This window comes from Dreissena polymorpha, chromosome 5, assembly GCF_020536995.1.
Source record: "Dreissena polymorpha isolate Duluth1 chromosome 5, UMN_Dpol_1.0, whole genome shotgun sequence".
In the NCBI taxonomy this organism is placed as follows: Eukaryota; Metazoa; Mollusca; class Bivalvia; order Myida; family Dreissenidae; genus Dreissena; species Dreissena polymorpha.
In genome coordinates this window covers 813,775-885,863 of record NC_068359.1, presented here as the reverse complement: position 1 = coordinate 885,863, position 72,089 = coordinate 813,775, and the positions used below count along the sequence as shown (strand labels likewise).

Sequence of the window (72,089 nt, the reverse complement as noted above, 5' to 3'; positions counted from 1 at the left end):
TAACTGGTACTTCAAATTTTTATGATGAAGAAAAAGTACCAATGATTGCATTTCTCTCAGCAGCGGGGAGGCTTGGTCTTGGTGACCCCGTTGTAGTTGTTGCTCCCTTCATGGAGCAAGTCACAAGCTGGTGGGGAGTGAATAGTCGGCACATGGCCTGTGCGATGGCCTTCACCTCCCTGGTTTCATGCTGGATTTCAGCTTTAATGATACTCTGGAACCAAAAAAAAGAAAAGGATTTTTTACAAAATACTTACAATTGGTGATTTTCCAAAGCTTGTAATTTACTTTCATCATATTTCAAACTCTATAAATATTTGTCACATTGGTCAGAATTGTGACGCTTTTAAAATGCAATAACCTGTATAGTTTTACCTCTCAACAAATCCAGCTTTCTTGTTCAAGGACAGGGCGAGGTTTGCCCACTCCAGTTCCCCTCAAGTTGGCAAGCTCGTGCAGGGTAAAAGCCTGATGTAAAAGTCCATACATCAGGTAGTATGATAACCACTTTTGCTTTTAGGGCAAGAGTTTAACCTTCAATATTAAAATATGAGGGAAAGAAATCTGTTCAGTAATAACCAGAAATATCTATAAATAACAATAAAGATGACAATAATCATAAAACACAACCACAACAATTCACTGTACACAACATTTACACTTTGTCATGTGTATGTTTATCTATATTTGCTTCCAATTGTGTTGTTTTTCCTTTAAATTGCAATACATTAATTTATCAATTTACATTTCCCAGTGACAATACATAAAAATAATAATGATCATAATTAATTCAATACACTAAATTAAAAAAAGGATGAAGAAATGACAATACAAACCTGTTAAAACTGTTCTTCAGTATTCCAGTTGAACCTCTTTTCCAACAAACTTATTGTTGATTTCCAAATTGTAGTAAAAAAACACATTGTTTTCATCACACAAAACTTCATGCTGACAGTATTTCAATTCATTTTACAGAACAATTATAAGTCTCAATGTTAATTTAATTTAGCTCAATATTCAATTGCTGAAACCAGCTTGTTTTTCAGAAGTTGTTGTTTTCAAATAATTTCCTGTGCAAACATTTGAACCAATCAAAAGTCTTATACCTCATTCCAGCCTTATGTCTGGGCAACCCCTATCAGTAGCCTTATCTGCCCCTAGATAATCAGTACCCTGTTTAACTCTGAATGCCTGACAGATTGTTATCTGTTTATTGTTAGTGGTGTGAAAAGGGGTGTTTTTAAGTATTGTCTTGTTATTTAATTGACTGTTTATGTAACACAGGTCATGTTTGGCATCTTATCATTTTATTGCAAATTAAGAAAATGGATATGATGGTATCATATGAAACTGAATGTGAATGGCAACAGTTGAAAATATTGCTCTTAAACATATTTGTATTTGACAGAACATTTACACTTATTTCAATTTATTGGAAAGTGTTATTTATTGACTTAATTCATAATTGTTATTTCACCAGATTTTTTTAATATTGATTAGAATAGACAGACAGATACAAAATAGATAGATTTTTATTTTAATGATTTCTCACATCATAGTGATATATTGCGTATTACATGTTTTGAATAAACTTTAAAAAAAACACTTATGTGGGTTGTTTAATTTTATGAGCAGACAAATTTCAATAATAAGACCATTAATATAGTGTGAAGATAAGAAAGAATTCAGTACAAGCCTGCTATTAAAGACATTGCTGTCCATAACTTCAGTTATTTCCTATAGTGTTCTGATTAAGTCAAATGATTAAAAATACACAGAATATTAGAGTTATACTTATTTTTAAGAAGATGCACTTGTACAGAAAGCGTATTTTTTGACAAATAAGAAGATACACTTAAATGCACTTCTTGCATAAAAAGATACGCTTTGTCTACAAAAGATACACTTGTTTTGAAAAAGATACACTTCTTAGATTAAAAAGTACAGAAAAATACGCTTGAAGAAAATGAAGATACAGAAAAAATGCACTTTAGTGCACTTACTAATGAAAAAGGTGCAGAATCAATACACTTTTAGTAAAAAGCGCAGAAAAAATACACGTTTTTAAGCGTATTTTGGTAAAAAGCGTATTTTATTTTGGGAAGGGACATACTGAGTGACCTACTGCTATATGACACTCTACCTGGGGCATCACAACTGGTTGAGTGAATACTAATCAATAAATAAATACCTTCATAATGATATTAATCTATACACTTTTTTTGTTTTATAATGAACTCCCATGCCCATTTAGCTCATCGATTAAAAGTATTTGTTTTTTTGAACACTCACCTGATGGTTGTGCATTCCTGATAATGTGAATACCAAGTTTCTTACCGACCTTTTGAAAATGTGCATTTTTTTGGGTAAATTTATTTGAATTAACAGTTTCTTCATAATTGAAAAGTGCAGAACTAAAGGGTCATCCTCCTCCTCTCATAACTTTTAATATGGATACCAAATTTCATAATCATACTATATGTACTTGTGAAGTTCTGACTTTTTTTAAGAACAGAGAGTCAGATGAATGTGGGACTAGAAGATATGTAGACAAATCTGCATACCCGATTTCATGATAATATCTTTTGTGGTTTTAACGAAGAAAGTATCATGTTTTGCGTTATTTTTTAGTAACAATGACCCCTGTTGAAAACCGAAAGGTTTTTCCTAAAGTCCATATGTCCCTTCATTATACAATTTTTTGTCCAAGAATACTTCAGTACTTTTATTTTAAAAATTCAAAATTGCATAATTAATTGCAACAAGAGATGTGTTTGTCAGAAACACAATGACCCCTATTGCGCTGCTTAGAAATAAAATTTCAACATATCATTTGGCAGGTTTAGAAATTATCTCACTTTTAAAGCTTATTACTTCCCTTGGATTGTATTTTTTTACTTTTGACCTTGAATGATGACCTTGGCCTTTCACTACTCAAAATGTGCAGCTTGATGAGATGCACATGCATGCCAAATATCAAGTTGCTATCTTCAATATTGCAAAAGTTATGGCCAATGTTAAAGTTTTCGGACAGACACACAGACATTCACTATGTAAAATTGCAGATGAATATTTAAGACACCATCTGGACCTGGTCAGATGCACCATTGCACATATACTTGACTATTGTGAATGCTTTATCAAGCTTTTTCCAAGCAGGCTCAAAACAACTAGATAAATTGGACAACCATAAATAATGCTGCTAAAGTTATTTAGCTTTGCACTCCATGTAACAACCATCTATCCCTGACTTAATTTTCGGTAATTTAAGAAAATAAGGAAAACTGACCAAGGGAGTCTTACTCCGTAAAAAATACAATAACTGTCTTTATCCTAATAAACGCTCCTGCCCTTATAAATGCGCCCCTATTGTATAATAAATTGAAAGAGTGATCAAAATACATTTAATAGCGCCCCCATTTCTCGGCTGCTAAAGGGTAAAGTAATTGCATTTTATTGACAGAAAATTCTTTTTAGTTATCAACAAGGTAATTGGCAAGAACCTTATAGAAATAAAACTTTAATAATTATCATAATAACATATATATTTGGAACATACCATCTTTATCCTTATAAACGCTCCCACCCTTATAAACGCGCCCTTATCGTATAATAAATTGAAAGAGTGATCAAAATAATAGCGCCCCCATTTCTCGGCTGCTAAAGGGTAAAGTAATTGCATTTTATTGACAGAAAATTCTTTTTTTTATTAACAAGGTAATTGGCAAGAACCTTATAGAAATAAAACTTTAATAACAATAATAATAACATATATATTTGGAACATATTGATGTTAGGATTAAACTCCAACATGCAGGCGATTTTATTATTATATGGAAGTTTTCATTTTCAAATGTCAAATTCATGTTACGAATTTTTTTGACACATTATGCTTAAAATACGGATCTACCCAGGTTGTTCAATATGCGGTATGCTGGGCCGAAGCACAGGGCTTACATTTTACACATACCGGTACATTGCTAGGTCACTTCACTTTATGTGATTGCAAGACCCAATTCAACCAGAAAATATTTTGGTCTGGTTAATAAGGTAACTACCGTAACCATAAACCTTCACTAATTAACACTGTTGCTATCTTGGCCGTGCGTACTGTTACAGTTCTCACTACGATCATATCGACAACGGCCCTTTCATCTCGCATGGTAATAGGGTGAAGTATTCTGGTAAAACTAATTGTGATATGTTTACGATTACTCAATGAAATTGGAACATTTCGCAAATACTGGTAAACACATTTAAGGTGTTGGCTCATAATATACATAAAGGGGGATGAAATAAATGCGCCCCCTTTGTGATTTGCATCGAGCCCGGGCGCGTTTATTAGGATCAAGACGGTAGTTACAATTCTTGGGCACTGCACTTAAGCTTATAAGAGAAATTTATTCTGATTTTAATGTGTTTTTTCTTGCATAGTATTACATTCCCATGCATATTGCACCAATGTATAAAGTTTGGCTAGTTTATCTGTCCATTTGGCCATTCTGCTCCATATTTTCAAACGCGGATGATTTCGGTACGAAGAAGGCCATTTGGAGCCTCTAAAACTAAAATGCACCTTTAAAATTTAAAGCTGGTGATTTCTATACCGGCGACAAAATAGAAAAAAAAACACCAAATAAACATTCCTGTGGGGCTTATCTGTGGTGAGGAAAGAATGACTTTGTTAGATATTTTCACACTAAGCAATTTTGATTATGCTTTTTTTGTGTATTTTTTTTAAATCACAACAAAAATGTCAATTTCATTGCGAAAAAAATCCGATATCATCCAAGACAATGAATTAATTAGTCAAAATGTGAGATCAAAGTCACTTCAAAGTGTAAAAATAAATCAGCTTCCAAAAACTAGTTGTTTCACACCAATAAAAGTGTGAAATCTTGAAAGCTCCTTGTCGCTCGGAGCCCATTTATTTACCAGCTGCCCATGATATATTCTAGCATATAATGTCATGGGTGCCTTTTAACTTCAGCAGATGGTCAATATGAACTACCAGCTCTCATTTAGAGGTTCAAGAGAATACAAAATTTCATATTTTGGGCACAAAATAAATACTTTTGACTATTTTTATGGTGGCAATCTGGTAAAAATGGGCGTTCATAACCGAGCGAAAGAAAAAAATGCTCATTTTGAGAGTTTAGACTCGAAGCAAAGGTTAAAATGAACAAGATACATATATGTAGGCAAGCATTATACGCTTAGAAATGAGGTTCCATGTAGTAACAGGGGCAGAAAGGCAGTTCAGATCAATGCAGGTTGCCTGAAAGGCGTTTCTAGTAAGTCTTCTGGGGACACAGCTTCCCGCAGAATGCTCAACACAACAAATATCATTGATCCATGTCACCTTTGGATGCAAAGACAAGCAAATAAGGTCAATATTTACCTTAAATCACTGAATAAGAGAATCATGTACCAAATAAAAAACAAAACTGGTTGCTAAAAGTGCCAAATTTTGGCAAAAAGATCCCTCTAAGGTAAATGATGAAGCGGACACTTGCTACAAAAATCCTATGTTTAAGTCGCACGCGACATCCTTTCAAGCCGGAACCATGACTGTAAGCATATTGTGGAGAAAACTACCAAACACAAACTAATTGTAGGGTAACAAGTAGCAAATAAACTCAGCTGTACTGCATACTTGATCAGGAACAAAGATAAACCTGTTAAGTGCCAACTTCCGCTGCCAACAAAGCATGAGCTTTACGTGTCAGGACGCGGAACTATCGATACAAACTGCACGGGGAATTGCACGACGGCAAGGGTTTGAGTGACCACAAACCTGATTATGACAGTATTTCACACCTTAAGCATCATAAATATGCTTATTATCTTGTGTACATGATAATAATTTAGTATTATTACCTGTTTTGCAATCAACAACCCTTATCCAGTGGCCCTCGGCTTAGTCGCAGACATTCCTGTACCTGAAAAAGTTAAATAACCAATAAAAATAGATATAAAATAATTAAAAAAAACATGCATTTATGTATTTTAAGTGTATTTCTATGAATAATATGAAGTGATAAAGCTTGTTATGTTCATGATTGTACTAAATATGAAGGCTGGCTCAGTTAAGCGTCTGCTGCACTGTCCAAACTGTAAAAATGTCCGCCATTCCATGTCGGTGAAATGGGGCTCTGTTTGAATGTTCATGCTTTACGCACAAGCTTTTGTTGCGTTACTGGATCACGGAGTCCCTGGCGTTGAATTCTGACTTCATGTAGCACATTAACGCTACACGGTCATCCAATATGCGTTTGAATTTAAGTCGGAAAGCAAGTTAGCCCTTTTCCAGCTATATAAGGGTGGGGGTCAACTTGAAAAACAACTATTCCAGGTGAAATAATCTGAATTTATTTATTTAATGCACTTATATTCTTCTCTTTTGCTAAGAAATGACCAAACACCAGCTTTCCCAGTCATATTTTGCACTGGCAGACAATATTTAATTTTAACCTGAAGTTAGTATAAGAGAAATTTATTCTGATTTTAATGTGTTTTTTCTTGCATATTATAACATGCCCATGCATATTGCACCAATGTATAAAGTTTGGCTAGTTTATCTGTCCATTTGGCCATTCTGCTCCATATTTTCAAACGCGGGTGATTTCGGTACGAAGAAGGCCATTTGGAGCCTCTAAAACTAAAATGCACCTTTAAAATTTAAAGCTGGTGATTTCTATACCGGCGACAAAATACCAAAAAAAAACACCAAATAAACATTCCTGTGGGGCTTATGTGTGGTGAGGAAAGAATGACTTTGGTAGATATTTTTTTACTCTAAGCAATTTTGATAATGCTTTTTTTGTGTTTTTTTTAATCACAACAAAAATGTCAATTTCATTGCGAAAAAAATCCAATATCATCCAAGACAATGAATTAATTAGTCAAAATGTGAGATCAAAGTCACTTCAAAGTGTAAAAATAAATCAGCTTCCAAAAACTAGTTGTTTCACACCAATAAAAGTGTGAAATCTTGAAAGCTCCTTGTCGCTCGGAGCCCATTTATTTACCAGCTGCCCATGATATATTCTAGCATATAATGTCATGGGTGCCTTTTAACTTCAGCAGATGGTCAATATGAACTACCAGCTCTCATTTAGAGATTCAAGAGAATACAAAATTTCATATTTTGGGCACAAAATAAATACTTTTGACTATTTTTATGGTGGCAATCTGGTAAAAATGGGCGTTCATAACCGAGCGAAAGAAAAAAATGCTCATTTTGGGGGACTAGACTGGAAGCAAAGGTTAAAATGAACAAGATACATATATGTAGGCAAGCATTATACGCTTAGAAATGAGGTTCCATGTAGTAACAGGGGCAGAAAGGCAGTTCAGACCAATGCAGGCTGCCTGAAAGGCGTTTCTAGTAAGTCTTCTGGGGACACAGCTTCCCGCAGAATGCTCAACACAACAAATATCATTGATCCATGTCACCTTTGGATGCAAAGACAAGCAAAAAAGGTCAATATTTCCCTTAAATCACTGAATAAGAGAATCATGTACCAAATAAAAAACAAAACTAGTTGCTAAAAGTGCCAAATTTTGGCAAAAAGATCCCTCTAAGGTAAATGATGAAGCGGACACTTGCTACAAAAATCCTATGTTTAAGTCGCACGCGACATCCTTTCAAGCCGGAACCATGACTGTAAGCATATTGTGGAGAAAACTACCAAACACAAACTAATTGTAGGGTAACAAGTAGCAAATAAACTCAGCTGTACTGCATACATGATCAGGAACAAAGATAAACCTGTTAAGTGCCAACTTCCGCTGCCAACAAAGCATGAGCTTTACGTGTCAGGACGCGGAACTATCAATACAAACTGCACGGGGAATTGCACGACGGCAAGGGTTTGAGTGACCACAAACCTGATTATGACAGTATTTCACACCTTAAGCATCATAAATATGCTTATTGTCTTGTGTACATGATAATAATTTAGTATTATTACCTGTTTTGCAATCAACAACCCTTATTCAGTGGCCCTCGGCTTAGTCGCAGACATTCCTGTACCTGAAAAAGTCAAAATAACCAATAAAAATAAATATAAAATAATTAAAAAAAACATGCATTTATGTATTTTAAGTGTAGTTCTATGAATAATATGAAGTGATAAAGCTTGTTATGTTCATGATTGTACTAAATATGAAGGCTGGCTCAGTTAAGCGTCTGCTGCACTGTCCAAACTGTAAAAATGTCCGCCATTCCATGTCGGTGAAATGGGGCTCTATTTGAATGTTCATGCTTTACGCACAAGCTATTGTTGCGTTACTGGATCACGGAGTCCCTGGCGTTGAATTCTGACTTCATGTAGCACATTAACGCTACACGGTCATCCAATATGCGTTTGAATTTAAGTCGGAAAGCAAGTTAGCCCTTGTCCAGCTATATAAGGGTGGGGTCAACTTGAAAAACAACTATTCCAGGTGAAATAATCTGAATTTATTTATTTAATGCACTTATATTCTTCTCTTTTGCTAAGAAATGACCAAACACCAGCTTTCCCAGTCATATTTTGCACTGGCAGACAATATTTAATTTTAACCTGAAGTTAGTTTAGGTCACAATATACCAAAAGATTTCCTTATCAAATTAAATATAAAACCAACAACTTCAACGAAAAATAAAGTCAAACTTTTGCACGTAGACACCCTCATAACCATACCTTTTCTTAAAGAGCATTCCGAGTCGAATTGATTGAAACAATAAAAAAGATAGGTCATGCAGTATGTAAGAAAGAACTCGACGTAAATCAACGGTCACTGTTTTAAGGCCATCTTTTTACCGGCTTAACTCCAGTTGATGATGGTTTCCCGCCATCTGTCAAAGTCTCATGTAGTCTCCAGCCTAAAAGCAAAACACTGAATTTGTAGTATACAACAATGTTTTCTCTACCACATGCACACAGAAATATCTAAAAAATAAAGTCATGGCAAGTGCCCATAGAGAGAATTGTGTCTTCAAATAAATGACGTTCCATTTTTTAGAGGGTATAGCCCCATTGAGCACCACAAGTATTTAGTATACTGTATCCATAACACAAATTAATAAATTTATGTATATAGATGTGAATTTGTATGTAAAAGGGGTTGACAGCTATGAGAAATGCTTTTTATAAGGCAAATACAGTTTTTAATTTCAAACAAATTTTGAGATTCTTGTAAAGACAGTGTTGCAATACTGTTGCAATTATTGTACCAAGCAAATGAAATTGCTGAGGTTGCAATATATAAGGTAAAAGTTGTGTATATTGCAGGCATCTTTGCATACTGCGGCACATGGTAAAGGTTAAAGCAGATTTAAATGTGTGTAACGTAAATAATGCAATAAGCTGATTTGATACCTGTAATATAAAAAGAACGTTATCATAATGCCACATTGTGAGTAACTAAGAAGAGCACAGAAAGTAACTTACTACTTCTGTCCATGTCTAAGACTTCCTTCCAGTGGAACTTCTATGAAACCCTGAAATAAATAAACAATATAATTACCATAATTGCAACTAATTATTGGTTGTTATAAAACACTGTCTATATCATGTTAAGTTATATTTTTTATGACAAAAACAAGAAGTCAGCAACATGTAAAGCTCCCGTTTCCAAGAAATCAATTCGCAATTATTTTAAAATGAGTGACCTTGACCTTTGAGAACACAGGCATAAGATGAAATGAACTTTAAATTTAACCTGAGCATTGGACACGTGTCTTGCATGAAGCATGTTAATTTCCAATGAATTACTTAAGTACAGTCATTACAAACTGTATTATTACAAAATAAAAAAAAGTATGCCTTATTCATCAAAACTTTGAGCTAATTAGGGCACATGTTTGTTCACTTGCAATGTGTCACCGTCTTCAAATGGTTAAGATTTAAATTGTGGTTATTCATTTTATAATTGCATGATGATATTGAAATTATATATTGAAATGTGTTTAAGTCATAACCCTGGGGCCAAAACTGGCCACATCCCTGAGGGATCACACTTTAGTGATAGATCAAAGAAGCGCAAAAGCTTTCTTCTTCCCCCCAAAAAATGCATATTAAAATGCGGTTTGCTGTTGTCTGGACATATGTGGGTCATTTTTGGGACATCTTAGGTACTTTTGTTTGTGAGTCATCAGGTGAACTTGTTTATTAGATAGCTAATTGGACATCACATGTTATGTTGGTTGGAATGTCAAATTTACTATTGCGTAGAATGTCAGATGTAATTCTAAATGTACGTCTTCTGTGTCTGATGTCAAATATTCTTGTATTTGGGATTTTCTTCTACATGGCATATTAGATATACTTCTCTGTAAGATATTTGAAGTATTTCTGTGTGAGATATTAGCGCTAGTTCAGATATTCTGTGTGGAATTAAGAATGCTTATTGTGGGATGTCAAATGTAATTCTGTGTTTAAGATTAGATGTACATCTTTGTGGGATATTGATAATGTTTATTTTCATGTAGAAGGTAAAATGAAATAATGTCAGAGTGGTAAGATGTACTTGTGGGAGTAAAAAGTCAAATGTACCTCTGTGATGCATGTTATATGTACTTATTATGTGGGATGTTAAATTAACTAATGGGATTGTCAAATGTACCTTTGGGAGGGATGTCAAATGTACTTCAGAATGGGATTGAAAATGTACCTCTTAATTTCTGATGTAAAATGAATGGGGTGTCAAATGTGTTTCTGCTTGTGATATCAAATGTACATCTGCATAAGATAATGTATAATATACCTCTTAATGTGGGATGTCAAATGCATTTCCATATGGATGTCACATGTGTTTCTGGGTGAGATGTGAAAATGAACTTCAATGTGGGAATGGAAAATAAATTTTCTGTGTGAGCTGTCAAATATCCTTTAGCGTGGGGGCTTCAAAGGACTTATTTATCTTCAAATGTAAATAAAAAGCAGGATTAAAATACATTACAAAATTGGACACATTAATTATGTTGAACATGCTCTTGATGCATATATTTGTAGCCCAAATCTAGCCCTACATATCTATGCATTCCATTACTCATGCCAAATAACGCACTTAAAAGCTCTAAATCGATGCATTTTATGGATTTTGAAAGTGGGACATCGAAGGACATTCATAATATTTAACAATAAACATGCCTGTAGAGCTCAAATATAACATAGAAACAAAGAAATGAACTGACAGCTGATTTTTGTGATATGAATTTTCTGCAGGCCAAACACATATATTCCATATATTTTGAAGAACTCTTTTAAAGCAGAGCATAATAATTAACATTAATTCATAAAAAAGGCATAATTTCATTGTGCAAAAACAAAGAGTTTAAATTATTTAATTATTTATCTAAAACTTGACTATGTATTTCAAGTGGATAGTAATTTCTGACTTTACGACTTGTTTTGTTATATATATAAATATGGTTGTTTTGAAGTATTCACTTGAAAATGTTCGTTTGTATGAAAAAGTTTTTCTGTCCCAACACACTGTGTGTTTTTTCACTTGTTTTGTTTTCATGGTAGTATTTCATGGTAATACCCTAAAAGCTAACAAATATTCTCCTTACGATGACCTTTTAAACGCAAGATAACAAAATATAAACCAATTGAACTGTTCGTAACAGATGCGTCTGGGTACATAATATAAAACACAAAGTTTGCTTTGAGGGATTTTTCTTTAAATATTATAAATACAAAATATACCCGTAATTATATATTGTGTGAATGCATTACAACAGGAAGGAAGCTTCACACTGCAGGCGGTAGATCATACTATTGTAACTGGTGAAATTTAAGAAAGAAAAATCATATAAAACGGAGCAGAATCCAGTAGATTGTTCGACTTTTCAGTCTGAATTTGTGAAAGGTAAGTGTCTTTATCTTTTAAATCTGACTTTGTTACGTGCAAGATCCTCTACAGTTAGTGATTTACCCTTGTTAAAAAAATCTTATCCTCATTCATTAAGGAATAAACAAGTAAGTGAAAAGGTTTCCATTAAATGACTATTTCGGCAAAATAAAAGGTTTTGTCAGCAGTTTTGAAACAAAGTAGAAATGATTGGTCTCCACCTTTCTTGAGCCCTGAAAGTTTTGTAAAATTGCAAACGCCATAAGCATGAAAATTTAGACATAAGAAATAAAATGTGATTTACTTCACAGTTGGTATAACACACAATCAGTGATTTTGATATAATGTCCTCCTATTTATCTACATAAAAATTAAGTTTCTTTCAAGCCTTTATATTTGATAACAAAGTGCTGAAATACTTCTTATATTTAAATCAGATCATCTAATCACAGTTGACCGTAAAGCGTTCAGACCGAAAATTGATAAACTGTACTTTTCATAAGTATTATATAAATTTTAGTGATGGTATTCCACTATGGAGTGTACAAAATGTGGTGAACCTGTTGAGGAGGCTGTCAACTTTTGCGGAAAGTGTGGTGCACCTGTCATCCAGGAAAGTAAGTGTAAGAATAAAAGAAAATGTGGCATGACTTGTGAACCAGTTAAAACTCCGATCTTGTCCAACCTTAATAAATCAAAGCATGCAAATATTATGTTGACTTTATGGAAAACTATTTAATTATAATAAAATTAATTTAATTGTGTTTATGTTCAATAGTGCTGAGCTTGATTGAAAATACAAATGTATACTTCAATATTATAATCTTGGTTGGAACTTAGTCTGCTATATATAATTACCAAATTTATTATTTTTACCTTACTGTATCTTTTAGGGACAAATTGTGTTAATACATGCAAATGTTTTATTAGTTATAAAGTCAAATAAAGCCAAATGATTAAATATTGATTAATCCCATAGACATTTCATAAGGAAATGTCATTTTGAATAAATACTGAATGCACAAAAGGCATTTTATTGAAGGACTTCAGACAAATACTTTTTTTCTCTGGGGAGCTAAAAACACTGGACTTAACCATTAGTAAGGTCAAGAGGACAAATGCTCACTCACAAAATGTCATCTGTATATACAGTCAAAACTGAGAACAGCGGTCAGTCAAGGGAAATGGCCAAAGTGACCATTGTCAACAAGTGACTGCTATTCTCGGATCGCCACTTTTTACATGGTTGTTCAGTTGGAAGTTTTGCTAGGTCGTTACCCCACCCAGTCATTTGCACACAGTGTAAAGCAACGGCTCATTGCCAATAACTAAGCATAATAACATAAATAGTTTCTATTAAATTATACAGAATAATGTCTTATAAATTGAGTTTATATTAGAACTATTTTAAAACTAAATCTATTACTTTATCGACCTTGTCAAATAATGTTATTTGGGTGTTATTTGGGTGTACAAGTATAAACATGACTGATATTAATATTCTAATCTTAGAAATTAAAAAGTATATTTTTGTATGCAAGAGAAATGGTCTATTAACTTCAATAACGGGGCTAAATAACTATTGTTGCGTAGCATGGGAAATTCAATCAAAAACAAAAAATCAAGAAAAGGAAATACTAAACTGGTTAATTGTAAAACTTTTAATAGATCAATAAAATCATCTTATTGTTGTTTGCTTAAAATATTTAATACTATGATGGTCGTTTGATTAATGTTTATAATTGTCTGGAGTCCAAACGTTTGATTAAAGTCTATAATTGACTGAAGTCCAAACATATTTCTTTCTTTTTTGTTTTTGTATCATAACATGACATTTGCGTATGTATCTGTGTGTGTGTGAACTGTATGTTTGTATCTATATAATGTAATGCATAGATTTTATTTACCTCTATTATAGCAACCAAGTTGAATTGTTAAAAAGAACTCTATTTTAAAGAACTGTATTCATATAGTAACAAATTAATATGTTATCTAACAATACAATTCGTAATGTATGGAGGTGAATAAAAGCTATAAAAAAATACTTTATCAACCATAGAATTGTTGTTTACTTATTCATCTCATTCATTCAGTAAATCCGACAGTTCGTATTACATTCATTGGGATGTATTTTTAAATAAAGATCTTCACGTGTCATTGACATCACGTCCGAACAATTATAAAAGCAGATTCACTGTCATAAAACTAACATACAGTGTAACTGTATCGTTGTAATTCAACGAAAATGACGCCAAAATCTTGGTAAAAAATATTTAGGTTCTTATAAAAGTTGCAATTCAATGTATATTTTTCCTGAATAGACGATCACCAAACCTTTTATCTCCTTCTTATAACAGCACTTGCAAGCTTAGTATTGTTTTTTAACACCTTAATCGGTGATAAAGATAATATATTGAATTAGTCACACGCTCATGTTATGTCGTTATGAATGCTGCAGCCGATAATTGCTACTAATACACAATCTTATTGGTAAGTGCACCTGTTTCGTTTGTGTTTTTAATTTTCGCAACTCAAAACGATTGACGCTTTATGGACAATTGACCATGTTATTCTCTAGCGTAATATAGTCATTTTCGACTACAATCTTATTGGTAAGTGCACCTGTTTCGTTTGTGTTTTTAATTTTCGCAACTCAAAACGATTGACGCTTTATGGACAATTGACCATGTTATTCTCTAGCGTAGTATAGTCATTTTCGTCTGGGGGGGAGGGGAGGGGAATGGGTCCAAAAGGTGGCTTTTAAACACGAAACGCTTGCCGGGTTTTAGAAAAAGTTCAAATGAGTTATAAATCATCATAATAAATCAAGTTTTAATTACCCACATTAATACGTGAACATCCTTCATCATGTACATGTGCTGGAATTTACCAAAAGCTACGCCATCATTGTTTGTTCAAGAACGCAATGTACAACGCTATCATCAGCAAAGTCTGCAAATTTCCCAATAATTATGCAACCCTTAAATGAAATCCTGAATGGAATCAATTTGTAAGTAAATATTTTATTATTTCTGTACAATTTAAAAAAAAAAATTGATTGCACTTTATCAGATTTCTCCTTTGTACCAATTGATGTTGTTCAAAACAATCTAGACCGTTTATGTAAAGAAACATATTGGATACACAAATTAAAAACTATGATTCCTAACGGTCTAAATAATAAACTGCTGTATGACATATAGAACATAAACATAATTTACATATACATTTGATGTTTGTCTATTACTATGTTTTTTTTATAAATTATATTATTACTAATAGACTGTTGTATCAGCAATGATCCATCTCTGTATTATGTATTATGTAATATTATGTACTATATATTTTTCCGCCAAACGACGTTACGTTATTGTATGACGTTGACGTCACTTCCTTTGTATTTGTTTATATTAATGTACTACTGATGAAGGCTACGGCCGAAACATGTTTAGTACCAGAAACATTTAAATAAACAGTGACGTGTTTGTACGATTTATTTAATTTTATTATTTGTACAATTTTATAAAATTGATAGTATTCAAAGGACTAAAAATTATTATGAAAGCAATAAAAAAAGAACAATTTTAATTTAACAGGTGCTCGAAATGCGTTACCCATTTACGCCTATGAACTTTAAATCTTCCATATTTTACGCACAAATACGGTCATATTTTAGAGAACAAAATTGTATGTATTGTTTAATGCAGTTGTAGTGAAGAATTCGTGCACATCATAATATGTGTTTTTTCGTTATTTTCAATGGATACGAAATGGGTAGGAAACCTCGGTTTTGTTCCGAACTGGTTCGTACCAAAAGTTCAAAAATCGCAAAATCATCAGTTTTTAAAACGATTTCAAGTCATGAATGCCCAAATAAAATAGTCAAGTTTATGGGGGTTATTATCGGATTAACGGCTCCTTTATTACATTGAACTATCAATTATGATATCCTGGGATAAACTGTCACGAAGATCAATAATTATAACGATCTATCTATCTATATATCTATCTATATCTATCTATCTATCTATCTATCTATCTATCTATCTATCTATCTATCTATCTATCTATCTATCTATCTATCTATCTATCTATCTATCTATCTATCTATCTATCTATCTATCTATCTATCTATCTATCTATCAATCTATCAATACTGCCGGAACCCCCTTGCAGGTACTATTGGCAGGTGCGAATGTCAGTGCCAGAATAAACGGTTTAAAAGCATTGAAAGGGAGACGTCAAAGCATGAAAGTGAGGTGAAGATAAAAGTTTGATAGTGTTAAACAAGAAGAAACATATTTATAGGTTAAAAGTGGTTAAAAACACTGTTTTGTGCATTCAGGGACGACTGGGGAGTAGAGTGAGGCTAAGGCAACGCTTGAACCCCTCTAGGTCTGCCTGCTGTACAACCGAGGCCGGTAGGCTGTTCCAAAGAACTATGGTGTAAGGAAAGAAGGAATATTTAAAGTAGTTGGCTGATGTATGGACTTGTCTAAATGAGAGTGGTTGCATATGACGAGTCATCCTCATAGGCCTCTCAAGATATGATGGCGGCGAATTGGCTACCAAGCCATACACAATTTTGTAAAAAAGGTTCAGTCTGGAGAGGTCACGTCGGTCCTTCAAAGTCTGCCAGCAAAGTTCAGTCTGCATACCGGTAACACTGCTGTAGAATGAGAAGTCGTTTTTCACCCAGCGGACTGCTCTACGTTGTACTTTTTCTATTTTGTCACTATTTTGTTTGGTATGTGGACTCCAGACAGAGGACGCATATTCTACCTGGGGTCTAACTAAGGTCTTATAGGCTACTTCTCTGATGTTTTCATTTTTAGTCTGTATATTCCTGCGGACGAAACCAAGAGATTTATTAGCATTCGTTGTAATGTTGGTAATATGTTTGTTCCAAGAAATATCATCTGAAATGAAAACACCTAAATATTTAGCACTGTCTACGACTTCAAGGATTTGTCCATGTAGCCTGTAATTGAAGATGAATTTATGTTTTTTCTTAGAAATAACAAGGACTACACATTTACTAGGGTTAAACTCCATGTCCCACAGGTTTTCCCAATGTACTTATTTGTCTAAATCATTTTAAAGAGAGGCACAGTCTTGCAAGTTGTTAATAGCCAACTATACAGCAGTGTCATCTGCTAACAAACGAACTTGAGAAGAGATAGAGTTAGGAAGGTCATTTATGTATAAAAGAAAAGAGTAAGGGACCAAGTACTGAGCCTTGTGGCACGCCCGATGTTACAGGGACTTCTGATAAGCATTCTCCTGCCAGAACAACTGTTTGCGATCTGCCTATGAGAAAAGACTTAATCCAGGAAATTGTAGATTTGTTCACTCCATGTTTCTGTGATTTAAAAAGTAATTTAAGGTGGCTGACTTTGTCGAAAGCTTTGCTGAAGTCTAGAAGTATAGGATCAGTTTGATGACCATTTGCGAGGTTGCGAGCCAGTTCATCGATAAGTTGAATAAGTTGGGTTTCGCAGGATCGACGTTCCCTGAAACCATGTTGAAGATCATACAAAATGTTATGTTTATTAAAATGTGCTGTGAGGTTGGAAGCTACAATATGCTCTAAAACTTTGCAAAGAATACATGTTAGTAATATTGGTCTATAGTTGGCTGGATCTTCTTTATTTCTTTTTTTGAACAGAGGTACAACATTTGCAGAGGTCCAAATCTTTGGTAAGTTGCCTGTGTCAAGAGATTTCTGAAAAAGAAGAGATAGTAAAGGTGCAATTTGCTGACGAAGATTTTGAAGGACAATTGGCCTGATTTTGTCTGGACCTGTAGCTCAGTGGGGTTTCAGATTGGAAAGGAGCTTCAAAACACCGTTGACCGAGATAGTGATTTCTGGCATGATTGGGTATTTGCGACTTGAAGAAGAATGAACATTAGAGTTCTCCAGGGCTGAAAAGCAAGATTGAGATAGAGTTAGAGGGGACATGGGGCTAAAAACTGACTAAATTGCTGGTTCAGGATATTGGCTTTGTCTGTGTTTGAAGATTTTGCTGTAACTGAAATTTTATCATATAATGTTGAAATACCGCATGCATCTTGTTTGGCGCTCTTGATAAGACTGAAAAGTTTTTTGGAGTTAAATTTTGAGCTGGATTCATCTGGTTCTCCAGTTTGGTCTCTTATACCTAAAATATATTCAACGTAATTATTATATGATAATTTGATGGTCTTCTTGATCTGGTGTTTAAGATTTAAAAATGTTGATTTAATTTTGCTGTTTCTCATTTTCTTTATTTTATTGTGGAGTTTGTCCCTCTTCCTTATTAGGCGTTTGATGGGCTGTGTTATCCACGGAAGGAAGACTTTTGGATATATTCTTTTTGTGGGGACGTAATCTGAAATTCCTGTAGTAATAGCATTACAAAATTTCTCCCAGATGACTTCCACTGGAGCTGTTGAGTAATTTGACAAAATATCATTAGACATATTTTCCATGTACTCGTTGAATCCATCCCAGTATGCTTTCTTATATAAATGTACTGTTCTAGGTTTTTGACACATTTGTTTTGGTTTGACACTGGCTGTGAAGGAAACAATTTGATGGTCTGAGATACCTGGAAGACAAGAAATTATTAATTAGTGTGTGATTTGTAGTGAGAAAAAGATCAAGAATGTTGTCGCCTCTTGTAATATCAGTAACCATATGAGTTCGACCAAAATCTGAAAGTAAATCAATGAAATCATCATAAAGGTTAACAAAATTACAGTTGGGTTTAATAGATGGAACATGATCTGTACTCCATGATAATTAGGGACGCTATTTCTTTAATCAATACCATACATAAACACATGTTAACTTGTTTCAACAGGCATTTGTGAGCATTTATGTATAACAGTTCCATTATTATAATGTTCTGGGCACGATATATTTAGTTAAAATACCAACTATTTCGGAAATCAGGTTACAATATACCAAAAGATTTCCTACACAAATTCAATGTAAAAGCAATAACTTCAACAAAAAATAAAGTAAAACTTTTGCGCATATAGACCCCCATAACCATACCTTTTCTTAAAGAGCATTCCAAGCCGCAATGATTTAGAAAATAAAAAAGGGGGGTCATGCGTTTTGCAAGAAAGAACTCGATGCGAATCAGCGGTCACTGTTTTACAGCAATCAATTTACCAGGTTCGTACCTGTGGATGAGGGTTTCCCGCCATCTGTCAAAGTCTCATGTAGTCTATAACCTTCAAGCAAATGAGTGAATTTCTGTTAAACATCAATGTTTTCCCTACCACACTACCACATGCACAAAGAAACATTCTAAAATAAAAATCATGGCAAGTGCCCACACAGAAAATTGTGTCTTCTTATAAATGATGTTCAGATTTTTAAAGAGTATAGCATTGCACTCCCAAAAGATTTAGTATATTGTAGGTATCTCCCTCGATGTACTATATTTCGGATATGTTAAAATTCGGACATATAAAGATAGTGATATTTATGTGTTGATTTGTTGTATATAGTTTGTTAGAATATGTTTTGTGTTATTTCAGACAACAAGAATGGATGATGGCTATTATCCTGGGCCTTTCTGTCAAAAAATAGATGTGAAAAATATTCATTTAATTAAACCTGGATATCGACCATCACAGCTAACAGAAAACTTTTTTACAATAGGTGTTGTTTTAGAATTTGTAAAATTTTATTATAAACAGAAGTCGATGTATATCATGTCTAAATGACCAAATGTCACTGTTTAACAATTTGAATTGAGATGCTTTATTTTCTGACGTTGGATTTATTTTTCCTTTCAGATGATGTATATTTGTGTGATTCAAGGTTGTAATAAATAATTCTGAAACATTTATGCAGCATACTGTAACATCATTGTTAACGTTATTATATAATGTTGGTTATCTGGTTTATCAAGTCGAAAAAATCTTATTTATATAAAAATAACGCTCATTAAAACTTATGAAGGTACTTATTGTTATTTATTATTAACATACTTCTCAAAGTAATAAAATTATAGTTAATGCCATTATTCATTAATGTCGGAAGGTTCCTTAAATGATTTTCCTTATTAATAAAGTTGGACTTACCTGCGTTTTTCACACCGCGATAAAGTGGTGACAATTGTTTTTGGGCCAGTTCCACGCACAAAGTCCGCAAAACGCACAGGTGCTATGACCAAAATGCTCAGCAAAAAAATCACCAAAAAGTTTATTATGGACAAGTGAAAAAATTGCATACCTTTTGAACCAGTAAGATATTTTTTAAATTCAAACTAATGTAAAAACTGCAAATCAAGACCTACAGTCTGATTATGATCATTTTGCACATCAACATGTTTGAAAACAATCAGTGTTGTTGCTTATTAAAAAGAACTTCATACCATAACATTTTTAAAATGAGTGCATATTTGGTCGCCCATCTTCTTTTTTCTTTTTTTTCCGTCCTCCTACCCGACATTTTTAGAAAAAAAAACGAAAATAATTTTATTAAAAAATTCTGGCCAAAGAATAAAAGACTTGGTTGTAAAAGCCTTGTATCTATTTTAAACCTTTCTAATGACAGATAGCAACTATACACTTAAACTATAATATTATCTAAATACATAGTATCTCATAACCCAGCATGTGGTAGACTTTACAAACAACTTTCAAGTGCATTGGGTGTATGCTTAAACTGGTGGGGTTGGTTTAATATTTGCTGAGATGTAAATAAAAAAGCATAGCTGAAATGATCAAAGGTTGATTAAAAACCTAGTAGGAAGGAATAACTGGCTAGGCTAACAATAACTTCAGGCATCAAATGAGATCAATTCATAACATATGTCATACAAAAAAGTGTATGTCCTTTTCAAATGGGATTAGATGTTCTTACCTGGGTTACCTTCTTTTGTTAACATCACATGGCCCTGTTTCAACTTTGTTCACAATATCATTAGATCATATCTCCTGACCAAGTTTCATAAAGACTAACTAGAGTGTACACAAAGCTTCACTATAGCCATTTAATTAAACCAGTCCCACCCACTGGTAGCCATGTTTTTAAATGAAAACAAACTTGTTTGAACTCGGAATAGAAATATTTAGAACAAATTTCTGACCATTCCAATGTGAACAAGATTTTACTATAGCCGTATAAGGAAAACTGCCCCCCCCCCTCCCCCACCTGCCAGCTATAATTTTTCACTTACAAGAACATTTGTGGACTCAGCTGAGATAATGAAGACTGGACAATGTGACTTCTTGAGTATAAAAGGGTTTGATTATAGACATAACATATTACGACAATAGATGTGTTTGTCGGAAACACAATGCCCCCTACTGCGCCGCTTAGATTTTTTTTACCTTTGACCTTGAAGGTTGACCTTGACCTTTCACCACTCAAAATGTGCAACTCCACGAGATATACATGCATGCCAAATATGAAGTTGCTGTGTTCAATATTTAAAAAGTTATGATAAAACTTTAACGAGGGTTAAAGTTTTAGGAAAGAAAAATACAATACTTGACCTCTGACCTTGAAGGATTACCATGACCATGACTTTTCACCACTCAAAATGAGCAGCTCCATGAGATACACATCCATGGTAAATATCAAGTTGCTATGTTCAATATTGCAAAAATTATAAAACTTTAACCGAGGTTAAAGTTTTGGGACAGAATGACAGACAGACAGCCAGAACAAAAACAATATACCCCTGATCTATCGATTCGGGGGCATAAAAATTGCACCGCCCTTCTGCAGGTAATGTTTTTTTAACGAATCTTAACCATTTTCTACCTCAGCCATGGTGCCATTAGAACACATTTACTGAACATGTTTAATGAAGATTGGACCAAAAATGTGACCTCTGGAGATTAGAACAAGGTTTTGCTATAGGACAACTGCCTGGCCTCTGCCTTTTCAACGAACCCGAACTATTTTGTGAAAGTTTTGCTAATGTGAGCTCAAAAGATACACAGAGTTGATCATGGTTTGTGTGAGAAATAGAAGAGGAGCTCTCAATAAATGCCAGCTCCCCTGGGTCTTCACAAGAGTCTCCAAAAATCTCAGGCCAATGCATGTCTTTAAAAAGCTCAATCAATTTGTCATCAGACAAATTATTTCTGAAGGACTTGTTTTAACGTTTTCCTATATCATAGTTCACATTCTTATCAACTGGTGGATAGTTCTTGAAACATTCAATCAGGATCAGAACAAGTGCTGTCTCCATCGGAAGACATATGCCCCCGAAAAACGCTTTTTCAAACTTAAACGCAGATTTCGAAACCTAAACACGGACCCTGAGTCAATGTGGCTGATTATGTAACTTGACAAAGAGCTTATTGCCTAACACATGTTCATGAAGTTTGATGACGATCAGATGACAATTATTTGAGTAATAACGCGGAAACGCAATTTTGTATGATTCAAGGGCCGTAACTCAGAAGTTCCTGGGTAAATTTGGCTGATTATCAAACTTAACCTAGATTTTATTGCCTTACACATTTTAATGAAGTTTAATGACGATTTGATGACAATTGCTTGAGTTATTGAGCGGAAACAAGAAAAACCTAATTTTTTCGATGATTCAAGGGTTGTAACTCGGGAGTGTCTTGGTCAATTTGGCTGATTATCGAACTTGATCTAGATCTTATAATCTTACACATTTCATGAAGTGTGGCGAAGATTTTATGACATTTGCTCGATTATTGAGCTCAAACGAGAAAAAACGCAATTTTTCGATGATTCAAGGGTCGTAACTCAGAAGTGTCTGGGTGAATTAAGCTGATTATCAAAATTGACCTAAATGTTATTGCCTTCACATTTTATGAAGTATTGAGAAGATACAATGACAATTGCTGGAGTTATTGAGCGGAAAGGAGGCCAAAAAACTATTAACGATGATTCAAGGGCCGTTACTCAGGAGTGTCTAGGTCAATTTGGCTGTTTATCGATCTTGACCTAGATGTTATTGCCTTACACATTTTCATGAAGTGTGGCTAAGATCCCTTTACATTTGCTCGAGTTATTGAGCGGAAAGGAGAAAAAAACCAATTTTACGATGATTCAAGGGCCGCAACTCAGAAGTGTCTGGGTCAATTTGGCTGTTTATCAAACTTGACCTGGATGTTATTACCTTTCACATTTCATAAAGTATTGTTAAGATACAATGACATTTGCTCGAGTTATAGAGCGGAAACGATAAAAAAACAATTTTACGATGATTTAAGGGCCGTAACTCAGGAGTGTCTAAGTCAATCTGGCCGATTATCGAACTTGACCTAGATGTTATTGCCTTACACATTTTCATGAAGTGTGGCGAAGATCCTTTGACATTTGCTCGAGTTATTTAGCGGAAACAAGAGAGAGAAAAAATTACGATGATTCAAGGGCCGTAACTCAGGAGTGTCTGGGTCAATTTGTTATTGCCTTGCACATTTTCGAGAAGTGTGGCAAATATCCTATGACATTTGCCTGAGTTATTGAGCGGAAACAAGATACAACCCAATTTTACGATGATTTAAGGGCTGTAACTCAGGAGTGTTTTGGTCAATTTGGCCAATCATCAAACTTGACCCAGATGTTATTGCCTTACACATTTTCATTAAGTTTGGTGAAGATATGATGACAAATGCTCGAGTAATTGAGCGTGAACGAGAGAAAAAAATTACGACAATTCAAGGGCCGTAACTCAAGTTTCTGGGTCAATTTGGCCGATTACCGAACTTGACCTGGATGTTATTGCCTTACACATTTTGCTTGACTTATTGAGCGGAAACTGATCCAGATGGAAAGACGGACGGACTAACTAACTAACTAACGGACGGTGGCTCAGAACCTATGCAAAAAAGTACCACACCTTGATTAATATGTTTGCAAAATGTCATCACTATTGCAGTGACACTTTCTGATTTATTTGCACCCCTAAAATCCTACAGACAAAAGGACAGGTGTACAGAAGAAAAAAATATGGACATAACAGAGGGACTGATGGACACAGGGAAAATCTGTATGACCTTCTCTAAAAGTCGAGAAATAAAAATCTTTCACATCAATGGTCATTAGAAAATGAAAGAATTACCTTTTGTCTTAAAGAATTTATCAATAGATTTTTTTAATATACATGATGCTCATATAATCTAATCGATTAATATTGTTTATGAACATGCAAACTCGGGAAATGAAAATGACACAAAGGTATCCTCAGGTGGGCAACAACTTGTTTATTGAAGTTGAGACTGAATTTTGTAATGTTTTGCATTTTCATTTTTTTCAGACCAGCCGATACCAGATGTGCTGTCAAAAGAAATGAAATGCAAACATGGTAATGAAAAATATATGTATGATATGTATGATTTTCCCTAAAAATCATACACTATGCCATGCAGAAAAATGCTATTCAGTTTTAAGTAAGATTTCATAGTTCTAAACGCTACTCAGTTTTAAATTGGCAATCAAAAGCCCATAATTTCCACACTGCATGCTGATAACATGATGTACATGTCAGAATATTTGTCAAACTTTTCAAACGAAAAAAACGATTTGCATAAATTTCAAGAGAACTTTAAATCTAAACGGCAATCTACATTTATGCTTATGTCCCATTGACATCAAACTTTGGATATGTGTTTTGAATTCTACCAGCATACATACATTGGTATATGTATGACAATATCTGAAGTTTATTACAAGGAACTGTAGTATATTTTATGGGAATACCATATCATGGATGTTTACAAAAATATTAACAATGGAAACACCAGGAAACCAGGTTTTCAACTTTTGCTTATTTATCTCATATAAATAATTGTGCCAATCGCAAGCTGAGTTTGCCTGTCTGCCTGTCAGCTACCTACAAACAGCTTACTGTTGGCCAAATACCTGCATCAACAGCTCTGAAGTTTTTGTTTATTTTAGTATACATGACTGTGTCCTTTATAAAACTGGCCCAAATGCTATCTCAAGGTAGGTCTGTCTGTAAGATACCCATACGAATTTCAGCACAATATCTCCATCCAGACTCTTGAATGGAAATTGTTTCTCTTGAGACAATGTTAAATTTAACATACATATAGCTATTGTTAATCAAGTGTGCCTGTCTTTATTTCATTTCACACTTAAAATTTATAGGAATTGTATTATGTATGGTAATATGTTATTGTAGAAATCTCTAAAAGGTGTGATGTCAAACAGTGCAGGCCTTTTCCTAGAGTATCTAAAGGTTGCTTAAAAAACCCATTCCCAAACTTAATTTGTACAAAAAATCCTATTTGAACAAAATATATCCCAATTTCCAAATGTTTTCTATATTTTTTTTAGAAAGCAGTGTCTACTGATTTATATATTTCAATTTTAGTTTAATTGCATCTAACATAACTATACCTTATATAATTTATTTCTCCTAATTTAAAGAGTTCTTCAAATTACAGTCCAACCCCTCTTAAGCAGCCAGTCACGGGAAACGGCCAAATTGGCTGCTTAAGCAGGGTGGCCTCTTAAGAGGGTGTGTCATAGGGTGTCTGGAGTTGATGAGTGCATGGCCAACTGTTCAATTTTTGTATAAACAAAATGGTAAATATGTGTACATATACTAAACAATGTATAGACTTAAATTAAGTTTATTTCTTCCTTTCTAAAATCAGCTATAAAATAAAATTTTCATTCCAAAAAATAATATTCATCTTTCTAATTATCATCAATATCATCATCATCATCATCATCAGAATCAAGTCAATGAACAAGGGACAAAATTGTCACAAATTCAGGTTTTCATCGTGAAAAAAAAATCTGATAAAGGGAGACAACTCAAACTGAACTTTTGAAATGAACAAACAAAATTAACCCCCTTTGTAAGTTTGTTTTAAAATAAATCTATTTTTAGTCGTGGCGACCTTGACATTGGAGATATTGACGTGATTCTTTCGTGCGACACACCGTACCATGATGGTGAACAAATGTGCCAAATGATTTTAAAATCTCATAATGAATGACATAGTTATAGCCCAGACAAGCTAATTTATGGCTATTTTTTACCTTTGAACTCAAAGTGTGACCTTGACCTTGGAGATATTGACGTAATTTTTTCGCGCGACACACCGTCTAATGATGGTTAACAAATGTGCCAAATGATTTTAAAATCTCACAATGAACGACAAAGTTATGGCCCGGACAAGCTTGTTCCGCCCGCCCGCCAGCCCGCCAGCCAGCCAGCCAGCCCGCCCGCATTCGCCAATCTAATAGCCAGTTTTTTCCTTCGGAAAACCTGATTAAAAAGAATCATTCTCGTGATTCATTGTTTACACAATGCGCGTTGTATGGCCCCAATGCACTTAAGATGGGAACAGTTGTGAATCAGTTATGCGTGAATAACTCCCGTGTCATAATCAATCGATAATTTAATTGGTTTATTGCAGTGTTATGGCTTTGTTATACCTACCGCACGAATTGGTCCCGACAGTGATCTCCTCCACGATAAAATCGTGGCCAGTTACTTAAGAGACTGATAATAGCAACCGGGTGTAATCCTCCTGGCAATCGTGCTTTTCATGCATAAATTATAAAAACATTTTTTCGCCGCGTAAAAGGGTTTTATCAAAATTAATAGATTGAAATCATTGTAAATATAAAACAAATATAATTTTTTTGTTAAATTCCCAAATGAGAATACCGTAATAATTTGTTATCCTAAACACACTCCCGATTGTTTTATGTTAACGAGACGTTTACAAATTCTAGCATAAAAAAGTCCTCATGTATTTCCTTTGTCCCGACAAAAGCGCGCGAAAATCAGGGCCGTACCCAGGATTATTTTACTGCGGGGGCCCAACCGGGAAGGGTTTGGGAGGGGTCCCCCCTCCCAATATATATACTTTTTTAATTTGGCACTTTGCAAGGTGAATTTTAATGCTTATAAAAACGTATTTTGTGATAAGAATTTATGGAATATAACAAGTAAATCAGCACATTTCGGAAGTCTTAAACTTTAAACATTGGTGTGAATTCACAACAATATTAAAAGCTTTAGATTTCCGAAACTTACAGGTTTAAACTGACGATTATCTACATCAACTCTCGTATTGCTTCCACCATTTTTTTCACAAATCAATAGCTTTACAGGTTTTTTTTAATCTGATTATTTGGGAAAGACCTTGTCATTTTTGAGGAAAAAAATGCGCGAAAAGCCTAAATTTTTGGGTGAAATAATGAAAGTCTTAAAAAATCAATTTAACATATTTTACTGTTTTCAAACAAATTCAAGGAAAGAGATAATGTAAGTATACAATATTTTTCTACACTGGATCAGGTTAACTTATATAATGAGATCGATTTTTTGTTTCAATTTTCAATTTTTTACCAATGAGCCATTAATAGGTTGATATTACTCAATTCTCGGTACTCAATTATTTTAAATACTGAATTCTGCCAAATTCTTATCTGTTGCTTGGCAAATTTATGAGTCTGTTTTTCTTTTAAACAAACATGTTAACTATCTCATCGTAGTCTTTTTCAGTGTTTTCCTTTCAAAAATGATAAATACTCAGTTGAAATACCTTTGTCAGTGTTTTTGTACCGGTTCAAATTCAGGGCCCTATTCTCAATGCAAAACGTATATATTGGGACCTAAAAATTCCCAATAAAAGGTTTAAAAAAAACTTTTAGAAGGGAAAAATACGTCTAGGGCCTTCTCAAAGAAGAAAAAAAACTTGCGACGGCAATTATCAGACCATAGTCTACGAACTCCTGTAGCAGTTGCTTCCATTCGCTGCACGTATCAAAATACATGTTAAATCAACCGTCGATAGATGAAGCATTCATGATCACATTGGGGGACTGATCTGGGATGTGTGTACAAGGCGATAAGAAAACATTGCCTAGAGGCTTATCTCGATTGGCGAGCGTTAATTCCCTTGTTTATCAGGGACAATAAAACATACTGTGAAACCATTATTAATCGTCAGGCATTAATTTTCATAAATTTCGTCAGTGGACCGATCGGCGAATTTAAGATCCTAACGAACAATCATGCTCTATGTTTGAACAAAAACAAACACTAAGTTGAACAATATTTTAAAACTTTACCGCAGACATGAGGCATTAAATTCCAACATAATCCATGCACACATTCACTGCTGTTTCGTAATCAAGATTAATCCGGTTTTGACACAAAGGGATGTAGATTACACAAGGTACTTAACTGACACGTTACACTTCTTTAAAACGCGTGTGCAGTACAGCTGTATCGAATGCGTTGACTTCGTTTATGTAGAATGGTAATGAATTAGCGCTAATTGTTTATAACTTTATTACCCATTAGGTGCATTGTGTTTTTCAGGGGTGTTGCATATTAGCCATCACGCAGCGAATGCCGATGAAAGACTATAAACCAAATGAAAAGATGACGATGTGTGATCAACATGCGTATTTATCACAAATTAATAAAGAATATTTTAATTGCTGTTTGATTGTTTGCGTTTAACCACACTTATTACTATTTTATATGTATCAATTTATTTATTTTTAAATTATTGACATTATTGATTTATATACCGGTAGTTTACTTTATAAGAACAAACACACACATAGAGTTTATAATTTTAATGTTGATATCAGAATAAAAAAGCATATTATTCAATTATAATAAAAGAATAAGACTAATTGGCAATTGGCTTCGTTGTTACAAACACTCTTTAACGGTTATTCGATCCCACTTGTCCGCTAATCATAACAATGAACGTGTGAATGGCATACATTAAGAGGGTCCATTACTGTCCCTTGATAACAAAAGACTAGTTAATTGGCATGTGACAAACAGGCCCCACCTCCTGCAGTGATTCTCAAGTGTGTTCCCGCATATGTATTACACACAAATCGGATATTGACTGACGCATTTTTTTAAATTTCAAAATCAGAAATCGGCGAATTTAAGTGCTGACGAAATCGTCATTTTTATAAAAATGACGAAATTTTGTGCTGTCGAAAATAAATGGTTTCACAGTAGTTGCTCTCTTGTTTTGAGGGAAAGTATACTGTGGGCCCTTGCACGAGAGAAAAAAATGCAGTGGGCCTATTATTAAAAAAAATCATAGTTCGACGGTACGGGCCTGAAAATTATGCACCATTGTACAATGTCACGTGAAAAGCGTGCGTGTATTGATTTTTTGGATAAAAACTTTGTAGCACAGAGAACATGTAGATCAGTTGATTACGGCTAAATGTTTCGTTGTTCTTTTTAACTTTTAATTGGCCGATAATTGTCTTAATGTGTGCTTGAAATAGTATGATTCAACAACTACTAATAATAAATTATAAATTAAGAATCTCTTTTCCAGAAATAATAGGTGATATTCGCACATGCGGAAACAAATAGATCAAACGGTCGCATATTGCTTTTAACCCGATAACCCGATAATCCGCCGCTAATTAATTGCAATTTGCAAACTGGCTGTCAAAATGTTTATCACACTTCAGTACTACAGTGCCTAAACCGCAGACTGGAAGTAAGTATCGATTGTATCGCCGTTGCGTCGGTGTAATTTTGGCAATGTGCATGACTGACTTACTCTCGCGAGACCACTCATATGGGGGAAATTTAACATTTGAGATGCAAAATTGCTGGCCGCTGGCCGGAGAAACGGGGTTACCGCTTAATAGGGGTGCATTATATAGTGTTTATCGACGGTCGCGGCACAGACCGGCCGCCTACACGGGGCGATCGGCGATGAGGGGTGACCGGAAGTGTATATCGATTACCACATATATTTAATTCAGACTAACCTTTACAATTAATATTATATACTTCATATATTATTGAAGTTTGGCAAAATCACTGCAAGCTCAGAGCCGCCACTGTTTCGAGACGAGCATTATATTTTTAATAAGTTATCACATGCGCCAAGTATTTAAAAAGAAATGTCACATGCGCCAAGTATGTAAATAGAAATGTTAAGTTCAGTTTAGTTTTACTGCAAACTACATTTGGTCTTTTTAAATCAAAATAAGTGAAAAGCCAAGGATCTTTCGTCATACCTCCTATTACATTATTTTCATGCTTTTATACATATAAATAACAACCCTTTTCGAGCGTGACTTATTTAATTTAATTAATTTAATAAAATTAAACAATATGTAAACATGTAAAAATAACACAGGATTTTGTGTTTTCTGGTCATAGAATGGAACGTCATTTGTACGAAAAATCGCTTGGCTGATCATAGATGTTATTACAATTATATTATGATAAACATCTCATTAAAAGTAAAAACAAAAGCAGTTCAGATGATGTAAAAAAACTTCAGACGATGTACTATTTTCCAAATTACTCGCCACAGATCTAAAAAAAGCTTAAACAACGTGGAAAAACTTGTACGAAATATTGAAGCATTTTAGAAAGCAAAAACTGTTGTAATTATTTGTTTGTTTGTCATCTTGAATAGCAAACGCGTCAAAATAAAGTATGTTCAGACGATGTACAATTTTTATTGTTTATTGTGTCTGAATGTTTGAGAAATCTAAGAAATACGACAATTACCAGAGTACATAAGGAGACTAAGCGGGTACTTTGCGCATAGTTATCATTAATTTAGATATTATAATATATGAGAATATCTTGATTTTCGTCATTAAGCGAGAGCTTTTTCCGCCATTTTGTGCGTACGATGTACTTTTGTGATCACGTGATTCCCCGCAGTGATAAAACAAGATTATAAATCTTGTGCGAGCACTTGTGCACCACATTAGAAGAGCAGAAAACATTTTCAGGCAACATGACTTTATGGTTGGCGCAACTTGGCTCTTCAGCAAAATGAGATTAGAAAGTCTTTCTTTTACTATTTCTAACATAATGCTTTAAAGATTTAAAATAAACATTTTCTGTGAACACACACTCTATGAAAAATGATTGTAAGACAAGTAATTGAAATGAGCTGTTAGGTTCAAAAAGCATCTAAATTTAAATATAAGCATAATTACAATGATACAAATTATTTATCTTTTGCTACATCTTTAATTGATGTAACCAAATAGCATGAACACAGAATAATAATGTTTAAGAAACTTTGCTATCAATTCTTTGCATTTAACGGTACTGTGCCAATACTTAAGAAATAGAAAACCTCACTGAGGGCCCTATGGCAGAATAGTGACCCGACAGGCAGCCCCAAATAGTATATGGACCTCAGTCTTCGGCTTCGGTCCATATACTGTTTGGGGCTGCCTGACTGGTCACTATTCTGCCATTGGACCTGAAGTGAGGTTTTCTATTTCTTATACTATACCAACATTTTTGTGCATATAAATGTCAATAGAAATAAAAATTAATAACACAATATAAATTCCATAAATATTTATCAGTTACTATTAAGTGCGCGAGTTGTCTCTCTGCGAAAGTTGGACACGGAAATATTCGCTTCTTTATACAAAATTCATTTTTATTGTAAAGCATTTCACATATTGACATACATCTTATATAGAGCCTAGAGGTAACTGCTTATATGACAGAAAACATGTTGCAAAACATTTATCCCAAATAAAGCATTTAATGTTTGTATCTTTTGAGATGATATTAATAATGAAAAACACACACTCCTGACCTGCCAAACGAATCATTACTATTGAGAATATTTACGGCATTATTGTTGTGCGCAAGTTGTCTCCTTGCAAAGGTTGGACTCGGAAAAATTCGCTTCTTTATACACAATTCATTTTTGTTGTAAAGAATTTCAGTTATTGAGATACATTTTATATAATAATATCTGCTTTTATTACAGACAACATGTTTTTAAACATTGATAATAAATATAGCATTTAATTTTTGTATTTTTCAAGATGTGATTAATAATAAAATAAAAACACTTGTGACCTGCCAAATTAATCGTGCGTTTACCCTAAGTATATTAAGCAGAAATCTCTTTATGTTAAAACTTGCACAAATGTTACAAAAAAACATTTTTGCAGGCTCTATTACATGCGCGCGCATCTTTACAGGGCACTATTCAAAATAGCGCCCGCTGACTATGCGCGCGCATCTTTACAGGGCATTATTCAAAATCTTGGACCTGTGAAGTTTATATACGCAAAGAAGAAACAAATTTATGTTAGGTATAATATAACAAGAGGGCCAAGATGGCCCTAGTTCGCTCACCTTAGAGGAGTTGGTTCATTCAATCTTTACCAAACGTCAAACTTGACCTAGATATTGTCCAGACAAACATCCTGGTCAAGTTTCATCATTATTGAACCAAAACTCTGGCATATGGAGTGTTTTTGTTTTTTCAGATTTGACCTGGTGACCTATATTTTGAGTTGACCCCCCTTACCAAACATCAAACTTTGCTTACAAAAATAAATGTTATGACCAGGATTCATAAAATCTGAAACAAAATTGTGAGCTCTAGAGTGTTTACAAGGATTTTGTATAATATAATGAACATTTGGACAATCTAAGGGCAATAATTATGGCATTAATTATGTGATATATATAAAACCAATCTTTGTACCAAGTTTCATGATGATTGGGCAAAAAATGTGATTTCTAGAGTGTTCACAAGCTTTTTTTACTATATAAATATAAGAAAACTGCCCCAACCCCCGGCAGCCATGTTATTCAACTGACCGGAACCATTTTCCAACTCAACTCTCATATCAAGGAAACAAATGTTCTCACCAAATTTCATGAAAATTGGGCCAAAAATGTGACTTCTAGAGTGTTCAAATATTTCACTATATATATACATGTATAGAGAAAAATGCCCTGCCCACTGGCAGCCATGTTTTTTCACCGATCTGGACCATTTTCGAACTCGTCCGAGATATCAATAAAACCAATGTTTTGACCAACTTTCATGATGATTGGGCAAACATTATGACTTCTAGAGTGTTTACAAGGTTTCTATATAGCCAAATAAGGAAAACTGCCCCTCCCCCCGGCAGCCATGTTATTCAACTGACCTGACCCATTTTCAAACTCAACTCTCATATCAAGGAAACAAATGTTCTCACCAAATTTCATGCAAATTGGGCCAAAAATGTGACTTCTAGAGTGTTCACGTGTTTTCACTTCAAACATATAGAGAAAAATACCCCGCCCACTGGCGGCCATGTTTTTTCACCGATCTCGACTGTTTTCGAACTCGTCCGAGATATCAATAAAACCAATGTTTTGACCAACTTTCATGATGATTTGGCACAAATTGTGACTTCTAGAGTGTTACCAAGGTTTCTCTTTAGCCAAATAAGGAAAACTGCCCCCCCCCCCCCCCCCTGCCAGCCATATTTTTTAACTGACCGGAACCATTTTCAAACTCAACTCTCATATCAAGGAAACAAATGTTCTGACCAAATTTTATGAACATTGGGCCAAAAATGTGACTTCTAGAGTGTTCACATGTTTTCACTATATACATATAGAGAAAAATGCCCTGCCCACTGGCGGCCAAGTTTTTTCACCGATCTGGACCATTTTCTAACTCGTCCGAGATATCAATAAAACCAATGTTTTGACCAACTTTCATGATGATCGGGCAAAAATTGTGACTTCTACAGTGTTTACAAGGTTTCTCTATAACCAAATAAGGAAAACTGCCCCCCCCCCCATTCGGCAGCCATGTTATTCAACTGACCGGAATCGTTTTCAAACTCAACTCTCATATCAAGGAAACAAATGGTCTGACCAAATTTCATGAAAATTGGGCCAAAAATTTGACTTCTAGAGTGTTCACATGTTTTCACTATATACATATAGAGAACAAGATGTGTTTGTGAAACACAATGTCCCCCTATATGACGTTTGACCTTGAAGGATGACCTTGACCTTGACCCTTCACCACTCAAAATGTGCAGCTCCTTGAGATACACACGCATTTCAAATATAAAATTGCTAGCTTCAATATTGCAGAATTGACATTACATGAGCAATTTTGACCCATATATTTGACCTTGAAGGATGACCTTGCCCTTTCACCACTCAAAATGTGCAGCTCCATGAGATACACATGCATGCCAAATATCAAGTTGCTATCTTCAATATTGCAAAAATATTCATAAAATAAGCGATTTGGGTCACATATATTTGACCTCTGACCTTGAAGGATGACCTTGACATTTCACCACTCAAAATGTGCAGCTCCATGAGAGACACATGCATGCCAAATATGAAGTTGCTATCTTCAATATTGCAAAAGTATTCATAAAATAAGCGATTTGGGCCACATATATTTGACTTCTGACCTTGAAGGATGACCTTGACCTTGACCTTTCACCACTCAAAATGTGCAGCTCCATGAGATACACATGCATGCCAAATATGAAGTTGCTATCTTCAATATTGCAAAAGTATTCATAAAATGAACAATTTTGGCCACATATATTTGACCTCTGACCTTGAAGGATGACCTTGACCTTTCACCACTCAAAATGTGCAGCTTCATGAGATACACATGCATGCCAAATATGAAGTTGCTATCTTCAATATAGCAAAAGTTATTGCAAAATGTTAAAGTTGGCGCAAACCAACCAACCAACAGACCAACCAACAGACAGGGCAAAAACAATATGTCCCCCACTACTATAGTGGGGGACATAAAAATGCCCTGCCCACTGGCGGCCAAGTTTTTTCACCGATCTGGACCATTTTTTAACTCGTCCGAGATATTAATAAAACCAATGTTTTGACCAACTTACATGATGATTGGGCAAAAATTGTGACTTCTAGAGTGTTAACAAGGTTTCTCTATAGCCAAATAAGGAAAACTGCCCCCCCCCAGCAGCCATGTTATTCAACGGACCGGAACCATTTTCGAACTCAACTCTCATTTCAAAGAAACAAATGTTCTGACCATATTTCATGAAAATTGGGCCAAAAATGTGACTTCTAGAGTGTTCGCATGTTTTCACTATATACATATAGAGAAAAATGCCCCGCCTACTGGCGGCCATGTTTTTCACCAATCTGGACCATTTTCGAACTCGTCCCATATATCAATAAAACCAATGTTTTGACCAACTTTCATGATGATCGGGCAACAATTGTGACTTTGAGAGTGTTAACAAGGTTTCTCTATAGCCAAATAAGGAAAACTGCCACCCCCCTGGTGGCAGCCATGTTATTCAACTGACCGGAATCATTTTTAAACTCAACTCTCATATCAAGGAAACAAATGTTCTCACCAAATTTCATGAAAATTGGGCCAAAAATGTGACTTCTAGAGTGTTCATATGTTTTCACTATATACATATAGAGAAAAATGCCCCGCCCACTGGCAGCCATGTTTTTTCACCGATCTTGACCATTTTAAAACTCGTCCGAGATATCAATAAAACCAATGTTTTGACCAACTTTCACGATGATTGGGCAAAAATTGTGACTTCTAGTGTTTACAAGGTTTCTCTATAGCCAAATAAGGAAAACTGCCCCCCCCTGGCGGCCATGTTTTTTATCTGACCGGAACCTTTTTCAAACTCAACTCTCATATCATGGAAACAAATGTTCTGACCAAATTTCATGAAAATTGGGCCAAAAATGTGACTTCTAGAGTGTTCACATGTTTTCACTATATACATATAGAGAAAAATGCCCCGCCCACTGGCGGCCATGTTTTTTCACCGATCTGGACCATTTTCGAACTCGTCCGTGATATAAATAAAACCAATGTTTTGACCAACTTTCATGATGATTGGGCAAAAATTGTGACTTCTAGAGTGTTAACAAGGTTTCTCTATAGCCAAATAAAGAAAACTGCCCTGCCCACTGGCGGTCATGTTTTTCAACGAACCAGAACCACTTTTGAACTCGACCACTATATCATTAAGGCAAACATTTTGACAAAGTTACATGAAGATTGGGCATGAAATATGACTTCTACAGTATTTACAAGGTTTTTCTTTCTTTTTTTGAACTAGTGACCTAGTTTTTGACCTGGCACAACCCAGTTTTGAACTCGGCCGAGATTTTATTGGGGCAAAGCTTTTGACCAAGTTTCATGAAGATCCGACATGAAATGTTGCCTCTAGAGTGTTTACGAGCAAATGTTAACGGACGGACGGACATACGACGGACAAAGACCGGTCAGAAAAGCTCACCTGAGCAATCAGGTGTGCTAAAAAGTTAGGAAACAACAAAAAAACATTAATACATTATAACATTTTAATAACCCAAATAAGGATGTATATATATTTACAATGTCATTTAACATAACAGTTAACACTCAACACAGCAAAAAAATACAAACCCATTGATATTACTTTTTCATATGCTTACTTAAAAATTTATTCTGTCATTAGACTATTTCATTTTGCTAATCGTGGAATAACAAAAAGACTTAACTTATATCATATTAATATCTGTAAAATCATTCCTGCGAAAATAATATTGAGCAACATTGTCAATTTAATTCAAACTACCACTAATCAAAATTACTTGCTACATAAAATCTAAATATTTCATTTTACATATATATATATTTTATACTATCATGCAAAAATGAATGCATTTTTTTATAAAAAAAACAAGTGTAAAAATAGTATGAAACTAATAAAACTTATTTTCAAAACATTTTTCCCCAAATTAACCCAAAGCTCTTCTGCGCCCATAACATTTTTTACCACTTTTTTGTGCTTTAAGGCTCAGCCATGAGGGAGACGTGACTTCTAATTACATGAGGGAGAAGTGACTTCTCCTTTTGAGATTTAATTTGAGCCAGTAATGACTGATAATATATAAATTAAGTTCAGTTAAATGCAATAACACACCATAAAGTGTGTTTGTTCATATTTATTAATGTTTTCCACCAATCTGCCAAATGTGAGTTGTTTCTGATTGATCATACTGATGATGGACAAGGTGTGATGAGGGGAATAAAATAAGTTAACAGTTTATTAAACACTGAACAGAAACCACTTCTCTTTGAGTTACCTCACTTCTATAATTTCAAATGAGGGAGAAGTCACTTCTCCCTATAATTTGAACATAGGCTGAGCCATGTGCTGAATGTCATATATGGTTTTATAAATCACGATAAACACACTATAAAATACAGAATGAATCATATTTACATAAATGCTTGGCAATATACCAGTACCCAGACAAGGACCTAAGTTTACCATCACATGTAGAGCCTGCATAATTGGATCGCAGATATAAGTACAAGAAACCGTCGGAGACGGGTGATGCTCCCCAAAGGTTTTTTTGGTCACAATATTGCACTATATATTCACATAAAAGAAAACGTCTTGAGGGGCATAACTTTGGACAAAATAATACGATGGATGGTTTAGCAACTTAAAAATTTCAAAGGGCCATAACTCTCTAAATAAATCATCTAACCAGAACCCACAAATAACGTGTGCATCTCTTCAAGGTAGTTAAGCTTCCCATAAAGCTTCATTGAATTCCAGTCAGTAGTTAGGGAGAAATAGCCCGGACAAGAATTGCACTATATGTACAGTTTATAGGAAATTTCAAAGGGCCATAACTCTGTGAAAAATCATCCCACCATAACCGACTGATAATCTGCACAACTCCTGTTGGTAGTGAAGCTTCCCATAAAGTTTCATTTAATTCCCGTAACAAGTTGCTGAGAAATAGCTCGGACAAGAATTGCACTATACGTACAATGGAAAATTTTAAAGGGCCATAACTCTGTGAAAAATCATCTGACGAGAACCGGCTGATAGTATGCACATCTCCTCTTGGTAGTGAAGCTTCCCATAAAGTGTCATTGAATTCCGGTCATTAAATAAAAAAGAAATAGCCCGGGCAAAAATTGTGCACGGATGGACAGACGGACAGACAGACGCACGGACAGACGAAGCGCCGACTATATGCTCCCCCAAAAATAAATTTTGGGGGAGCATGAAAAGAGATAAACATATTGATGCCACACTTTTATCTGATAACTTCTGAATACTATCAAATAAAAGAGCAGGCAAACAAGAATAGTACCTGCATCAGTACTATTCGTTCAACTACCGGTAAATGAAGCAAAACGTCAACAGATGAAAGTTGAGAAATATCAAACAAATTGAGAAATGTTTGACATTTAATAAAACATTTAAATTTTATCCCAGCTGAATAAAATTGAGAAAACAGCTTTGTAAACGTTTCTTTATAAACTAATTTTTGAAGTACACTACCAGATCCCTGAACTTTGTTCAACTTTTTTTTTAAACTGCTGCCCAAGAGAGTCCTACCTCAACTAAGAGGCATCATTTTCAAATTTAACATTGTTTACACATATAACTGGCAAATCATTGTGACTGTCTTGGTGAGCTACTTCCATCATCTGTTGCTGCTGTTGCTGCAGCTGGTAAGACTGTTGCTGCATATGTTGATGTTGATACTGATGCTGCAGCTGCTCTACTGAGGTATGGGACAGTCCTTGGGAACTGGCAAGAATCACTTGTGTATTTCCTAGATCAATTGAGTTGGCCTGAGAACTGTTTACAAGTGATTGGTAGATGGAGGCTGGTATAGTCATGATACCGGCTGAAATTAATAAAAATTGACATTCGATTTGATATTCATGTTAGTAATAATACTGTTATAATACATGCAAGACTGTAACATACAACTATTGAATACTTTGAAACAATTTATTTTCGTCAGCACTAAATTTCCTCACTAAAAAAATGACTATTTTGACAGCACTTAAATTCACTAATTTCTGATTTTGAAAAAAAGTTGAGTCAGTAAATATCAGATTTGTTTGTATAACATGTCCGCGATAAATCGCAGATTCGTGGTTGCGACAAATCGTGGTGGGGAAAAGGGAGGACACTGGAGAGTACTGTTTGTCAGATGCAAATTAAATAGTCTTTTGCTATCAGGTGATAGTAATGGGCCCTTACAATTTTATTCCATTGACAAGTTCATTGTTATAATTAGTGGATTAGCGGGACCAAATAACCGTTACGAGTGTTTGAAACAATGAAGCCATGCAATTGCCAGTAAGTCAACATCCTTGAAAAACAAAATACACACAATGGGTAATAAAGTTGTAAACAATTAGCGCTAATCATCACTATTCTACCTAAACGAAGTGAACGCCTTCGTTACAGTTTGACTGCATCCGCATTTTACAGCAATGCCATGTGCCAGTCACTGTCTAATGTGTCTAAACCTTGGTGTCTTGATTACAAAACACACAGAGTATGTATGCATGGATTACGTTGGATTTTGATGTCTCATGCCTACAGTAATCTTAATTTTGTTTAAAAATTGGACATACTTATTTGTTAGAATCTTAAAATTTGTCACTTGGTCTACTGATGAAATAGACAAAAAATAATGCATGACGAATAATAATGGTTTCACAGTAATTCATCTACATCCGATACATTCAATAGCAACCTTGTCTTATGCGACCACTTTGAATCCCCCCCCCCCCCCAGCGTTTTCACTCTTTTTTTTATTTTTTATTTAGCGACTTTTGTCTTACACGACCAGCAACTGCTGATTTTCGAGTATTTTGATGGCAAAATATTCTATTTAGTGTCCACATGGTGATATAATTTGAAAATCTGTTGATCGTTAAGGGACAAACTTGATCGCCGATTTATTGTCTGTTTGACATTATCAAAGGAAAGCCGTGTCCTGTCAAGAAGCCATAAAACAACACTTTCTCGTTGATAAAATTGGTTCCTTTGTCTTACTCAACATGCTAAACCAACTGTGAAATAGCACATGCATAGCTCTGTCTTTTGAATCTTTAACTGAAATGAGAATGAAGGTGAAGTTAAAGGTTAAGAGCTCTAACCAATGCATTGATATTGAACACGTTACTCAGGCATGTTAAGCCCTAATTATTTGCAATCGTAATTATTCGGCATAAGCTTTGAAGCAATGAATACATTTGTCTCAGCTTTCTGTGAAAGTTCCGATACACCAACTTCCTGAACATTTCCAAAAAAATGGGGAACTTTGTGTTTACGAAGTTCTTTAACACATTTATTGTAAAAACGGCAGTGTTTTGTTGGATAATTAAAAGTTATAAAAGTGCAAGGTAATGATTTGTTTAAATGTACTTATATCTGGATTATTTAATATAATTTATACTTTAATTATGTCACAGAATTGGTCTATGAATTTGATACTGACAATGATATTACTTTTTTTCCAGAATGGTCTTTTTTATTTAAAGACCATTTTATAACGAGACCACTTTTGGTTACTCCCTTTTGTGGTCTCTTAAAACAAGATTGACTGTATTTTTAATAAATTCTAACATGTGAGAACAATGGTACACATCGAACAAACATAAACAGGCTTCTTTTGGAACCAAAATTAATATGGGTATTGCTGAAAATGTTTTAAATAAATATTTATATCACCAATTTTGCACATCATAAAAACTATAATATTTGTATTAGGCCAAACAAAACAAGACTATTGCCAAGCAATATAAGTCCCCTACCGGTTCCACCATTGTCAGATTTTTATTTATTTTTTTGTTGTTGCCATAGCAACCAGAATTTTTGACGTAGGAACAAAATGAAATGATGTGCATAATGTCCTTATTGCCATCTATCCATATTTCAAGTTTCATGAAAAAATATTAAGAACTTTTAAAGTTTTAGCAGGATCCAGAAAAGTGTGATAGACAGACTGACAGACACACAGAGTGCAAACCATAAGTCCCCTCTGGTGAAACTGGTAGGGGACTTAAAATAGTCTTGGTTAAGGGAACATTGCCAGAAAAATGTAGGAGGGTAGGTAGTATTTTGTTGTTTTTTTACCAGTCCACTGATTTCAGGGTGAACAAGAAATGTATTTGTTAGAAACACCATGTCCCCTTCTGCGCCGCTTTGAAGCTATATATTTGACTATGATGACCTTGACCATGACCTTTCACCACTCAAAATGTGCTGCTCCATGAGATACACATGCATGCTAAATATCAAGATGCTATCTTCAATATTGCAAAAGTTATGGCAAATGTTAAAGTTTAACGCAAACACACAAAAACAAACCAACAGACAGGGCAAAAACAATATGTCCCTAACTATAGTGGTGGGGGACATAAAAAGGGTCAGTTAATGCACCGATGATTGTTAAAACACTGACTAAATGATTATCATTTTAAGTCATTGTCTATTATTCATCATTTCATCATTCCTAGCTCTTTATGCACCTTTTGCCTTTTAATCACCCTCTGTTTTAATGCTAACCTGCGTACAGAATTCACAAAAGAGAACACGTCATGTATTCATTTTTAATCCATAAATACAATATCTCTTTATATTCATAAAGGTATTGCATTAATCACATATTAAAATGATTGTTTTGTAGTACATATTTGCCTTTTGTGAATTCTGTCAAAAACATGTGTACATGGTGACATGGTGAATGGATTCACAGAGACCCATGTAAGGCATTAGCTAGGTTTTGGTGTACTTCATAACAGTGCACTCAGGTCCTGAGTATGTATAAAAACCACAAAAATGATCCCAAAGTAACCAGTATTAATTTAGTAGTGTTAGGCCGAATTTGGAAGTCACTGGTGAACTTCAGAAAAGTCACCGATGGACAAAAGAGAGATATGTGCATTGTGCTAAAAATAGAATTCTATTTTCTGTAGTTGAGATGCGCCAAATTTTGGTTTATTTTGAAGTAAGTTGATGGATTTATTCCAATCGGTGTTAGACATCAGATAATTTATCATTGATGATTTCATCTCTTGCATTTTCCTGTTTTAATTAGCATTGTTTGGAACAGAATCTACCAAAATGCAAACGTCCGGGTAATGTAAACACTGACGGACAATTTTAGTAGTTAATAATTCAGTACTTCAATTCCGGTGTTAACCATGTTAACATCGATTTCAGGGCTTTTTTTCCTTATTTGTGACCTGCCGAAAAACGGCCCTTTCCCCTCTTAAATTTTTTTTCTCTCAACAGGTAAATTTTACCCCAGATTTCTTTTTTTTTCCCTTAATTTTTTTTTTTTTTTTTTTTTTAACTTTAAATACATTATTAAACCTGGTCCAGTGTAGAAAATATAACATATTGCATAATTAAATTATCTGTTGCCTTGAATTTGTTTCAAAAACAGCAAAATATGTTAAATTGATTATTTAAGACTTTCCTTATTTTCCCCAAAATCCTGAGTTTTGCGTGATTTTTTCCTCAAAATCCAGCATTTTGCTCGATTTTTTTCCCCTCAAAAAAGGCCAGGCCCTTTCCTCAAAATCAGATAAAAAAAACCTGGATTTTTAGCAAATATTATGGTATGAATCTATTACTTGGAAACCGAATTGTGTTGAGATGAAATTTCTTTTTTTGTGGTCACAATTTGCAATGTTTATCGCCAACATTAGAGACGCGGACGCCGCCATGTTTATAAAGTGTACACGAATGGATCTGTTGTAATCAGATACAATGCCCTATCGGTAAAACTCGTACCGTACTGTACCGTACCAGCGAAAAACATCGCCATAGGGTCGGGGGCAAAAAAATAGGGTCGGTCAGGTTCCCTGAACCAAGACTTTTTTTTGGCCTTAGGCTTTATTGAACAGTTAGATTGATGCAACTATTAAAATGGAAGTTTTTGATCATAACAATTTTGAAAGATGTTGTTAGAGAAAAAAATACATCAATGTTTATCAGTTATTCATTATGAAACAGCATATTCATCAATTATTTTGGTTTTGAAAGCCAACTACCTTGTGAGTTGATTATGACCCTTCCCAGTGTTCAGCTGGCAAATGTCTGCTTTTACTCAACCCACTGCTCAATACATAAACTTTCAGACTCTATCCATTCCCTAATAAGCCATTGTAATCACCATTTCTATTTTCAAAATCATAATCTAGACATTATAGACTATAGAGAATAATGTAAGAATTTCATAAACATTTGCTTTTAAGGAAGTACCGTCTTTATCCTAATGTACGCTCCCGCCCTAATAAACGCGCCCCTATCGTAAAATAAAATGAAGGTGTGATCAAAATATTAGCGCCCCCTTTTCTCGGCTGCTAAGGGGTAAAGTAATTGCATTTTATTGACAGAACGTTCTTTTTTTATCAACAAGGTACAGTACAGCTCACGCAAAACCAACAAATTCCGCGATACGCGGAGTTTGACGACATCAAGTGTTCGCGGAGTTGACTCGGCATCGACCATCTGGTTGCCGCCTCTGTTCACCGAGACAGGCCTCAGCATGATGCTGAGGAAATTGTTGGTGATGTGACACTCCGCGAACACTCTTATTAACTATAATTTACCTAGTATAGAAACTGATTACAAGTTCCGAATCATAAAGTTTATTCAATGTAGATTAATTTCGTTCGGACATAAACTATCAAAGCCAATCCCCTCCCCGACAAACAAAATTAATTTGTCTGTAGAACAATATGGGATTGTTGTTGTTGTTGTTTTCAAATTTCAACATGTATTTCACATCTTGACAGTTTTTTCTGTCTTTTTAAATGCTGCGTATAAAACAAAACCGTGTTCGCACCTAGCTGTAGGATACTGCACCTTGATGAGTGATAATTGCGTGTTTGATAAGGCAATTAACAGTTTGAAGCCATAGAGAACTCATAACTGATTGTAATAATCGTATTTTCCCCAGAGTCTCTCGATTCTCCATTACATACGTTTCAACTGTCTCAATGGCATACATGCAACTTCTCCCGTCTTTATCCATTACTCGATAATCTCGCATATGCCCAATTTCCATTTTTAAAAGCAAATTCTGGTAAATATTGATGATAAAAGTGCTCAATTTGTGCATATGCTTCTATTTAAAGATTTGATGAAATAAGCGCCCAATCAGGACAGTTGTATTACAACATGCGTTAATCACCTGACATGGTTTGCACTTGTTATGTACAGCTATTTTCGGCTTCAAATTCAAGCCACATATACATAGTGCACGTGAATTAAATGAATTTCTTTGTTCTGAAAAAAGCGCGCAAAAAATTGGCGTGGGTGTATTTATTTGTGAATTTTCATAGCGGGTAAAACATTGAGATCATTAATTTTAATTTCCACTAAAAGTTTTGTTGTGAATTTCAACTAAATTACCGGGGTATGTCGCGAATTACTTGGCATTGACATTTCCTCTAAATAAAATATAATTCAAACACGCTATATCGTTACAGTTACGCTGTTTCAATTTCTTTATTATTGAAACAATTATTTTATTGTATACTGACTGCACACAAGTGTCGTGTACATTTCATATTCGTCTGCAACGACCAATAAACAACTTAAATCGGGACGGCAGTATTCCCACTGAACACGCAGTTCATAATCAGAAGCAATGTGTAAATTTAAATTTAGATGCACATGTACACAAGTCAATTTCTGAAAATCGGGAAGAAGTGACAGTAATCATTTAAAAAATAAACCAACATTTGATTTTATTCAAATGGTCAACATTATTTATATTTTTGTCGTCTTTGTATTTAAGCAACTCGATCTTATGCAAAAAGATATCGTTTTATTTCGATGTTTAATGCAAGTCTCGTTTCCGAGATTAAACTGTGTAAATTTCTTCGATATGGTTACTGACCTACATTGTTTTGACAGATGACTTCCGATGGTAACTGTATGAAGTATGCAGAAAAGCTGACGAAATGTTAAAACAATCGCGTATAAATAAGAATAACAGGGTATTATCTGTATCTGTTTTGTTAATTCGAAATTCTTTTATTCCGTAATTTGAAAAAATTTTAACATTTGTTAAAGTATACAATCAATATTTGTACATATTTCTCCTCGGCGAATCGCCTGGTGTCAAGACGCGGCGTAATTCGGCGGATCGATGCCGAGGCAGAAACAGAATGATAATGGGATGCAGTATTCTGGTAAAACTAATTGTTATATGTTTACCATTGCTCCATGAACTTGGAACTTTTCGCAAATACCGGTAAACATATTTTACGTGTCAGTTCATGTTATACCTAAAGGGGGGGGGGGGGGGGGGTGAAATAAACGCACCCCCTTTGTGATTTGCATCGCGCCCGGGCGCGTTTATTAGGATAAAGACGGTACATGTAAAAATTATACTTGTGGACATCAACTTAATATCATAACATCTTGCACTGTCAATACATGTATCCATAATAACTGCCAATCAAAAAGCGAGTTTCAATTGAGATTCAATTCAACAAGGGTCGACCAACTATTTTAATAACATATTAAAGATACAAGTAAACTTATGTTTTTTAAAATTAAAAAAAAACAAGAGCTGTCTCCATCAGAAGACATATGCCCCTGAAAAACGCGTTTTTTGAAACCTTAACGCAGATTTTGAAACCTAAACACAAACCCTAAGTTCAAGGTTAAGGTCAAAGGGGTCAAAATTTGTGTGCGTATGGAAAGGCCTTGTCCATATACACATGCAAATCAAATATGAAGGTTACATCTGAAGCAACATAGAAGTTATGAGCATTTTTCGAAACCTAAATGCATAAGTGTGAAGAAAAGACAGACGGACAGTGCGATCACTACATGCCCTCCTTCGGGGGCATAATAAAGTCATTTGTCTGTGAAGGTAACTGAGATTTGTTTTTTGAAACGTCCTAATTTCAACAAAACACACTTGTAGCCTTGCACTATTTAGAGGCCTTCATACTTAACATGTTCATAATTGATGGTCATTAATAACAACATAATTAAAATGCTTCAGAAGACACCGGTTAATTACTTTTTCAAACAGCACTGTTAATCAAATCTGCGGATTGTAGACGAATTTAAAATATCAATTTTGGTAAATAACTAAGCCAAGCAACTGCTGACAGTATCTTCTGGGCGGAGTTCACTTTATTTGAGCTAATTATTATGAATGAACAGATTGGATAGCATGTCATGATTTGTAAGTCTGTTTTATAAGATAATAGGGTAAACGCAGATTATTGAATGCCAAAGAGACTTCTACAGCTTGTAAAATGGCCATACTTCTTAAATTTTCGGGAAAATTGTTTGCTCCCACTTGAATTAACAGAAACTCTGATGTAAGTAATTATCCCCCGCCATAGGCGGAGGAATATTATTTGGCGTTGTCCGTCCATCCGTCTGGAGCCATATCTTGGAAATGCTTTAATGGATTTTATTGAAACTTGGTATGAGTATATATTTGGATAAGAGGATGATGCACGCCAAACGTCATTGTAAACCATCTGTTAATAACGGAGTAATGGCCCTTTGTATCTTGAAAAAATGCTTTTTTGAATGTCAAATATAATACTTTTGTGTCCAGAAGCATATTCGCGGGGGATATCAATTCAACGAATTTGCTTGTTTAAATTTGAACTGATAGCATACATACAGTTGTTTTTAATTAATAGCATCATTTGTTTAGATTTATATGTATTATGAAACAATACTCATACACATTGTGTGACCCTAAATTAAAACAGTATTACCTTGCTGTATAATTTTCAAAGAATTTCTACATGTATAAATAATTGAAAATATAACACTACTTGGACTTGATATCAGCATTAATTATACATAGATTTGACTGGATTATTGTTTTAAATTGTATTTAAAGTGCTGAAAATCATGCCAATAACATCAGATTTTTCATAAACCATTTTAAAACTGAAACAATATCACTTTTACATGTGATATGTGCATGCTGTTCATATTCAAACACTATTGACCAATCTTACTGTATGCAGCAACACTTAAGTTTTTTGTTGTCTAAAAACACACCAAATTAATCCTGCATAATAATATCCATGCAACAACAAAACAACATTTAGACAAAGTTGATGTTAGTAATGCAATTTTTCAAAAGTAAATGAATGCGAGATCATGATATAAGCAAATGCTATTTCTGAACACCTCCAACAGCACTTACTGTTTGGATCTGTATTAATCTGCACAGTTTCTCCTGAGGGCAGAACAAATCTGCCGGACCCTATAGTTCCAGTGACTTCCACTCCCCCTTGCAACCCCACATTCTGATCACCGTGTGAGGTTTCTACGACAACTGTGTTCTGAGACGACATGTCAGAGGTCAACTGATTGATATTCTCCTGAGGCATCTGGATCATGAGAGCGAACTCAGTAGTTTTGAGTGAAATAGATTGATATTAGAGTAGCTAAAATCTGATAAGATAACCATGGGTTTAATACTTGATATTGTAATTAAAATGATTGGTCATTTTACGTCGAGTTGCTTCTGTTGTCTTAATTGCCAGACGCTGTATTGTGAATAACATGTCAATTATCTTAGATAGTCAATAGATTAAACACAGTGTATTAAAACCTTTACAAACAGCCAGATAAAAGCAATAGAAACTATCCCTCTGCTAATTCTGCAGATTTTCGAATATTCATATATTCGTTCCCATCCCTAGTTTTTAGGCAAAGTAACCACCAAGTATTTGGTTTTATTACAATAGCCTAATTTGTTGTAGAATTACAGTATTGATCAGAAACTATATATGTATTTTTTATGTATTATCACAATTAACAAAAGAGAGAGACCCTTCTTATTTAAATAAATATGAAGACTAAAAAAATTCTTACCGCAGTCATGGAATGCACAACGGTTGCTTGAGACCCATCTGGAAGTGTAACAACGCTGTTGGGGCCAGTGTCAATCTGGATGATAGAAACTGTGCCATCTGGGTTGTTTATTGTTTGAATCATAGTGCCGATGTAGCTTGATGGAGACATGCTGGATATTTCTCCAAAGATGTTCAACAAATCCTCTCTACCATGATGTTTGTAGCAGTTCTTTACAATTGTTCTCAGTGCATCTGTCCAGGAAACCTTGCCAAGGAATTTAAATATTAATCAAACATGTTGAAACATGCTTATTTGCTTAGTACGTATTTTTTTAAGATTCCCATGAAAAGCAACGTGTGATAGTAAAAACTGTTTGAACAATTAAATGTTCTTTTTTGTTTGTTTACAAAATTCATGTTTATAATAAATGCTGTTATAACATAAATTACATTTTCCTTAAAAAGAAATATTCTATAATTAAAGTTAAAGTGCTTGCCATAACTTTGAAAAACTATGTGATTTATTTCCAACAATGTTAAATCAACAGCTGTGTGATTATTGGGCATCCTCAGGAAAGTTCAATAATCTTTCCCCACCATACTGGGTTTAGGAAAAAAAGTCTCAGCTATATAACAAACCTATTGAAGTTTGGAACTATGAGTGAAGTATTCTTGACACCTTAAAGGAGGAAATAAACTGAAACTGGAAGAAATCAAACATCTAAACATAAGATAAAAATCTTCAAGAATAGTAATTTTATTATACTTATTTCTTACTCGTTTCTTCTGCTCCTCTGTGCGGACATCACTGCGTACATTTGCCCAAGGGACATCACTGGGCCACCAGGCAGGTCTGCACTCCATCTTACCCCACCCAGGCTTGCTTCTACAGGTGGAATATTTCAACATTTCCGGGATAAAATTTCGTAGCTGGGCCTGCAAGTTGGAATCACATGATAACTAGCTCAATATGCTTCAACTGATACTTACAAGTTGCAGACATGTATTTTTAATGAATGTTAACATTTCTCCATATTTTGCTATGTGAATATTCATAAGATTTCTTATCCCACATATCCATCATAAGTTACCTAAATTTTTAATTATCCTAAATATTAACTGACTATCAGAGAACTAAACAATCCATAACAAGACAAAACACAAAAGTTGTCTACAGTTGGTATGTTACCAACATCTTTTATGGTATTTTCTAAGCTAATTAAATATAGCTCAATAATTCAGTCTATAAAATCGATATACCTGTGTCATCTTGTCCAGTGGAGTTGGAATGCCATCGAGTGTGAGAGGGGGAAGTTCGTACACTCCTGCATCTGTGTTATTATCCGGAGCCTGTTCTGCCAATGCTGCATCCAGCTCCTGCATTATTGTACTCTTGGCATTTTTAATCTGAAAAAATAACAACTTAGAATACCTTCTTCACTAAAGTTTAGATAAAAAAAGTGACGAAATGAAGATGAAGAAAATGTCTATAGATTTGTAGAAGTACAAACTACTTAAATGCAAACAAACAGTGAATTACTAAAGCAATTCCTAGCTAAATCATTCTTCAGCCAAATTCTCCTTCTGCAATCTACCTATCTTGAAATTTTATACAGTCAATTTCAAAGATGGGAATTTATAATAGGATATACTATACTTTCACATATGGATTGTACAGGACCTCATCAGATAATACTGGACCTCATTCAACAGTAATGATAGTGTTTTTTTTACAGGCCGTTTAAGCGTGGCGCGGCGCCATGCCCTTTTTTGTAGCGCCACCCTGCCCCCTTTCAAAGCCATTTAGCGCCACGCTTCCCTTTCCAAAGGCCGCTGCCCTGCCCATTTTATGAGCACCCGCTGTTTTCCGCCCTTACTGATAGCAACTTAATTGCCCCTTGACCAAACTTCGTATCAGATTATGGCCCCAAGGTAGCAAAGATTCGCGCGGTTGTGAATAAGTCATGCGCGAATAACCCCGTGTCGATATCAATCGGTGATGTGTACTTCTGCACGATAAAATCCTGGACTGTTACTTCGGAGACTTTTGATGAAAACTCGATGTTATCCACATGGAAATTGTGCATTTCATGTTAATTCAGTTATATCTAAACCTATATATTTTTCTGCATAATTACATTTAAAACACAAACAAACAAGAGATTTGTCACAGACGTGACGAATACCCCCACATGCCGCACTGACACATAATATTTTGCATGTCGTCTTCACAAAAAACAGCGGACACCATGCTCAATTTTTAAAACGCACTAAGTAACCCCTTGACTAGTTTTTGACCAAGAAAGGCCAATGTTCTAACTTGGCCTTAACATCATCTCCATAAAACTTCTGACAAAGTTTGGTGAAGATCGGATGTAAACTACTTGAATTAGAGAGCAGACACCATGCTGAATGTTAAAAAACGCACTAAGCGACCCCGTGACCTAGTTTTAGGCCCGGAATGGCCCATGTTCAAACTTTTCCTAGAGATTATTTAGATAAAACTTGTGACCAAGTTTGGTGAGGATTGGATGTAAACTACTTGAATTAGACAGCAGACAACATGGTGAGGTTTAAAACGCACTTTGATACCCCGTGACCTAGTTTTTGATCCGGCATGACCCATATTCAAACTTGACCTAGACATCATCTAGATACAACGTCTGACCAAGTTTGGTGAAGATTGAATGAAAACTACTTTCATTAGAGAGCGGACAACATTGTGATGTTTAAAACGCACTAAGCGACCCCGTCACCTTGTTTTTGACCTGGCATGACCCATATTCAAACTTGCTCTAGACATTATCAAGATACAACTTCTGACCAATTTTGATGAAGATTGGATAAAAACTACTTGAATTAAAGAGCGAACAACCCCGTGACCTAGTTTTTGACCGGGCATGGCCCATATTCAAACATGACCTACACATCATCTAGTTACAACTTCTGACCAAGTGTGGTGAAGATCGGATTTAAACTACTTGAAATAGAGATCGGACACCATGCTCAATGTGTAAAACGTATTAAGTGACCCTGTGACCTAGTTTTTGATTTGGCATGGCCCATGTTCGAACTTGGCCTTCAGATCATCTAGATACAACTTCTGACCAAGTTTGGTGAAGATCGGATGAAAACTACTTGAATAAGAGAGAGGACACCATGCTGAACGTTAAAAAACGCACTAAGTGACCCCGTGACCTAGTTTTTGACCCGGCAAGGCCCATGTTCGAACTTGGCCTTAAGATCATCTAGATACAACTTCTGACCAAGTTTGGTGAAGATCGGATGAAAACTACTTGAATTAGAGAGCGGACAACATGCTGAATGTTTAAAATGCATTAAGTAACCCCGTGACTTAGTTTTTGACCTGGCAAGGCCCATGTTCGAACTTGGCCTAGACATCATGTAGATACAACTTCTGACCAAGTTTGGTGAAGATCGGATGAAAACTACTTGAATTAGAGAGCGGAAAACATGCTGAATGTTTAAAACGCACAAAGTGACCCTGTGACCTAGTTTTTGACCCGGCAAGGCCCATGTTCGAACTTGCCCTAGACATCATCTAGATACAACTTCTGACCAAGTTTGGTGAAGATCGGATGAAAACTACCGTACTTGAATTAGAGAGCCGACAACATGCTGAATGTTTAAAACGCACTTAGTGACCCTGTGACCTAGTTTTTGACCCGGCAAGGCCCATGTTCGAACTTGGCCTAGACATCATGTAGATACAACTTCTGACCAAGTTTGGTGAAGATCGGATGAAAACTACTTGAATTAGAGAGCAGACACTTAATACGGACCGACAGACAGACAGACAGACAAGTTCACTCCTATATACCCCCCTAAACTTCGTTTGTGGGGGTATAATTAATTCTTTATCGTTATCGTCTTTAAGATCATTAATTATTGAAGTAATTACTGAGACATATACTAATTAAACAAAACGTGAATCACGTATTAGGCGGACGTATTATACGATTTTACGTTGCTATGCGCACCTGTCGCTTACAACCTTTTAACATCAAGAATTAAATTGTGACTCTGCAAAAATGGCAAATAACGTCGTAAACGATCGCATTAACGATTGAGATCATACAATTATAAGGAATTTATGAAATTTTTGTGATAATCAACGATGCATACAAATGTTTTAGATGGCAACAACATATTTATTTGTTATCTACTCAGTGGATGTATGTCACGGAAACGAGCGTTTGCATATTAATAGCGATCAGTTTACTCGCAATGTTAAAATCTGACAAAATTATTGTTAGAAAATGGGATAACAAAAACATGGTTACATTTATACGTTAGTGGATCTGTGTATAATCAGATTCATATGCATATATTGCTTTATTACCGTAAATCCACGAATATAATACGCCCTCGTGCATAATACGCACCCCCGAGTTTGGTAAAAATTTATCGGTAAAAATTGAAAATCCGAGTAAAATACGCACTTAAAAAATCAGTGTCCGAAATCGGCCATTTCTGAAAAAAAGTGTCAGTATGTTTTTGTGTTGTGAAAATAGCAAATAAATTTGGTGTTGTCAACTATCTGTTACCCCGGTTTATTGATCGGGATGTGTTATAGTGCTGTTATGAAAGTTGCATAATCAATATCTCTGTCTATTGTTTATATTACCATTGATTGTTACCGATAACACACGGGCCCCTTGTTGACATCCGGGTCAAGCAGTCATAATTACAAAAGAAAGAAGCAGAGACACTGTTTTTTGTTTTCACATTTAATTCAATTTGCCAATATTCGGGACAATAATAATAATAAAGTAATAAGAAGACAAAATGGTTACTTCTGTTTTTATAGTTGTCTAGATGAATTACTTTTTCAATTTTTCAAGATACAAACTCGATACTTTAATATAACTTAAAATACAATTAAACCGCTCGTGTTTTTCATGATCTCTTTAATTAAAATACACTGTCATTAAGGCTAGTTTGGGAGTAAAAAAAAATTAATTATCGCCTTTCAATTTAATTTGGCAATTGGCAGACAGGTGTAATAGACTCTATTAGCATCATAAAACTAATCATTTAATTACCACTCTTTACTTCAGATATGGTAAATATGCCGTAGAAAGATAAACAGTGGTCAGCTAAGAAATATTTATTTACGGGTATTGTCAGTTGTTTTTTTTTATTTGCTAATCTCTTTATACGACTTAGCGTCCAGTCGCTATTTTGTAGGCAGACGACGATATTAACTGTGTATTCATAGTATACAGTGTCTGCGCATGAATGACCCAATATTATCCGATAGCTCCTCCCGTTCTCACGTTTCATTCGACAAGTCATTTCATGTGTAAGCGAGCTTAATGTTGATTGGCCAGCTACCATGCGCACTTCAATAACAATAAGGTCATGCGATGTCTCATAATCAGGTACAGACTGGGTTTCGTTTACTGATTGAATTGCGAACACTTACATTAAAACAAAGAGACAAATATAGAAAACCAGTCCGATATAAATTGCCGATGTTTTCAATGAAATTTTACTAGATTTTTGCATTTTCACAAATAAGATTTTTATTGAGCCAAATTCTCAATATCTTCACAGATGACTCAAATGGCAAATGACAGCGGGAGCTCCGTGATGGTGAAGTTCAAAATGGTTGCCGCAAAGCGAATAACAGCGATTAAGTTGAAAATTTGCACAGGAAAATTTTGTTCTGCTTTAAACTCGTATATTATACGCACCCCCTACTTGAAGAAAAAATCGGCAGGTAAAAAAGTGCGTATTATATTCGTAGATTTACCGTATGTTTGTCCTGCTGTTCAGTGTATTGAAACAGCATGGAACTTAAATGTACATTGCAAGGTAAATATATTAATATAAATCAAAGTAAGATAAATACCTCAAATACCATTAATTGTGCTTGTTTATATTTTTTTCCACAACGGCCTCTGATGCGATTACATGTTTCTCCCCAATTCAGGTATTCACGGAACGTTTTTGCCCTTTTTTGCCTAAACTGCGCGCCAAAATGCCCTTTTTGAAAGTAATGTGCCATGCCCTTTTGCCCTCCTGGGAAAAACACTAAATGATAATGACAATTGTTTGTTTACAGTTATCCAAACAAAAAAATGGGGTTCAAAATTTACAAACAGAGAAATACTTCATACTTTCACACAGCTTTCGACATTAACGGGAGTCTGATCCTTAAAATGAGATCTGACTACGGTACTTGTTTTTGTGTCAAGGGAGAAATTGTGAAAATTTGAGTCTTGAAAATCTTGTAATTGTCAAAATTTGAGTCGCGAATTTCCCAAAAATGTGAAAAACGGCCATTCACACATAACAAAACAAGAGGGCCAAAATGGCCCTAGTTCGCTCACCTGAGAGGAGTCGGTTAATTCAATCTTTACCAAATGTCAAACTTAACCAAGATATTGTCCAGACAAACATCCTGGTCAAGTTTCATCATTATTGAACCAAAACACTGACATATGGAGTGTTTTTGTTTTTGTAAGATTTGACCTTGTTACCTATATTTTGAGTTGACCCCCCTTACCAAACATCAAAATTTGCTTACAAAAATAAATATTATGACCAAGATTCATAAAATCTGAAACAAAATTGTGACCTCTAGAGTGTTTACAAGGATTTTGTATAATATAAAAAAAATTGAACAATCTAAGGGCTATAATTATGGCATTAATTAATTGATTTTGCTCATTATCAAACTTGACTGAGATCTTTCAGCAATTTTGATAAAGAATGCTTGAGAAATGTGAATGCTAAGAGTGTTTGCAGACAGCGGACAAAGACCAATCCTAACACCGCAAAAAATGTGACTTCTAAAATGTTCCATCACAAGGTTTCTCTCTAGTCACATAAAGAAAACTGCCCCACCCCCTGACGGCCATGTTTTTTACCGATCGGGACCATTTGCGAACTCATTTGAGATATATATAAAACCAATCTTTTCACCAAGTTTCATGATGATTGGGCAAATAATGTGAGTTCTAGTGTTCACAAGCTTTTTTACTATATAAATATAAGAAAACTGCCCCCCCCCCCCCCCCCCCCGCAGCCTCGTTATTCAACTGACCGGAACCATTTTTGAACTCAACTCCTGTATCAACAAAACAAATGTTCTGAGCACATTTCATGAAAATTGGGCCAAAAATGTGACTTCTAGAGTGTTCACATGTTTTCACTTTATACATATAGAGAAAAATGCCCCGCCCACTGGCGGCCATGTTTTTTCACAGATCTGGACCATTTTCAAACTTGTCCGAGATATCAATAAAACCAATATCAACTTTCATGATGATTGGGCAAATATTGTGACTTCTAGAGTGTTTAGAAGGTTTCTCTATAGCCAAATAAGGAAAACTGCCCCGCCCACTGGCGGCCATGTTTTTCAACGGACTGGAACCACTTTTGAACTCAACCAACATATCATTAAGGCAAACACTTTGACACAGTTACATGAAGATTGGGCATGAAATGTTACTTCTACAGTGTTTACAAGGTTTTTCTTTTTTTGACCTAGTGACCTAGTTTTTGACCCAGCATGACCCAGTTTCGAACTCGATCGAGATATCATTGGAACAAATCTTCTGACCAAGTTTCATGAAGTTCTGACAATAAATGTGGCCTCTAGAGTGTTTACGAACAAATGTGGACGGACGCTGGACAAAGACCGGTCACAAAAGCTCACCTGAGCAATCAGGTGAGCTAAAAAGCCCTGATATATAATTAATTGTAATCTTGTATGCTACATGATTATGATAAAGCAGAAAAATATATGTGTTAAGACATCACAACATACTTACCACTTGTTCCAGAGGCTGAGAACCAAACACCTTGTATGTGTTTTGATGGTTGAGATTCTTGCTGGGAGTGCAGCACAACACCACTGCCTGCTGTCCTACCCGAGTAGTGTACTCCTCAATGCACGACTTCAGTTTCCTGCAAAAAAAATACTTTTTATGAAATTTCAGATATATCATAGTTAATCGAAAGTAAAAGAGTATTTTCAATACTGATCCCAGTCTTTGAAATCATCTTAAAAAATTGATAAGACATCATCGTGTGACAGGTAAATGTTTTTATTTTCCTAAACATTGTTAACTTGCCAAAACTAAAACTCAACAACAAAAAATTCTTAAATAACTTTAGAATCAAAATTGTTAACAAACAAATCTCTTGTGCTGTTTTGCAGTTCTGTTGTTCAGTCTCATATAATTTATTTTTTAAAGGACAGTTTTTGTTTACTTTGTTGACATATACAATGAACGGATGCCTGATTAAATTAATATATAACCCTTATGCAACATATTGTTTTATGTAGGAAAGTTTAACTCACTATCAGTTTTAAACTTATTGTATTAGGAAACCCCTAAGGAAAAGCATTAAAACAGAACAATCATAACAAGACAAAAAACTCCAGACGCTCACCTAAAGACCTAAAAAACTTAACTGTTATGTGAACAAACTGTTCACATTATCTCACAATAGACTGACCAAACAGCAAACTGCCAAACAAACAACGTTTTCAGCCTATATATATATATATATATATATGTGCGTTTTGCGTTATTTGCGCATTAAAATTACCAAAAGCGCATGAGAAAAAAATATCTGCGTCTAAAAAAGCGCATTGATCCTCAAGAAAGACAAAATCGGAAAGATACTTGTCAATACTTAACACGGTTCAATTTTTTTCGCATTTTATCAGAACGCAAAAGATTATTTTTACTGTAACATCGGCTATATGTGTACTACGTCATACTACATCATTCGTATCTGCGTTTCATACTGGTTCTCTGCTTTAATTGTGCATGAACTATAAGGTTGAATAAGACGACGTTAAACCATCCAAATGTTTGCATCCGCTTTCGCTTTCTGAACTGCCAAAAATTGCACCCAAAAAGAAATTAAAACCCTGTCAAGATCAAGTAACTTTGAAGGCTGCATTTGGAATTGCCCGAACCTCCCTGGCAGCCATGTTATTCAACTGACCTTAACCATTTTCAAACTCAACTCTCATATGAATGAAACAAATGTTCAGACCAAATTTCATGAAAATTTCGGCCATGTTTTTTCACCGATCTGGACCATTTTTTAACTTATCCAAGATAACAATAAAACCAATGTTTTGACCACATTTCATGATGATTGCGCAAAAAGTGTGACTTCTAGAGTGTTTACAAGGTTTCACTTTAGCCAAATAAGGAAAACTGCCCCTCCCCCCCCCCCCCCCCGGCAGCCATGCTATTCAACTGACCAGAACCATTTTTATATCAAGGAACAGTCCCCCACCTGAAAAGCATATTTTTCCCCCGGAAATAATGATTTTTTCTCCCTCAGAAAAAAAAAAAATTCAAAAAAAATTCGCTGATTTATAGTTGAAAATTTACTCCAATATATCAAACTAGTATTTTACCCTTTTTTTCACCCACTTTAATTTTGTGTTAAATCCGACATTCATAATCCAGTTTTGACCAGATTGTCTGCTTTCATTGTACATCACTTTAACACCTGTGTACTGGGATAAACAATAACACCATTTGCCAAACATCACAGGTCATTTCGGGTGTTACCAATCTCTCTTGAATTTGCTTTGAACTGCCGAAACACACCAGTGCACACATGAAGGTGTATACAATTATAACTGTAAATGTCACAAGCCAAAACTGACCTATCTCAGCAATCTTTGCGCGTTAGATACAGTGTAAACTTCTTGCTTTTAATTTAGAGGTACTATTAAAGCTCATGCTTTCCATGAGAATGAATGACATCATTTTGTACATAGGTCTAATTTGTGCATGCTCTCTTTACAAGGTTTCTCTATAGCCAAATAAGGAAAACTGCCCCCCCCCCCCCCTGGCAGCCTCGTTATTCAACTGATCGGAACCATTTTCGAACTCAACTCTCATATCAAGGACACAAATGTTCTTACCAAATTTCATGAAAATTGGGCCAAAAGTGTATCTTCTAGAATGTTCACATGTTTTCACTATATACATATAGAGAAAAATGCCCCGCCCACTGGTGGCCATGTTTTTTCACCGATCTGGACCTTTTTTGAACTCGTCAATAGATATCAATAAAACCAATATTTGACCAACTTTCATGATGATTGGGCAAAAATTGTGACTTCTAGAGTGTTTACAAGGTTTCTCTATAGCCAAATAATGAAAACTGCTTCGCCCATTGGCGGCCATGTTTTTCAACGGACCGGAACCACTTTTGAACTCAACCAACATATCATTAAGACAAACATTTTGACAAAGTTACATGAAGATTGGGCATGAAATGTGACTTCTACGGTGTTTACAAGTTTTTTCTTTTTTTTGACCTAGTTACCTAGTTTTTGACCCGGCACGACCCAGTTTCGAACTGAGATTTCATTGGGACAAAGCTTCTGACCAAGTTTCATGAAGATCGAACAATAAATGTGGCCTCTAGAGTGTTTAATGAACAAATGTGGACGACAGACGGACAAAGACCGGTCACAAAAGCTCACCTGAGCAATGCGTTCTTTTCATTTGATCGTGTGAACTAGTTTTTCAGCACATGTAACACAGTTTAACTGGCCAAGATATCCTAGGGACAAAGATGCTGACAAAGTTTCGTCAAGTGATATCAAAAGTGTTCCCAATTTTGTTCTTTAACTGTGGCCTAAAGTGACCCAGTTTTAAATTAGACCAAGGTATCATTGGAACAAATGTTCTGACCAAGTTTCATGAACATTTGCCTGTTCCATTCGGTCTCAGTGTTCATAAGACAAAAGCTGACAATGCATGACAAACAACTGAAAAGAAGTGATCACAAATGATCTAAAAGGAATGTTTGTCTTATAAACAAAGAATGCAACAGTAAACAAACCTTAGCAATCTTGTCTGTTGACGTTTTCTTATCGCTGGATTTGTTTCAAACAGATGTGGACGACGTCTTTTGCCAGAGTTAATTGCTGCTGCAGCTGCCATACCAATTGGACCTAAAATATATGTAGGAACTTTTAAGCCATCAGGCTAAAAAACATGTTACGCTAGGTGGTACTTACTATAACAATCAGGAGAGAATTTGTATTATTATCTACTTATCTACTAATTGTATGTCTCCGTTTTAATGGGACCACCTCTTTATCAGAAGGAACATCAAGTTTCATAAGAGGACCTTTGGTCTTCCTACAAAAAAAAACATTTGAGTCTAACCATGATCTCAGACCATATGTTGGTAGCCTTTTTCCTCTGCATTAAGTTTGTACAGAAAAACAGTTCCATTCCAAATCCGATTGTCTGACCATATTCCTAAATTTGAAAGCAAAATATTCCCTAATCAGAGAAACTAATGCATGTTGCAAGTCTGAATCAAAACTGAAAGTAAGTCCCTTTCAAGTCTGATGTATACACATGCAAACCACTGCATAAGAATGAGTAAATACAAGGACAAGAAAAAACAAGTGCTGTCAGAGGACAGCGCGCTCGACTATTCGAGTGCTTGACAGTATAACCTTAGCCATGTGACAGTATAACCTTAGCCATGATGGGGAAATTGTTCATATTCAATAATTTATTAGACGATCTTTCAAAAATAAAAAAAGGAAAAAAAAAAAAAAAAATTTGGGGGGGTAGGGGGGGGGGGGGTTGAGAGGGGGGTATACATGTAATGTGGGGTGTGGTCATTTATTAGATGATCTTTCAATAATAAAAAAAGGAGAAGAAAAAATTATGGGGGGGGGGGCAGGGATTCTGGGTTGGGGGTGGGGTATTGTTTGGGTTGAATCCATTGTTGTATTCAGGTAAGTGTTGTTTTGTCAAAGTATTAATAAAATCTGATCATAAATAAAGAAGCAATGGCAATTTAAGCAAAATGTTCAATTATCAAAGTATAAAAGGGGCCATAATTCTGTCAAAATGCTTGATACTGTTGTCTGCTCTAGTTTATAGGTTGGGGTCATGATGGTTAACAAGTATGCAAAATATGAAAGCAATATGTCAAGGGACATTGAAAATAGTTGGGGTAGTACGCAAACTTTAAAATTTGCTGCATATTCTAAGTGGAAAAGGGGCCATAATTATGACAAAATGCTTGATAGTTGTCTGCTCTTGTTTATAGGTTGGGGTTATGTTGGTAAACAAGTATGCAAAATATGAAAGCAATATGTCAAGGGACAACGAAAATATTTGGGGTAGTACGAAAACTTTAACATTTGCACGCTAACGCTAAGGCAGACGCTAACGCCGGGGTGAGTAGGATAGCTCCACTATATATATTTTATATATAAAAGTCGAGCTAAAAATCTGAAAAGGAAAAAAAAACAAGGTATGTGTTTGTCAGAAACACTATGTCCCCTTTTGCGCTGCTTTGAAGCTATATATTTGACCTTTGACCTTGAAGGATGACCTTGACCTTTCACCACTCAAAATGTTCAGCTCCATGAGATACACATGCATGCCAAATATCAAGTTGCTATATTCAATATAGCAAAAGTTATTGCAAAATGTTAAAGTTGGCGCAAACAGACTAACCAACCAACCAACAGACAGGGCAAAAACAATATGTCCCCCACTATAGTGGTGGGGGACATAAAAAATTTGTTGGGGAGGGGGCTGGGGGGGGGGGGGTTGAGAGGGGGGTATAATGTGGGGTGTGCTAATTTATTACATGAGGAGGAGGGGGTATAATGTGGGGTGTGGTATTTTATTAGATTATGTATTAAAAATAAAATAAATGGTGAGAGGAGGTTCGAGGGGAGATAGGGGTATAATGTGGGGTGTGGTAATTTATTATGTGATGTATAAAAAAAAAAGGGGGGGGGGGTTGGATGAGGGGGGGGAGGGATTCTGGGTAGGGGTGTGGGGTATTGTTTGGTTGGAATCCATTGTGGTATTCAGGTAACTGTTGTTTTGTGAAAGTAATAATACAATGTGATCACAAATAAAAAAGTTATGGCAATTTAAGCAAAATGTTCAATTATATAAGTGTAAAAGGGGCCATTAGTATGTCAAAATTCTTGATACAGTGGTATGCTCTTTTTTATAAGTTGGAGTCATGTTGGTAAACAAGTGTGCAAAATAACAAAGAAATATGTCAAAGGATATAGGAAATATAATTTGGGATAGTACGCAAATTTTAACATAGATTTATCAATAACATGCATATTCTAAGTATAAAAGGGGCAATAATTCTGTCAAAATGCTTGATACAGTTGTCTGCTCTTGTTTATAGGTTGGATCATGTTGGTAAAGAAGTATGCAAAATATGAAAGCAATATGTTAAGGGAAATTGAAAATAGTTGGGGTAGTACGCAAACTTTAACATTTGCTGCATATTGTAAGTGGAAAAGGGGCCATAATTATGACAAAATGCTTGATAGAGTTGTCTGCTCCTCTTGTTTATAGGTTGGGGTCATGATGGTTAACAAGTATGCAAAATATGAAAGCAATAGGTCAAGGGACCATGAAAATAGTTGGGGTAGTACGCAAACTTTAACATTTGCTGCATATTGTAAGTGGAAAAGAGGCCATAATTATGACAAAATGCTTGATAGAGTTGTCTGCTCTTGTTTATAGGTTGGGGTCATGTTGGTTAACAAGTATGCAAAATATGAAAGCAATATGTCAAAGGATATAGGAAATATAATTTGGGGTAGTACGCAAACTTTAACATAGATTTATAAATAATATGCATATTCTAAGTATAAAAGGGGCAATAATTCTGTCAAAATGATTGATAGAGTTGTCTTCTCGAAAAAAAACAAACTCGAAATAAATCTGGATTATCGGGTAATGGATAGAATTTGAACATGCAAAGATCTATCAATACAATATGTTTTTACATTGTACAGTATACTAAAAATGTGAAAATCTTAAAATGTTCTATTCTTTTTAGACCTCATTTTAACTTTTTACAACCCATGGGAAAGACATCGGACCTCGGACATTTCCGATAAAATTTGCTGAGGTCCTGTATTATTCCCGACATTGTGGGACCTTCTGTCCGACCAAAAATAAATTGTGTGCTTTGATAAAAAAAATGAAAAATTGAAAAACTAGGATATGAACAAATACCGATTTAAATGTTCAAAACCAAAATATTACCAGTATTTATGCTTATGTGTTTAAGAATTTTATAAACACAAACGTCCGCCATTTTACGCAAGCGCTTATGAAAAGTGAATTTTCGGATGGGATCATTCCTACTTAACATGCGTAAATCAAGTGACGCAATGTGCAAGCATATTCATATTCACTGGTAATATTTATGCCCCCTTTCGAAGAAAATGGGGCATATAGTGATCGGACTGTCCGTCTGTCTGTTCATCTGTCTGTCTGTCCGTCTTTCCGTCACACTTTGCGTTTAGGTTTGGAAAATTGCTCATAACTTCTATGTCCCTTGAGATATAACCTTCATATTTGGTATGCATGTGTATATGGACAAGGCCATTCCATATGCACACAAATTGTACCCCTGTGACCTTGACCTTGAACTTAGGGTCCGCGTTTAGGTTTCGAAATCTGCGTTTAGGTTTCAAAAAATGTTCATAACTTCTATGTTCCTTGAGATATAACCTTCAAATTTGGTATGCATGTTTATATGGACAAGGCCTTTCCATAGGCACACAAATTTTGACCCCTGTGACCTTGACCTTGAACTTAGGGTCCGCGTTTAGGTTTCGAAATCTGCGTTTAGGTTTCAAAAAATGCTCATAACTTCTATGTCCTTTGAGATATAACCTTCATATTTGGTATGCATGTTTATATGGACAAGGCCTTTCCATACGCACAAAAATTTTGACCAATGTGACCTTGACCTTGAAGATAGGGTCTGCGTTTAGGTTTTGAAAAATGCTCATAACTTCTATGTCCCTTCAGATATAACCTTCATATTTGGTATGCATGTGTATATGGACAAGGCCTTTCCATACGCACACAAATTTTGAACCCTGTGACCTTGACCTTGAGCTTAGGGTCTGCGTTTAAGTTTCAAAATCTGCGTTTAGGTTTGGAAAAAAGCTCATAACTTCTATCAAGCGTTTATAGGGGGCATATTAAAGTCATCCTATGGTGACAGCTCTTGTTTGTTATGACAACCAATAATTATCAACTTTTATTTAATTTATTGTTCGTAAATTTACGTATTTTGTCTATAGTTTCAATGTGTCAATTCTATCTCATTGTGTGCATTAATGCAGATGTATTTTTTCATTTAAAAATACTACATGTTTCGAGTTGCACGTCTATATATAGAGTTACGACACATGGTCTGTTTTGACATGTACGCTTTCCATGCATGGAACTCAAACTATATCAGCAAAAATTTCGCGCTCTTATTAAACACGGGTTTTACATGGCATCATTAAGTGAATGGTGCAGATGCGTACAAAGGGACTTATGGACATAATGAAATATACTTCTACTTAAATTTTATTGTTACCGCATGCAATTTGTAACGGGTATTTTTTTCACAACTTGCTCGCCATAAGTTATTAATTGCTAACCATTTGCTTTTAATTTTTCATAAGGAACAATAATTGTTTAAGTAATTGGTTATGTAGCAACCCCAGCAGACCAGATGCTTATCAGCTGGTCAGTGGGGATTTTCCAATAATTGATATGGTCATCGCAGAAAATTCATTAACTCTTCATTATTAGATTTTCAATCTAAATGAAATCATAATGACATAAATAAGTATTAAATTTGCTTTCTAATGAATATAGTTTCGATTAAGTATTCATTAATTAAAGCTTTTAAAAACAGAAGTTAATTCAGAATATCTTAACAATCTAGCAGATCGCTTTCAGTTCTGTTTCCGATGGGCCAGTTTATGACACGTACTTGCTCATTTCTTTGTTCCGGGTCATAAAACTCTTATGAATATTAATGAATCCCACATGCTTAGACTCGTTTTTGATTGGTCTACAATCCAATGTTTGTATCATAGCTGTATCTTAACCAGGAGCAGAGAAAAAAGTCCCCAAAGTTAACGCCAATTATAATTAATTCGGCTGAATATTTTTTTAAGATACACATATCTTAAACTGCACTCTTTACTCTTTCTAATGATATATAAATCATCATATTATACACAGTTTTAATCTCCCGCATTAATACGTAAACTTTGTACATGTGCTGGCATATACCAATGTGACGCCATCTTTGTTTTTTCACGAACGCTACAACTCTATAACCAGCGACGTCTTCTAATCTCCCAATAAATACCTAACCGTCAAACTTAATCCTGATCGGAATCGATTTGTAAGTAAATATTTTATTATATCTTCACGATTTTATAACATTAATGGTATTAAAATGACTAAAAATCATTATGAAATGAAGGTACAAGCAATAAGAAAAGAACGATTTTTTTATGCTAGCAGGTGCCCGAAATGCGAAACACATTTACGCCTATAAACTTTAAATATTCAATATTTTACGCACAAATACGGTCATATTTTATAGAATATAATTTTATTTGTTGTTTTATGCAGTTTTAGTAAAGAATTTGTGCATCTATTACGTGTTTTATCGTTATTTTCAATGGGTACGAACGATTGGTTTGTTGTGGGCCGGTTCGTACCGAAAACTAAAAATCGGAAAATTAACAGTTTTTGAAACTATTTCGAAACATGAATACCATAATACAATCAATAAATAACTTGACATTTTTTGTGTATTTTTTCAGGTTAAAAACGATGCAGATGTAGCCAATATGGACTTCCCGGGTCCAATATGTCAGACACTTGGCATCTGTTGTGAAGATGTGAGAAATAGATCATTGCAAAAACTTGACTCTTTGAACAAAGGGTTAGTGCTGGATATTAATGAATTTTACAAGAAAGAAAATTTGACAGTACAACAGATAGTTGAAGTTTTGGGATGTCTAAATGACAATTTCATTAATGCAAATGCAAAGGCTGTGCACATAAAGATACTGCGTGTTCCCGAACAAAAAAGGAAGCTTATAAGCAGGAAGAAAAATTAAGGGGTTTAAAAGCGTAACTGAGCATTCAAATTCAGTATTTACATCTCCAGCATCGACCAAGAATGTGAAACATATGTCATCGGCAGAGCAAGTGACTGTATGTGACCACAGTTGTGAAAGTGATTCAAGTGCTTTACAACAGACAGAAGTGGGTGGTGCAAACACTATTCGGACTTGTGTGGGGTTAGAGAATTGTAGAGAAACTGTAACAAATACTATTGAAACACAAACTGAGCATGAAGATGTTAATGACGGTGATATAAAACAGTGGAATTTCAATAAGTATTTAATATGTCAACAACAGAAACGTCTGACAATAATCAAGTACATCATCAAAAAGCAAACATCCAAAAATGAGTTGCTTCAACAAAGACATGGACATTATTCAATAAAAAATGTGAATAAAAGAGACAAAACAGCAAAACAAAATAAAACACAATTGCGAAAGACTCTGAGTGAAACAATAACCTGTGCCGTCGTTTAAGACTTGTTCACGATAAGTTGACCCAACAGCGGAACAATGTACGAAGACTAACAAAAGAACAAATAGACTGTTCTCAGCAGATAGTGAATCTGCAAAAACTACTAGACTCAGAAAGGGCTAAGAAGGTATCTGCTTGAAAACCGAAAAGTAAACTTAGGAATAAGGTGGCTTTTTTGAAAGGCAAAATTTCTTCTGTCAAAGCTGAAGGTAATGACAAGTGCTTGAGCATAAAAAACATGGAGACAAATGAAAAAATCAAGCAAGTGACAAATCTGCTCTGCGAAAAGGATGTGCAGCTGTCTGAATTGACAGAAGAATTGAACGAGCTTCAAGCATCTCGGCGGAAGGTTGAAACAAGGTCAGCCAAGGGTGCCTTTGCAAGCAATGTTCGTGAATGTGTTATTCAGTTAGCAGGTCTTGAGGTTGCTACTGAAAAAGTTACCCCAGTCATAGAGGTTGTTGCAGAGACACTATTTGACCACAAATTTGTTAGCAGAGAACTTCCAAACGCCTCCACAGTTCAAACAATTATTGACGAAGGTCATTTCTTAGCAAAAACTTTCATAGCAACAAAAATTGACAAGTGCAATAATTGGGGTTTGCACAGAGATGGGACGAGCAGAAAAAGGAAGAAGATCATTGACACCTCAGTCACCCTTGACAGTGGTGAAGTTATGAGTTTAGGCTTTACAAGTGTTTCAAGTGAGACAGCAGCTAGCATAACAAATGTAACCCAAACCCATTTGTCAGAATTAAGCGAACTCCATGGAGCAGTCAACCAAATCGTTGATCAAGACTACATTATAACTTCATTGAAGAAACTGTCATTTACAATGTCAGACAGGGCTGCCAATGAAAAGCTTGCCAACAAACTACTAAATAACTGGCGAACAGAACTGTTAGGACAATGTGAACTTGAAAATGATGATGCATCAGTGAAAAATTTCCATTGTATGGCCCATGTTCTTCTCGCATTTCACAAGTATGCATGTGACGAGATCATGTTGTATGAAAAAGGCCTGATAGAAGAAGTGGGGCCAATAGGACGTGACAGCCTTCCAAGGTTCAAGTCTTGGCGCAAGACGGGAACTGTTGTGGAGAGGGTGGTTCGGACAACCTCGGATTCTTTTGGGCCAGGTGGCAGTTACCTTGGGCTTTGTGATAAGTGGGAAACCTATTGTGCTGCAAAGGATGTGAAGTCGAGGATAGGCAATTATAAAGACAACAGATTCAATTGCCTTTTCGAGACAGCAGCCCTAATTGTTGTGCATCACGCTGATTTCCTTCATGTACTCAATACTGCTTGTACTCTTAATCAGAAATTGGTATCCGTGAAAGCAGACTTGGAAACCCCAAGCGTGATGGTAATGCTATCCTGTTTAGCATTAATTTTTGTAAGGGTAACTGGTCCATTTTGGAACCTCATTGTTTCCGGGACTGTGACCTACCTTAATGTCCACCAACATGTGCAGAAACTTCATGCTTACCACCAAGCTGTCAACCCGCAGAACATTGACAATGATTGGATTGACGAGGAACATATTGTTGTACATGAAGACCTCTACCTCCAGGCCCTGAATAACACCGACATGGAAAGTCCAGTATTCATTTGTATGATGAAATCAATCTGCAGTGGAATGCTTAAAGCAGTCGAAAAACAAATGGCAGACTTTTTACCAAATGGGTTATTTGGTGAAACACCTGATGCCTCTACAGTAAAGAGCACAGCTTTTGCTCCATTGACCAATTTATCATGTGAGCATCACTTTGGAGATCTTGACAGCAGCCAGAGAAGGAGACCTAATGCCTCATTTCATCATCACTCATCTGTGCAGCTGTTGAAGAGAAATAGGCGTCAACTTTCGGAGTGGCTCTCAGGAATGGACGAGCAGGAAAAAGAAAATCTATGGCTTTCAGCTAGAAAAGGAAGGAAACAGCTTCGGTTAAAGCACCAAGCACAAGACAGGCGTGTTCAAGAGGAAATTGTTTCATTGATGAATTCAAATAAAAAACAAACAAGGGACAAAATTGTCACAAAACCAGGTTTTCATTGTGAAAAAAAAATCTGATAAAGGGAGAAAACTCAAACTGAACTTTTGAAATGAACAAACAAAATTAACCCCCTTTGTAAGTTTGTTTTTTAAAAAATCTATTTTTAGTCGTGGCGACCTTGACATTGGAGCTATTGAAGTGATTCTTTCGTGTGACACACCGTCCCATGATGGTGAACAAATGTGCCAAATGATTTTAAAATCTCACAATGAATGACATAGTTATGGCCAGGACAAGCTCATTTATGGCCATTTTTGACCTTTGAACTCAAAGTGTGACCTTGACCTTGGAGATATCGACGTAATTATTTCGCGCGACACACCGTCAAATGATGGTGAACAAATGTGCCAAATGATTTTAAAATCTGACAATGAACGACATAGTTATGGCCCGGACAAGCTTGTTCCGCCTGCCCGCCAGCCAGCCCGCCCGCATTCGCCAATCTAATAACCAGTTTTTTCCTTCGGAAAACCTGGTTAATAAAAACATCCATCGACATTCTGGACTGTGAAGAAGACTGTGATGAAGAAGAATTTGAAAACACCGATCTAAACCAGCTTTCCAGTCTTCTACCTGATGTGAATTCTGTGAAAGTGAATGACTATGTGTTGCTTATCAAGACAGATGGTATCCTGGCTGTGTCAATGCATTGAAAGAAGATGAACAGATATGTGTGAAATTTATGACAGCCAGCAGACAAGCAGGAGTGTTTGTCTGGCCCATCAGAGACGATAAGCAGACTGTAGAAAAGAAGTTCATTCTGGATCTTCGCACCGCGCCAGAGTGCATTAACTCAGGACGGCAGTGGTTTTTTCCAAATTACGAACATTATGAAAAATTGTTTAATCTGTACAAGAAATTGTTCTTTTAAACAAAGAATGTACTACAAGAAACATTAGTCATTACTGTTGTTTAATACTTTCAGAGCAAAAGGTTATGTATACACATGTATTGTACAAAATTTATGTTGTATAAAGTTGTTGTATGGTATTTTATCTGGGAATGACAAGTTTCAACCAAATAAGACAATTATAACAAAAGTTAGAGCAAAATAAGTTATTTTGTTTCACCAACGAGGTCCGCGAAACGCGCACATATTATTTCCAAAATGCTCAGCCAAAAATTCACCGAAAAGTCAATTTTGGGCAAGTTAAAAAATGACATAACTTTTGAACCAGTTAAGATATTTTAAAAATTCAAACTGATTTAAAAACTGCAAATCAAGACCTACAATCTGATAATAATCATTTAGCAAAAAAACATGTTTGAAAAAATCACTGAGGTTGCTAGGTTATGGTAAAAAGGTGCGATGATACCCGACACCGTCTTTCATGTACTGAATAATTGCCATTGGATATTGCCACGGATTAAATATTGTCATCTAGAGTCTGTGGATATTGTGTAAATTTTAAAACTGTGATTCTTTGTAAATCAATTTGCGATAAACACCAACTTCAAGACTGACGTCAATATAAAAAAAATGATCGCCAGTTAACCCTGCCCTTATGATACGCATTCTCGTTACGGATTGGACGCTGAACAGCACAGTTAAAAGGACGTAATACTGTCGATTTTGGGCGTAATTTACAGCCTTAAACGCTGACTGAACAGGTTTTAATTTTGTTGTTATTTTATTGTATTGAGAATTGTTAAACATTGTGAACATCATAAGGATAAAAAACTATAAAATGTATTTTTTATTGTTTGTTTAATGCAGAATAAATAAAGGACCGGTAAAATGCGGTGAGGTCCGGTAAATTTAAAAAGTTATCGGACCTCATGTCTGGTAAGATTTTTTTGTCTTTCGCATGGGTTGACTTTTTATGCTCTGAGAATAGTAGTATTTTGTCCCTAAAATGTCTAGAATTCGTTTTCGGTCGGGGAGATTTGCCCACCTGACCTCCCTACCAGGGCCTTGCCCTGGACCTACAAAGGAGCCTAGGAGGCCCTCTTGTCCCCCGTCCGAATCGGTTACTTTTCCAAAATAATCCTTTGTTTACAATCATGACAACCCTGCTTATATATAAATTGTAAATTAATTTTACATATTGGCATAATTTAATCTTTACAGCTTTTAAAGAATGTCATAAATTTTCCAATATGGTTGAAAAAAAGAATACCATTCTCAAAGCGATGGGGATGAACACTGGTTCCACATGTTGTTTGAGCCATACGGGAAATGCCTGTTAACAAAATCAATTACCTGATGCAGCAAGCTGGGAAGTAATATCATCTGCAGATATACCGTGACCGCCCATCAGATCAGATGCATCAAAAGAGCTGTCAGGGGAGCTGGGTTCACTGTCGTCTGTCATCATCTCGTTGTTCAAGTGAGAGCTGTTGATTGTGATGGAGTTGGCTGTGGAGCTGTGTATACCAGAACTGTTCATGATGCTTAAAACTGCCAATAGGTATTGGTAGTTCTGGCCACTGCAATGAAAACTGGTAATTTTACAGGCCTTTTCCGCCCTATGCCACGGGTCCGAAATTCGGCCCCATTCCCAATGCAAATCTGGTTGTTTTTTCCCAATTGAAAAAAATAATTCCCAATTCTAAAAAAAAAATTATTTTTTTTTAAACCTTTAAATATATATCCTCGAGTGCCCAATTTCGACGCATGCAAGCAGTTTGTTGAAGTTTTGTTGCTCAATATAGGGATTTATGTAATTAATTTTGTTATTTCATTACACATTTACCTTTCATTTACACATTTTAAATTCAATTGATTGTGTAATCAACAAAAATTCGTTGAAAAACGAAATGACCCAAGTCTATGTAACGGCGGCCATATTTGTTGAGAGTGCCCTAAAACGACGCATCTGATTGGTTACCCGATTGCAATGTAAATATCACTCCTGTGGAAACTGAATGCATAAAATATTAACTCATGATTGTTGTACTTAAATTTGTATCACTGTAAAAGCATTATGGAACTGAAATTAATTAAATCAATTAAGGTTTTTAAATTTGGGATGCCACACTTTCTGGCAGTGGTTAATAGGGGACCCTGTCAGCAACCCATTGTCATAAGCTGTGTTTATGGAAGTAGGTTAATATAACATGTACTTCTTCTGTGGAACCTACAATTATAATTAAGAAAATGAAAATAAGGAATAAACATAATATGCAATTACCAACATAAACACTTGCTACATGTAGTTAAAATTGTATTACAGCATAACCAAAAACATATCCGGAATTCAAATCAAAGTTTATGCGTACACCTTTTTCATCAATGAAAATTAATCTATTTATACGATGTTTTGTCAAATGGCAGTCACGTGACTTATGAATGAAATAGTGAACTTTTGCAGACGAAACCGATGCATTATCCCACGGTCTTATTTACAAAGACAATTGGGTGTAAAGTGTTCAAAAGTTTTGCATTAAGTAAAATACATAAAAATCCATCAATTGCAAACCAATCAACCATATCTTACCTTTTAACCCGCTATTTTCCACATAACAAACAACAACTATAGTAAATTGTGCGTAGTGTACCATGTGCTATTGTATGACGTCAACGGATGTCGCTTATGTATCAAACAGAGGCAAAACAAAAATCGCGTCGAATTAGGGCAGCGTCGATTCGGGTCACTCGAGGATAAGTTAACCTGATCCAGTGTAGAAAATAGAAAAATATTGCATAATTAAATAATCTGTTGCCTTGAATTTGTTTCAAAAACAGTAAAATATGTTAAATTGATTATTTAAGTTTTTTATTATTTTCTCCAAAATCTGGCGTTTCACGCGGGTTTTTTTCACCTCAAAACAGGCCAGGCCCTTGCCGTTTTACAAAAATGGAGCGGAAAAGGCCTGTTTTAAAGCAATTTATTAATTTAAATAGTCTTAATAAAGGCCATTTATTTGTTCTTATTTTGCTGTGCTTTGTGCTTCTTATAAGTTTGTTCAACTTTGTTGAGGTCTGAATGACATACAAATTGTCTAAAGTATGGTCCTGGTATGCTCATTTTGAGTATGAATCTTTTTCAGTGGGAAAACAAGTTGCAACAAGAGCACCACATAACGCTTGGCTGCGGGTGCAGTTTTGAAAAAATGGAAGCTTGTCAATTTTTGTTGTTGTTTGTTTAGAGGTACAGTGACCTTGACCTTGTGACCCAAAAATGGGTGTGGCGTGTAGAACTCATTAAGGTGCATCTACACATGAAGTTTCAAAGTTGTAGGTGGAAGCACTTTGATTTTAGAGCAAATTGTCAAGGTTTTAACATGACCCCAGCAGACGACAAGACAAGCTGGCTATGACAATACCTCGGGTTTTCTCCGAAAACAGCTGAGCTAATAATTTTACTCCAAGATATTGACCCTCCGCTTCAGGAATGTTTGTTTGTTTGGCTTGTTTCTGCTGAGTCGTGGATCCTTTTCGAGTTATGATTATAAAGATTGCATGAAATCACTATCAATAAATAAAAAGTTTGCACATAATATGGTTCTTTCTCATTCAAACTCAAAGCTTTCAAGATAACTGAAGAACTAGTGGGACAACTTGCATGTAAATGTTGTAATGAAAATAACATTTAAAATTAATCAAGTGTTCTCTAGATAAAATATCAAGTCTATATTTTTTTTTAAAGCATACGCTCTTAAATGTGTCAGGATTTAATTTGAAGTGAAAGTAGGAATAGCTCACCGACGAACATATGCAAAAGAATGCATTGTTGAAACGCGTGATGACAGTGGTTTGAATGGTGACTTTCTCGTCATAAAATCCCGCCATTATTACGATTTGAAGGTCGACAGACGTGGTTTTTAGAATCATTAATTATTAAAGAACTTATAAGACACCCGAGGAACCCCAAAAAGCTCAAGGTTCGTCTGCAGAATACAAATATGCGCAATGGTGTTAAAAATGTGATGCGCCAGATTCTGCGCGAAACAACCGGCAAAAAACGCACTAGTAGCTCATCAATTTTTGTTTAAAAAATCTTTTGTAAAAAGTTTTAGTATGCAATTGAGTGAGGAATACAAAACTGCAAATAAAACAGAGTTATGCTTAAAACACACCTCAGAAATAAGCCTTTTTTTTCAGTCTTTTCAAAATGACCGGTTGAATAAAATATTTTTATGCGCAGAGCCTCTACTGCGCAATTTCCGGTACGTGTAAAATGCGGTTAAACAAACTGCAAATGTAACTGTGGGCCACTATATAAGCTTCTCTAATATTGTATTTTTGTGTATTAAAATTTTTCATTTACCATCTTTAATATGGATATCTTTAATTTCCGTTATTTACGGATTTTCGTAAAAATAAAACATTTAAGTACAAGTCACAGTTAAATTATAAAGCAG

The 72,089-nt window shown here is 35.1% G+C and overlaps 1 protein-coding gene and 1 long non-coding RNA gene across 3 annotated transcripts; one reads left to right on the top strand and one right to left on the bottom strand.

The window, feature by feature from the left end:
• The first annotated feature begins 11,608 nt into the window (after positions 1-11,608).
• LOC127832022 (uncharacterized) lies at positions 11,609-19,754 on the top strand. Its single transcript, XR_008026626.1, has 3 exons — positions 11,609-11,865; positions 12,368-12,464; positions 19,381-19,754. It is a non-coding gene; the product is annotated as an uncharacterized LOC127832022 (long non-coding RNA).
• A 16,192-nt stretch (positions 19,755-35,946) lies between these two features.
• LOC127832015 (DNA-binding protein P3A2-like) lies at positions 35,947-71,888 on the bottom strand. Of its 2 annotated transcripts, none has more exons than XM_052357155.1 (9): positions 71,805-71,888; positions 68,986-69,212; positions 58,144-58,255; positions 55,086-55,221; positions 48,541-48,687; positions 48,058-48,216; positions 47,300-47,545; positions 46,626-46,812; positions 35,947-38,300 (listed from the first exon to the last, which is right to left on the bottom strand). In XM_052357155.1, exons 2-9 carry the CDS (start codon positions 69,170-69,172, stop codon positions 38,011-38,013), a joined length of 1,464 nt encoding a protein of 487 aa, XP_052213115.1. In that variant the 5' UTR covers positions 69,173-69,212; positions 71,805-71,888; the 3' UTR covers positions 35,947-38,010. The 2 variants fall into 2 exon arrangements, with proteins under 2 accessions (XP_052213115.1, XP_052213114.1); XM_052357154.1 differs by lacking the exon at positions 71,805-71,888 and adding an exon at positions 71,431-71,656.
• Between the last annotated feature and the right edge of the window lie 201 nt (positions 71,889-72,089).

Coding starts and splice junctions, on each gene's coding strand:
- LOC127832015 (XM_052357154.1), bottom strand. CDS start 71,504: ATGACGAGAAAGTCACCATTCAAACCACTGTCATCACGCGTTTCAACA. Junction 48,688..55,085: donor CTCAGCCTCTGGAACAAGTG/GTAAGTATGTTG, acceptor TTATTTTTTCAG/ATTAAAAATGCCAAGAGTAC. Junction 47,546..48,057: donor CAGAGGAGCAGAAGAAACGA/GTAAGAAATAAG, acceptor TTCCTTGGCAAG/GTTTCCTGGACAGATGCACT.